At 48.2% G+C, this 72089-nt stretch overlaps 1 protein-coding gene across 1 annotated transcript; it reads right to left on the reverse strand.

The window, feature by feature from the left end:
* Nucleotides 1–1962: 1962 nt before the first annotated feature.
* Nucleotides 1963–27030, reverse strand: LOC145358697 (procathepsin L-like). The gene is made up of 7 exons (XM_080212924.1): nucleotides 26552–27030; nucleotides 25136–25258; nucleotides 21036–21215; nucleotides 17467–17688; nucleotides 14286–14445; nucleotides 10716–10818; nucleotides 1963–2339 (listed from the first exon to the last, which is right to left on the reverse strand). The coding sequence occupies exons 1-7, from the start codon at nucleotides 26681–26683 to the stop codon at nucleotides 2240–2242; spliced, it is 1020 nt and encodes a 339-aa protein (XP_080069050.1). The 5' UTR covers nucleotides 26684–27030; the 3' UTR covers nucleotides 1963–2239.
* Nucleotides 27031–72089: the final 45059 nt, after the last annotated feature.

Below are 72089 nucleotides of genomic sequence, written 5' to 3' on the forward strand. Positions count from 1 at the left end.
GCCTCAGAGTGCCAGGGACCAGGGTGTGATTCCCAGCTTGGGTCACTGTCTGTGTGGAGTCTGCACATTCTCCCCATGTCTGCGTGGGTTTCCTCCGGTGCTCCACTTTCCTCTCACAGTCAGAAAGACGTGCCGGTTAGGTGCATTGGCCGTGCTAAAGTGTCCCTCAGTGTATCCAAACAGGCACCGGAATACGGCGAGTCGGAGATTTTCACAGTAACTTCATTGCAGTGTTAATATTAGCCCACTTGTGACACTAATAAATAAACTTTACAAAAGGAACGGTAAATATCAGGGTAATTCTCTAATCCTCAACCCTTACAGTTTAACTCATTGTTAGCACGGTGTGCTAACTTTAGTCTCATTTTAATTTCAGATGGGACGAACATGTGGAGAAAGCCGCTTGTACATAAGAACATAAGAAATAGGAGCAGGAGTAGGCCATCTAGCCCCTTCGAGCCTGCCCCGCCATTCAATAAGATCATGGCTGATCTGAAGTGGATCAGTTCCACTTTCCCGCTTTCTCCCCATAACCCTTAATTCCCTTGTCTATCAGAAACCTATCTACCCGTGACTTAAATATATTCAGCGAGGTAGCCTCCAACACTTCAACGGGCAGAGAATTCCAGAGATTCACCACCCTTTGAGTGAAGAAGTTCCTCCTCAACTCTGATCTAAACTGCACCCCTCCTTATCTTGAGGCTGTGCCCTCTAGTCCTGCTATCTTTTCTAAGCGGGAAGAATCTCTCTACCTCTACCCTATCCATCCCCTTCATTATCTTATACGTCTCTATAAGATCCCCCCTCAGCCTTCTAAACTCCAACGAGCACAGACCCAGTCTATTTAGTCTCTCTTCATAGTCCAACCCCCTTATCTCCGGTACCAGCCTAGTGAACCCCCTCTGCATTCCCTCCAAGGCCAATATATCCTTCCGCAAGTGCGGCGACCAAAACTGCACACAGTACTCCAGCTGCGGCCTCACCAGTGCCCTGTACAGTCGCAGCAAGACCTCCTCACTTTTATATTCTACCTGTATTTTAGCATTTTCCACAGAGTGACTTCTCAGCCCACTTACAGGGAAAACAGGATCAATGGGGAATCAGTACTGGAGATTTGACACTTCCGGATGATTAGAGGGCTGAGTAATGAGTTCTGGATAAACTCAGAACGGTGCTCAATCTTCCTCGAACGATATCAGTGATATCAGCCGGGATCAATCCTGCAGTGTTGACACCATCAGTTCGAAAAAGTAAGTATAAAAGTTCTTGTTTCTTTGTTTTCTTCAGTTAATTGTAAATAAGTCAATGGAATTAAAAAAAACACCCTTAATGGTTCCAGAGGCTGGAATGTTACGGCCGTTTGTGCAAATGTGGGTTCAAGAAGGCAAATTCCCGTGAGATTCAAAAACAGAAACGAGATTGTCCCTGTCCCACTTCACTGCAATAGCAAGGTTCCTTTTCACAAGGTCCATGGGGGAATCACTGATTGACCTCCCTGTGAGGCTGGTTGAGTGTGAGTTCCCCTGGTAACAGGCAGTGGCCTGGCCAGCTGGAACTCATTACCTGAGTCTTTTATAAGGCAGGCCCAGGACTGGGCCTGCTGACCTGCAATCCCAGGCGGACAGTAGTGTGCATACAGCACGGGAGTGGGTTTTACTTTGCATTCTGTAATAAACTACGTCCCTTTCCAGTCAGGCTTCCTGAAACATTACACTGACAATTAATGTCCACTTTTATTGCTTAAGAACCCGATTTGCAAACTGACCGGTATGAATCAGTGCGTTGGTGAAGTCTAACTGCCGGCTATTGGTCAGAGTCAGTCCATTCATTCCTTCATTGAGCTGGCATCAATGTTTTGTGCATTTGGGCACATTATTTGAAGGAACCGATCACTTCAAATGAAACTAAATTCATGGAAGGAAAAGATCATCTTGTTGATTTGGAACAGGAAGACTCTCAAAGTGATTGCTGACAGCGTTTATTATATTGCTCGACATCACCAGTACATGCAGCCCATTGTCCCTACACAGGTTGGATGATGTGGTTCATACATTAAATACACAATGGGATTGCTCTTTACGTGAAGCTATAAGAATGTGCAGAAGCTGTTATTATTCCATGTTTTAAGATTGCAGCAGGAAGTTAAAGCAATGGTGTAGAAAGGGGTAAACAGCGGCAGCAATGTTCCATCATTCTTTCAGAGGGAGTTTGATGAATCTCTGGTTTAACGCTGGCCTCCTTACACGGTTGGATAAGATGCATAAGAAGCAATTTCACAGTTATTCCCCCTGTCCTTTGACATTTTGATGTAACCGTTATCACCCCAGGTTGTTCCCCAACTGGAAAATAAGGTAAAGAATGACATTGACGTCACAGTTCTGTTCCATTGGCAGGATTTTTAACCAGGTAAGGACGGCAGATTTTCTTCCTTCAAGGACATCAGTGAACCAGATGGGTTTTCCCAACAATTAACATGAGTTTCATGGTCATCAGTAGATTCTTAATTCCAGATATTTTTTATTGAATTCAAATTCCACCATCCACGTGGCGGGATTCGAACCCGGGTCCCCAGAACATTTGCTGAGTTTCTAGTTTAATAGTCTAGCGATAATCCCACTGGGCCACCACATCCCCAATCTGGATTGGAGAACTGATGCTTTTAACACTGGAAATTCAATGGTACTGCGGGAATGTGATTGAGATCTTAAAAATAATTGAGAGGTTCGATTGTGTCCAAGCATTTGGGTTATTTGAGTCAGATCAAACTGTCAGATAAGAGCACAAATGAAATGTGGAGCTTGTTCAAGGAACAAAAACTGCGTGTCCTTGGTAGGTATGTCCCTGTCAGGCAGGGAGGAAATGGCCGAGTGAGGGAACCATGGCTCACAAAGGAGGTTGAATGTCTTGTCAAGAGGAAAAAGGAAGCGTATGTAAGGATGAGAAAACAAGGTTTAGTTGGGCAACTAAGAATGAGTTAAAAAAAGGGCTCAGGAGAGCTGGAGGGGACATGAGAAGTCCTTGGCGGGTCGGATAAAGGAAAACCCCAAGGATTTTTACCCTTATGTGAGAAATAAAAGAATGATCAGGGTGAGGTTAGGGCCAGTCAAAGGTAGTAATGGGAACTTGTGCACGGAATCAGAAGGGATAGGAGAGGCGTTGAATGAATACTTTTCTTCAGTGTTCACTAAGGAGAGGGGCCATGTTTTTGAGGAGGAGAGTGTGATACAGGCTGATAGGATGGAGGAGGTAGATGTTCTGAGGGAAGAAGCAATTTTGAGAAACCAGAGGGTTGATAAGTCCCCTGGGCCAGATGGGATACATCCTAGGATACTTTGGGAGGCAAGGGATGAGATTGCAGAGCTTTAGCTTTGATCTTTGGGTCCTCACTATCCACGGGGATTGTGCCAGAGGACTGGAGAGTGGTGAATGTTGTTCCTCTCTTCAAGAAAGGAAATAGGAATGACCCAATTAATTATAAGCCAGTTAGTCTTACTTCGGTGGTCGGTAAGTTAATGGAAAGGGTCCTGAGAGATACGATTTATGACCATTTGGAAAGATGCAGCTTAATCTGGGATAGTCAGCACCGTTTTGTGAGGGGTGAGCCTGCCACACAAATTTGATTGAATTCTTTGAGGAGGTAACTAAGTGTGTAGACAAAGGTAGAGCAGTTGATGTCGTATACATGGATTTTAGTAAGGTGTTTGATAAGGTTCCCCATTGTAGGCTCATGAAGAAAGTGAGGAGGTATGAGACAGAAGGAAATTTAGCCGATTGGATAAGTAAATGGCTATCTTCTAGAAGAAAGAGGGCGGTGGAGGGAAAATCTTCAGACTTGAGGCCAGATACCAGTGGTGTACCACAGGGATCAGTGCTGGGTCCTCTGCTATTTGTGATTTTTATCAATGACTTGGAAGAGAGGGCTGAAGGGTGGGTTAGTAAATTTGCTGATGACACCAAGATTGGCAGAGTAGTGGATGAGGTGGGGGGCTCTTGTAGGCTGCAAAGAAACATTGATAGGATGCAGAGCTGGGCTGAAAAGTGGCAGATGGAGTTTAAACCTGATAAGTGCGAGGTGATTCATTTTGAGAGGACAAACTTGAATGCAGATTACAGGGTCAACGGCAGGGTTCTGAGGAATGTGGAGGAACAGAGAGATCTTGGGGTTCGTATCCACAGATCTCTGAAGGTTGCCACTCAAGTGGATAGAGCCGTGAAGAAGGCTTCTCGTGTGTTAGCGTTTATTAACAGGGGTTTTGAGTTTAAGAGCTGTGGGGTTATGCTGCAACTATACCGGACCTTGGAGAGACCACATTTGGAATATTGTGTGCTGTTCTGGTCACCTCACCATAAGAGGGATGTGGAATCATTGGAGAGAGTGCAGAGGAGATTTACCAGGATGCTGCCCGGTTTGGAGGGTTGGTCTTATGAGGAAAGGTTGAGGGAACTGAAGCTTTTCTCTTTAGAGCGGAGGAGAATGAGAGGTGACTTAATAGAAGTTTATAAGATGATGAGGGGATAGATAGAATGGATGTTCAGAGACTATTTCCCCGGGTGGATGTAGCTGTTAGTAGGGGGCATAACTATAAGGTTCATGGTGGGAGATAAAGGAGGGATGTCCGAGGTAGATTCTTTACTCAGAGAGTGATTGGGGTGTGGAATGCACTGCCTGCTGTGATAGTGGAGTCGGACACTTTAGGAGCTTTCAAGCGGTTATTGGATAGGCACATGGAGCACACCAGAATGATAGGGGTGGGATAGCGTGATCATGGGTTCAGACAAAGCTCAGCACAACATCGAGGGCCAAAGGGCCTGTACTGTGCTGTAATGTTCTATGGTTTCTATGGTAATCACTGAGTGGACCCAGACTCCAGCAGGATAAGTTGTGAGACATGAAGTTGGATAAGGTGCCAGGAAGTACTTCCGTGTGACCTCTGACATCAGTTGCCAGTCTGTACGGTGAGAGTGGATTCACCACAAGCTTCAAAATAGAGTGACTGGAGACACCGGGGAGACATCTCAAGCTATGGCAGCTCGGTGGTCGGGAGGAGAATGAATGAGATCAGTTACTCTGCTCTCCTGGAGATTGCCCACTTGTCTTATGGGAGAAAAAAAGAACTTCCCAGAGTTTAAGAACAAAAGAACATAAGAAATAGGAGCAGGAGTAGGCCATCTAGCCCCTCGAGCCTGCCCCGCCATTCAATAAGATCATGGCTGATCTGAAGTGGATCAGTTCCACTTTCCCGCTTTCTCCCCATAACCCTTAATTCCCCTGTCTATCAGAAACCTATCTACCCGTGTCTTAAATATATTTACCGAGATAGCCTCCACCACTGGGCCCAGTGCCCAGCAATAGCAGGGGTAAGAATAATGAGACCCTGCAGCTGAATGCATGGCTGAGGGATTGGTGCAGGACAGAGGATTTTAGTTTTGTTGACCATTGGGAAGTCTTTGCAAAGGAAGGGCACTTGTATAAGAGGGATAGGGAACACTTAAATGGGAAGGGGACACATATTTTAGCTGGGAGGTTGGCTGGAGTGTTTAGGCAGGGTTTAAACTAGTCTGGAGGGGGGGTGGGGAGGAGAGAGACAGCTCAGGCACTGGGAGTGAGTTGGAGGTCAGGGGAAGTCTAGTTGATAGGGAAATCCCCCAGGAGAAGGAGGATCTGAGAGGGCCTGAGGGTCTTAGGTGCATCTGTTTTAATGCGAGACGTGTGACGGGAAAGTCGGATGAACTTAGGGCCTTGATGTTCGCGAGGAATTTAGATGTGGTGGCAGTGACAGAGACGTGGTTAAAGGAGGGGCAGGACTGGCAGCTAAATATTCCAGGGTATAAGTGTTTTAGGTGTGATCGGGGAGGGCTGAAAAGGAGGGGGAGTGGCGCTCTGAGTTAGGGAGCAGATCACAGCACTGCAGAGGGAGGATAACATGGAGGGGTTGGACATTGAGTTTTTGTGGGTGGAATTGAGGAATAGGAAGGGGGCCATTACTACGCTAGGAGTGTACTATAGGCCGCCCGATAGCCCGCGGGCAGTGGAAGAGGGTATATGTAGGGACATTTTGGATAAGTGTAGGAAGAACAGGGTTGTTGTAGTGGGAGATTTTAATCTCCCTGGGGTGGATTGGAAGGTGCCTAGAGCTGGGGGGTCTGATGGGGAGTAATACGTAAGATGTGTATTGGAAGGATCCTTGCAACAGTATGTAGATAGCCCGACTAGAGAGGGGGCGATACTGGATTTAGTTCTGGGAAATGAGCCGGGTCAGGTGGTTGAGGTTGCGGTAGGTGAACATGTGGCTAACAGTGACCACAACTCCGTCTACTTTAGGATACGAATGGAAAAAGATGAGAGCTGTCCTAAGGGGAGGGTGCGAAATTGGGGGAAGGCTAGATACAGCCGGATTAGGCAGGAGCTTAGGGATACAGACTGGGATAGGCTGTTGGAAGGCAAGACTACGTTAGGCATGTGGGAGTCTTTCAAGGGAAAACTGCAAAGGGTGCAGGAAAGGCATGTGCCGGTTAGGAGAAAGGATGGGAAAGGTAGGATTAGGGAACCGTGGATTACTAGAGATATAGAAGACCTGGTTAGGAAGAAACGAGAGGCGTATGTCAGGTCTAAACAGCTGGGAACGGAGAGAGTGTTGGAGGAATACAGAGAGAGTAGGAGGGATCTCAAACGGGGAGTTAGGAGAGCAAAGAGGGGCATGAGATGGCTTTGGCAGGTAGGGTTAAGGAGAATCCAAAGGCGTTTTACTCCTATCTTAAGAACAAAAGGGTGGCTAGGGGTAAAATCGGTCCTCTCAGGGACAGACGTGGGGAATTGTGTTTAGAGGCAGAGGGAATGGGGGAGATCCTGAATGAATACTTTGCGTCGGTATTCAGGAAGGAGAGGGGCTTGATGTCTAGTACGGTCATTGAGGGAGTGGTAGACCAACTGAAAGATCTATCGATTTCAAGGGAAGAGGTGTTAGGGCTCTTAGAGGGCATTAAAACCGATAAATCTCCAGGGCCTGATTGCATTTATCCTAGGCTGCTTAGAGAGGCGAAGGATGAGATTGCTGGGCCTCTGACACGAATCTTTGTCTCTTCTTTGGACACAGGTGAGGTCCCAGAGGACTGGAGGATAGTGAACGTGGTACCGTTGTTTAAAAAGGGTAGGAGGGATAGCCCGGGTAACTATAGGCCGGTGAGCTTAACGTCAGTGGTAGGTAAGTTGATGGAGAGGATTCTTAGGGATAGGATGTATGCGCACTTGGAGTGTTGCGATCTGATTAAGGATACGCAGCATGGCTTTGTCAAGGGGAAGTCTTGTCTTACGAATCTGGTAGAATTCTTTGAGGAGGTGACAAAAACGGTTGACGAAGGACGAGCTGTTGATGTCGTCTATATGGATTTCAGTAAGGCGTTTGACAAAGTCCCTCATGGTAGGTTGGTACAGAAGATTAAAGCTCATGGGATATGTGGTCAGGTATCTAGATGGGTAGAGAACTGGCTTGCTAAGAGGAGTCAGAGAGTAGTAGTGGAGGGGTCTTTTTCTAGCTGGAGGTCTGTCACTAGTGGTGTGCCGCAGGGCTCAGTACTGGGACCTCTTCTCTTTGTAGTGTATGTCAATGATTTGGAAGAGGGAGTAGGTGGTGTGATCAGCAAATTTGCTGATGACACCAAGATGGCTGGATTGGCGGGCAGTGAGGAGCAGTGTCTGGCAATACAGCGGGATATTGATAGGCTGGTTGATTGGGCAGATACATGGCAAATGGAGTTTAATCCGGATAAATGTGAGGTGATGCATTTTGGCCGGAATAATGTAGGGGGAAGTTATATGATAAAGGGTAAGCCTGTAAGGAGTATAGAATCGCAGCGAGACCTGGGAGTGCAAGTGCACAAGTCTTTGAAGGCGGCAGTGCAAGTGGAGAGTGTGGTGAAGAAAGCCTATGGTATGTTAGCCTTTGTAGGAAGGGGTATAGAATACAAGAGCTGGAGTCTAATGTTGCAGTTGTACAGAACGTTGGTTAGGCCGCATTTGGAGTACTGTGTACAGTTCTGGTCGCCTTACTACCAGAAGGACGTGGAGACTCTGGAGAGAGTGCAGAGGAGGTTTACCAGGATGTTGCCTGGTATGGAAGGACTGGGGTATGAGGAAAGATTGAAGAAATTGGGGCTCTTTTCCCTTGAAAGACGCTGACTGAGTGGGGGATCTAATAGAGGTATATAAGATTATGAAGGGTATAGATAGAGTAAACAGAGGTAAGCTATTTCCTATAATAGAGACACGTAGGACAAGGGGCCATGGACTCAAGGTGAGGAGGGGAGAGGTACAACACAGATATTAGAGGGAGGTTTTTCCCACAGAGGGTAGTGGGGGTATGGAATGCTCTGTCAAGTAAGGTGGTGGGAGCAAACATGCTAGAGTCCTTTAAGAGTCACTTAGACAGGCACATGAGTGGGTTGGAGATGGGTGGATATCGGAGAACCTTTAATTAAGGGTCATTAGCATTGGGGTGTCCCTAGAAATGTAAATGGGTATAGTTTGATAATGTTTTTTCTCTTTTCATTCACAGGTTTTAAGTCGGTCTACCTCGTGTCGAACAAGGGGCATACACGCGATGGGTCGTACTGGGGCTGCTCTTGGTTGTTCGAGATTGGCCTAGTGCTTCATGTCGTTAGTGTGTGCTTAAACTGGAAAAGATACTGGGCAAGACGACGGCTCAGTGACTATCGCTGATTGCTGTGCAGACACATGGATTTGGGCCGGTGTCTGTGGGAGTTTGCGCATTCTCCCCATGCTTGCGGGGGTTTTCTCCGGGTGCTCCGGTTTCCTCCCACACCCCAAAGATGTGCTGTTAGGCTGATTGGCAGGAATAAATTGTCCCTAAATCAGTTTTCCCTTAATCTGGATGGCCATAAAACATTAGATAGGGGTCATGGGTAGAGAGGTGGTGTTGAGATGGCAGCGTGGGCTCGTTGGGCCGAAGGGCCTGTTTCTCAGGCTGATTTTTGTTCTTTGTTCTTTGTTTGTCCTTCAACGGGCAGAGAATTCCAGAGATTCACCACCCTTTGAGTGAAGAAGTTCCTCCTCAACTCTGATCTAAACTGCCCCCCCTTTATCATGAGGCTGTGTCCTCTAGTCTGTTGTCCTTTCTTAGCAGGAAGAATCTCTCTACCTCTACCCTATCCATCCCCTTCATTATCTTATACGTCTCTATAAGACCCCCCCTCATCCTTCTAAACTCCAGTGAGTACAGACCCAGTCTATTTAGTCTCTCTTCATAGTCGAACCCCCTCATCTCCGGTATCAGCCTAGTGAACCCCCTCTGCACTCCCTCCAAGGCCAAAATATCCTTTCGCAAGTGCGGCGTCCAAAACTGCACACAGTACTCCAGCTGCGGCCTCACCAGTGCCCTGTACAGTTGCAGCAAGACCTCGCTGCTTTTATATTCTATCCCCCTCGCTATAAAGGCCTGCATCCCATTCGCTTTCTTGATTACCTGCTGCACCTGCAGACTGGGTTTTTGCGACTCATGCACAAGGACCCCCAGGTCCCTCTGCACCGTAGCACGCTGCAGCTTTTCACCCTTTAAATAGTAATCCCTCCGACTATTATTTCTGCCAAAGTGGATAACCTCACACTTGCTAACATTGTATTCCATCTGCCAGGTCCTCGCCCACTCGCTCAGCCTATCCAGATCCCTCTGCAGACTTTCTACACCCTCCGCACAACTTGCTTTTCCACTCATCTTTGTGTCATCAGCAAATTTCGACACCCTACACTCAGCCCCCTCCTCCAGATCGTCGATATAAATGGTAAATAGCTGAGGCCCCAGCACCGACCCCTGCGGCTGTCCACTCATTACCAACCGCCAATCAGAATAGCACCCATTGATACTAACTCTCTGCCTCCTATAAGACAACCAATCCTCTATCCACACTAACACCTTACCCCCAACTCCATGCCCCCTAATCTTCTGAAGCAACCTTGTGTGCGGCACCTTATCAAACGCCTTTTGAAAATCGAGAAACACCACATCCACCGGTTCCCCTCTGTCTACCGCATTCGACACATCCTCATAGAATTCCAATAAATTCGTCAAACACGACTTCCCCTTAACGAATCCGTGCTGTGTCTGCTCTATCAAACAATTCTTCTCTGGGTGCCTCACTATTTCTTCTTTGATGACGGATTCAAGCATTTTTCCAACAACAGACATTAAACTAACTGGCCTATCATTCCCTGCCTTTTGCCTGCTACCTTTTTAAACAGCGGCGTAACATAAGCCGTTTTCCAATCTTCCGGCACTTCCCCTGTATCCAGCGAAGTTTGGTAAATAATCACTAAGTTTTTATCCATATTATCCGAATATTGTCTCCCACAGGACATTGTGGGGGGTGAGGTGAGGGTGTGTGTAGGTTGCCCTGTGCCTGTCCATTATTGTACACACACATCCTGCCCCCCAAGGATATTCCATCCTAACAACCGATTTCCAAATATTCCCACTCTTACCAGGCACAATGGTCACACTGGGGGCTCAGAGGCCATTCTAATCCCCAAAGTGGTTGGGGGCATGGATGGGCAGTGCCCACCTCGCACACTGTCAGTGCCCACAAAGCACTCCAGCAGTGGAAAGCCAGCACTCTGGCAGGCCGGCAGTGGTCACCAGGTACCCTGGCAGTGTCAGTTGGCCTTGGCTGTGATCAGTTATTTGTTGTGTTTAGAAAGTACATACCTGTTTTTAACCAGCCAATAATTCGTGTTCTTCTCAGCTCCATATCCAACCACCAGCATTGAATGGATTATGGTTTTCTTGGGAGCACTATCATAGTAGATTCCTGTAATCAGACACATATTGTTGTGATAGAATTGTAAAATATAACTATTGTTATTCTGTAAATATTTCCTCTTTCTCATCTTTTCCTCTCCAATTAATCTCCCACTCTACAAACCTCTTTCCAAAACCAAAAGTACCGTTACCCATTTGTAACTTTGATCCATTTCCCCACATCCACATCCTGTCGTTCACACCTCCTTTGGCTCATCTTTTGTTTTTTGACTTGTCCCATTATCGTACCCTCTCACCCTGCGCCACCAAACTCTTTACTCATTTCGTCTTGTTTCTTCCACTCTGTCACAGACCTTTCCTCTTTGCCTTTCTCCACACTCCCTCTTTCCACTTGTACAAAACCGGTCTCACCTCTAATTTTTCCAGTTCTGATCATTGATCTGAAATGTTAACTTCACAAACACTGCCTGACCTGCTGAGCACTTGCAGCATTTTCTGGTTTTATTCTGTAAATTTTAGCCTCTCTTTCGACCAAATTCAGCCATTTGCATCGACTGATATGTAATTAAGAATCTCGGTTCCACATTTCCAGTTGCTCTCATGTTTGTTCATGTTTTTGTCTCAATGTTTCTCATTGCCCACATTTCCCATTCAGTTTTGCTGTCACACAGCACAATGTAACAGTGGGCTCTGATCACTGAGTGTTTCTGGGGTCACTCTCTCTGAGTCTCCCAGCTCCTTTGTCTGTATTATATTCATCGACTGACTCGGGGCAGCACTGGGGGCAATGTACTGGAAACCTGTTAAAATTCTAGCATGCAGTTCCTCTCAATTCAAAAAGGAAAGACAGACTTGCATTTATATAGCACCTCACACAACCACCAGGCATCTCAAAGTGCTTTGCGACTAATGAAGTATTTGGTGTCTAATCACTGTTGTAATGTAGGAAACACAGCAGCCAACATGTGCACAGCAAGATCCCACAAACAGCAACATGACAATGACCATATAATCTGTTTTTTTGTGATATTGTTGTTGATAAATATTTGCCACAACATTGGGGATAGGTTCCCTGCTCTTTTTTAAAAGCATGTATGGGATCTTGTACAGCTTCCCACGTGGTCTCAGTTTAATGTCTTATCTGAAAGCTGACACCTCCAACAGTGCAGTGCGTCCTCAGAATGGCACTGGAGTGTCAGCTTTGATTTATTATTGTACAACTTTAACCCCTGGGCATCTCTAAAGGCAGTGCAAGTGTGGAGGGACCATAGTATATTTGTATACAAGTCATTCACAACCGCGGGATGATACATGTGCAATTAAATAAATATATATAATTTTTAAAGGGGAACCTTTACAATTTCAGATTTAGTCTGCCAGCAGCAGGTATTTCTGTAAAACATTTCGCTCGAGGGTGTGAAAGCAAGTTAATAACTCATTTTCAGCTCAAAATGTATTACTTAGATAGAGCTAATGGACTTTTGTTTGTCGAAGAATTTCCTCTGGGATTTCTGATTACAGTTGATTGACAAGGTTGTGTGATAATCATAGAAACATAGAATCCCTACAGTGCAGAAGGAGGCCATTTGGCCCATCAAGCTGCATGATCACAATCCCAATTTGCAAGGTGCTCTAATGCTCAGTTTCTCTCTGAAAGCTTCAAGAGAGTTATCACCATTTATAGCAAGCACATTTCCAGTTGCTAGCTGTATTTAAAGTGTCAGTTAATTCTCTAAGAGAAATGTTGCTTATTTGGAACTGAAACAGTGATAAGCTAGAAAGTAATGTTGCTACCTTTCATTTTTAAATAATATTCAACTGTGAACAGTTAAGCTGCTTCATTTGTTCGAGTTATATTTAAACTGTGTTATTCAATAAAGTTTGTTTTACTATAAAATTTCCCTAATCTATCAGTGGAATCATTCCTGGAAGGAAATATCCTTTCCTGAAATTAATGTCAACAAAGAAAAATTGTTGAGGCCCAGTCTGGTTTCGTAATATAAGTTGGGGTTCTGGTCTCGTGCTTTAACAAAAAGTATACAGTATCCTGGGCTTTGTTAATAGGGGGATAGGTTAGAAAAGCAAAGAGTTGGAACAACATTGTGGCACAGTGGTTAGCACTGTTGCCTCACAGTGCCAGGGATCCGGGTTCAATTCCCAACTTGGGTCACTATCTGTGTGGAGTTTGCACATTCTCCCCGTGACTGCATGGGTTTCTCCGGGCGCTCTAGTTTCCTCCCACAATCCAAGGATGTGCAGATTAGGTTGATTGGCCATGCTAAATTACCCCTTAGTGTCAGGGAGATTAGCAGGATAAATATGTGGGGTTATGGGGATAGGGCTGGGTGGGATTGTGGTTGGTACAATCTTGATGGGCTGAATGGCCTCCTTGTTCCCTGTCAGGATTCTATGATTTTAAATTGAATTTCTACAAGTCACCTGAAGTATTGTGTCCAGTTCTGGGGGCTGCACTTTAGAAAGGATGTGAAGGCGTTGGAGAGAGTGTAGAGGAGATTCATGGGAATGATTCCTGGGATGAGAAACTTCAGTTCTGAAGGTTGTGAATGTAGCCCAATCCATCATACAAACCAACCTCTGATCCATTGACTCTGTCTACACTTCCCACTGCAAAGCAACCAGCATAATTAAGGACCCGATGCACCCCAGACATTCTCTCTTCCACCTTCTTCCGTTGGGGAAAAAGTACCAACCGACTCAAGAACAGCTTCTTTCCTGCTGCTGTCAGACTTTTGAATGGACCTACCTCGCATTAAACTGATCTTTCTCTGCGCCCTAGCTATGACTGTAACAATACATTCTGCACTGTCTCGTTTCCTTCTCTCTGAAGAGTGTGCTTTCTCTGTATAGCGCGCAAGAAACAATACTTTTCACTGTATGCTAATGCATGTGACAATAATAAATCAAATCAAAATCAAAAAGATTGGAGAAGTTGGGACTGTGTTCCTTGGAGATGAGAAAGCTGAGAGGGGGCCTGAGGTGTTCCCCCATGAGGGGTCTGGGCAGATATCAGAGTCTCTGCCTGAATCCCAGATCCTGCTCCTTTAAGAGCTACAGGTTGGATTAAAGTCACACAGACTCCCATTAAACGGCGCTGATCTCACACTATCCTTGGTCCCTGCTGAGGTGTGCAGTCACTTTGCAACATGTCAGCACTGAGCTGCACATCACTAGCGGTTAAATTAGTGGGCAGCGCAGAGTTTGTGAGATGCCTGTATCATTACGAATGGGTGCGGCTAAATTGTCCATTACGATTCCCACACGCCATTAGCAGCCTGACCCAATATTAACCCCGTGCTGCAGACAGCACTGGAGAGTGTGTAGCACTGGGGCAGGGGGTAAAACATAAACAAGGTGAAGGGAAATGGTCGTTTCCATTAGAAATATTGAAAAAGAATTAATAATAAAAACAGCTCACAGGAAGAATGTGTTAATGTGTTGTAGAGAATTGGTTAATAGACTGATTGTTACAGATCATCCACAACTTCTGTCTCTTACCTTGTTTATACTGCCGGAAACTATCACTTGCAATAATAGTAACAGTTATTGGTCCGATATTTTGCACAGCCTCTTCTAAAGCTGCTTCATTCGCTTGGACCCTTGTGTAGCTCCTGATTGTGGCAGCAACATCCTGTATCTGAAATCTGCAGTTTCCTTTCTAAGTTTTGAAGAAAATGTGAAAAGTTAAGGTTGATTAACGCAGTGTGATGATTTACAAAGTTCCAGTGATACCTTTACAGGATCTTGAACACCTCCTTGGATATTAAAAATGATTCTGTGTCTCAGACATTGTAAACACAACCATCGTTCCCATTTTTAAATGAAAATGGGAGAATTATAAATGTGGTAACTGTTCTACATACACTCTAGAATGTGAACAGGGTCATTCAGCCTGTTGTTTGGGTGGTGGGGGAGGCAGCGATACTGACACCTACTGGCAGGTTTCGGGACTGTGAAAACTGGGATGGAGTTTGGAGCTGCGGGGTGCGGGGAAGGTGGGTGGAGGGGTTAGCTTGTGGGCCTTAATGTCCCTTCACTGTCATCACCCTCCAGGTCTCAATGAGTCTGGAGACTGGGATGGAGCTGCTGCTCCTGGAATTCTACCAGAATAGAATGATTAGCCTTGATGAGGGGGAGCCAGTGGATGTGGTTTATTTAGACTTTCAGAAGGCTTTCAACAAAGTCCCATATTAGGGGTTTGCATGTGAAATCAAAGCGCGTGGGACTGGGGGTATTGTATGGAGATGCATCGAAAACTGGTTAGCAGACAGGAAATAAAGATTCAGAATAAGTTATTATTTTCCAATTGGTAGGCAGTGACTAACGGGGTAACACAGGGATCAGTGCAGAGGCTCCAGCTATTCACAATATGTATTACTGATGTCGATAAGGGAAGGAAATGTAATATCTCCAAATTTGCAGAAGACACAAAGCTGGGTGGGAGGGTCAGCTCTGAGGAAGATACAGAGATACCTGAGTGTGATTTGGACAGGCATGGACAAATGCACGGCAGATCCATATCACGTGGGCAAATGTGAGGCTATCCACTTTGGTGGCAAAAACAGGAAGAAAGATTATTTGGATGGCTACAAATTGAGAGCAGGGAATGTGTAACGAGACCTGGGTGGCCTCGTACACCAGTTGCTGAAGGTAAGCGTGCAGGTGCAGCAGGCGGCAAAGAAGACAAATGGCATATTCACGAACAATGATGTCTCGCTGCAATTATCCAGGGGCCCTGGTGAGATCACAGCTGGAATATTGTGTGCAGATTTGGTCTCTGTATCTGAGGAAGGTGTTCTTGCTTTGGAAGAAATGCAGAGACAGTTTACCAGACTGATTCCTGGGATAGCAGGTCTGACGTGTGAGGAGAGATTGAGTCAGTTAGGATTATATTTGTTGGAGTTTGGAAGAATGAGAGGAGATCTCATTGAATTCTAACAGGACGTATGCAGGAAGGATGTCACCAATAGTGGGGGTGTCCAGAACCGGGATTCACAATTTAAAGATACAGGATAAACCAATACTTTTTTAAGTTTACTTTTTAGTGTCACAGGTAGGCTTACATTAACACTGCAATGAAGTTACTGTGAAAATCCCCTAGTTGCCACACCCTGGTGCCTGTTTGGGTTACACTGAGGGGGAATTTAGCATGGCCAATGCACCTACCTTGGGCTTGTGGGAGGAAACCGGAGCCCCCAGGACGAAACCCACGCAGACATGGGAAGAACTGCAGACAGTGACCCAAGCCGGATTGAACTCAGGTCCCTGGCAGGGTGAGGCACCAGTGTTAACCACTGTGTCACTGTGCCACCCACACTGAGATGGGGAGAAATTTCTTCATTCAGAAAGTGGTGAGTCTGTGAAATTTACGACCACAGAAAGCAGTTTATTTGCATACATTTGCATATATTTGCATGTATTTAAATTGATTCAATGGGCTGCAGGCCCAAACTGACTGGCACTTCCCCCCTTTACCACTGCCTTCGTGCCTCCAGATTTAGCACGAAACAGACATGGTCCGCAACCGTCCGATTCGAGGGGGTCCGCTGCTATTCTGTGTGTGATCGGTGGGGGGATGGGGTAAGGGAGGGGGTCCGCTGCTATTCTGTGTGTGATCGGTGGGGGGATGGGGTAAGGGAGGGGGTCCGCTGCTATTCTGTGTGTGATCGGTGGGGGGATGGGGTAAGGGAGGGGGTCCGCTGCTATTCTGTGTGTGATCAGTGGGGACAAAGTGGGGGGGGTGTCGGTTATGTTGTGGGGGTGGAGCAATGTCTGTGGGGTCGGGGGGGGGGGCATTATCCGGCCCGGGAACAATGTGGCAGGGAGGGTTTTTCTGTTTCTTTTACTGCGCCTGCACAGTTGAAGACTCCGAGCAAAGCTGCCATGTTAAGCCCTGTCACAGGCCTGTGCAGCACAGCTCAGAATTGGTGATATTTTTGTCAGGCAGAGTGCAAATGGGGCTGCTGGAGAACGGGTCTAAAAGTCAGACCTGAAAAACTCCCAGTTTCAAGTCTGCCCAACACATAGATCAAAATGATAAAATAGGGCCCTTAGTCAGCAGAGAAATATAAATGTTTGAAATTGGAAATAGTTGGTGAAACATATTATATTAATAACAGTAAGGCTTTTGTTGTCCAGGCGTAAAATGGTATCAAACTTTGGGCCCAAGGTTGGTCCTATCAATGATTTGGCAATTTGCCGGTGATAAGGTAGACAAGGAATGGTATCCTTAGAAACCCAAAGGAATGGGTTCTGCCAAACAGGTGGAGATCCGGTTTTGAAATAGGTGAAAAGAATGTCACTCTATCAGGCGGTGCAATTGGCTGAGGTAATCCGTCACAATAAGGATTGACACATTCATAAGAAATGGAATTGTATTCAGCAAATGAGTAGGAAAAACTTAGAGAAGAAAAGGTATAATTGTATTGAATTTTGGCACACAGTTTGAGGTCTTTGGAAGGGCTTTGAGGCTCTCTGTCCCGCTTGGCAATCTGAAGGTCTCTCTTGGGCCGTAGGTTAATGCTCTTGTCTTTTTGTATCTTCGATATTTTTAAGTAAGTTTTAGTACGCTTCAAGCTGAGAATTTGCCTTTGTGAGATTTAATTTCAAAAGAATATTTAATTTTTTCCTAAGAGATCCCATCGAAAATTCCCCACGAAAACATCAAAATGAGACTTACCACTGCAGTGTATGGATAAGATTGTTCAGATTCGATGCCTTTGTTCTTGATCACGTATTGAAAGGCATCGATTGGATTTCCAGACTTACATCTGTGGCTCTGTGGGTCACAATCAACCAGGTTCTGTTCACTCAGAGAAACCAGATTTCCGTGTTTCAGTTTCCACTGTCCTTCGATGGCCCCGGTCGCACTGAAAGCCCAACACGAACCACAATCTGGACCCTGATTACAGAAATAAAAAGTGGGGTGGGGGGTGTGGGTGGGGTTGGGGGGTTGGGAGTGTGGGTGGGGTTGGGGGGGTTTGGAGTGTGGGGGGTGTGGGTGGGGTTGGGGGGGTTGGGAGTGTGGGGGATGTGGGTGGGGTTGGGCGGGTTGGCAGTGTGGGGGTGTGGGTGGGGTTGGGGGGGTTGGGAGTGTGGGTGGGGTTGGGGGGGTTGGGGAGGTTGGGAGTGTGGGGGGTGTGGGTGGGGTTGGGGGGGTTGTGAGTGTCGGGGGGGTGGGTGGGGTTGGGGGAGGTTGGGAGTGTGGGGGGTGTGGGTGGGGTTGGGGGGATTGGGAGTGTGGGGGGTGTGGGTGGGGTTGAGGGGTTTGGCAGTGTGTGGGTGTGGGTGGGGTTGGGGGGGTTGGGAGTGTGGGGGGTGTGGGTGGGATTTGGGGGTTTGGGAGCTTGGGGGCTGTGGGTGGGGTTGGGGGCGTTTGGGAGTGTGGGGGGTGTGGGTGGGGTTGGGGGGGTTGAGAGTGTGAGGGGTGAGAGTGGGGTTGGGGGGGTTGGGAGTGTGGGGGGTGAGAGTGGGGTTGGGGGGGTTGGGAGTGTGGGGGTGTGGGTGGGGTTGGGGGGGTTGGGAGTGCGGGGGTGCGGGGGGGTTGGGAGTGTGGGGGGCGTGGGTGGGGTTGGGGGGGTGGGAAGTGTGGGGGGTGTGGGTGGGGTTGGGGGGGTTGGGAGTGTGGGGGGTGTGGGTGGGGTTGGGGAGGTTGGGAGTGTGGGGGTGTGAGTGGGTTAGGAGTGTGGGGGGTGAGAGTGGGGTTGGGGGGGTGGGAAGTGTGGGGGGTGTGGGTGGGGTTGGGGGAAATGGGGAATGGGAGTGTCAGGGGGTGGTGGGGGTGGGGGAGTTAGGGGCAGTGGGGGTGGGGGGGTTTGTGGGGATGGGGCAGTGTGAGGAGGTTGGGGGATGGGGGGAATGGGGAATGGGAGTGTCAGGGGGGTGGTGGGGGCGGGGGCGTTGGGTGGAGTGGGGGCGGTGGGCTGTGTGGGGACGGGGTGTGTGAGGGGTTGGGGGGATTGGGGAGGATGGGGGAAGATGGGGGAGGATGTGGGAATTGGGGCAGTGGGGGGTGTGGGGCAGTGTGGGGAGGTTGGGGGGGGTGGGTGGTGTGGGGAGTGGAGGTGTGTGGGGGGGGTTGGGGGTGTGGGAGGGAAGGGGGTCGGGTGGTGGAGGGATTGGGGGTGTAGGGTGGTTGGGGGGGTAGGTGTGGGGAGAGTGGGGGAAGTGGGGAGTAGAGGGTGTTGGGGGGGGGTTGTGGGGGGGTTGTGGGGGGGGTGTTGGGTGAAGAAGAAAAAGTTCTGAGTCCAGGACGGGAGTTAAAATAGGCAAATTTCTGACTGGTGTTTGGGTGCATTCAAATCCCCAAACTTCCCCACTCAGAGATAAAAACCAGCACAAACTGATCCTCGCCTGGAGGGGGACGGGGACTGAGCCGGGCTAAAGTTGCCCAAGAGCCAGCAGCTCAGGTCGGAGGCCCCAAATGTGCATGCACTCAGGAAGCTTAGACACAGCAGCTCTCCTACCCCCTCACTCCACCCCCCCACCAGGGATACAGCCTCCCCTTACCCTCCACGGACATCGAAGACCCTCCCCCACAGTCTTGACTCCCTTCCCACAGACCCCACCCTCGCACGCTCTCCCTCTCATCCTCCCCTCCCCAATCGCAGAGTATCCCTCACCCCCTCATCACCATGTCCCCAATCACAGAGTGTCCCTCACCCCCATGTCCCCAATCACAGAGTGTCCCTCACCCCCACCCCCCCATGTCCCCAATCACAGAGTGTCCCTCACCCCCATGTCCCCAATCACAGAGTGTCCCTCACCCCCATGTCCCCAATCACAGAGTGTCCCTCACCCCCATGTCCCCAATCGCATTCACACCCCCCCCTCCATTTGCGAAGTCTCTGTGTCACCATCCCCCACAGCTCAGCAACCCAGTCCCCCCCACCCCCCATTCACCAGCTGTCCCCCCACCCCCACCCCCCAACTGCACACCTACAAGTGTTGCCTTGCCTTCCCTCTCAATACAACAAAGCAAACTGCCCGGAATCTTGCTGGAACGCCCTAAAAGGGAGTGTGACTCGCCCAAACTGCCTGCAGCTGAACTGTTGTCACAAGGGAGAGCTGGAGATAAACCCCAAGGACGGACAGACAGCCAGGCAGAGCAGCAAGGTGGCTGCCAGGAGGACAGTCACTGGCACGGGGAATAAGGCCACCAACGCAGGGAGGAGCTGAATGATCTCATTCAGGCAGCATGGGTACGAACACATCCTGTCGGGCATCGTCGCCCTGTGACGCCCTTCCCCACACTCCCCGATACCCTGCACGCTTGCAGCCCCTGAACCCCTCGCACCTTCCACCAACCCTCTCCCCCCCTGCCCCGAGTCTCCACACAGCCCCTGCCCTCTGACATCCTGCGTGCTTCCTGCCACCCAGCCTGCTCCTGCCTCCTTCCCCACAAGAGGAGAATGCCCATAATAAAGAGGAGCGGCGAAAGGCAGGGGGTGGTGTGCCCAGTCTCAGATTACCAGCACCCTTTGAGGAATGGGCACGCGATCTAGCGGGCGAGGATATGAACCGCGTTGTGAGTGACAGCCAGGCTGGGCTGCCGTGAGCATCTGCCAATATTCCGAATGGAGCCCAGATTCCTGTCCCTCCCTTGCACTCAACCTTCTGTCCTGTGTTGCAGGAAAGGACCCAGACTCACCGGGCCCTCTGGCATCACCACTGCCCACCTCCTTTCTCACGCCAAAACTCCCCGAGACAGCACTGAAGTCTCCTCGGAGGAAGAGCGGGAGGAAACCTCCGAGGCCGGCGCCAGTTTCTCGACACAGGCTTCCACATCACCGTTCAGGCGGCACGGTGGCACAGTGGTTAGCACTGCTGCCTCACAGCGCCAGGGACCTGGGGTCGATTCCCGGCTTGGGCCACCGTCTGTGTGGAGTTTGCACGTTCTCCCTGCGTGGGTTTCCTCCGGGTGCTCCGGTCTCCTCCCACACTCCAAAGATGTGGGGGTTCGGTGCACTGGCCATGCTAAATTCTCCCTCAAGTGTACCTGAACAGGGACTGGAGGGTGGCAACTAGGGGATTTTCACAGTCACTTCAGTGCAGTGTTAATGTAAGCCGACTTGTGACACTAATAAATAAACTTTAACCTTTGGTTCACCATCCCAGACACTATCACCTCAATGGGACCAGTTAGTGGTGAGGCTTCTGGGTGAGCACGACCCATCTGATAACGTACATCAGGTGGAGGCGGGAACGTCTGTGACCTCTACAACACGGGGGGGCCTGCTGAATTTTTACCTGGTCCCTTACTGGAGTAACCGCGCCTTTGGTACGCCAATCGACAGGTGCGTTACTCAGATCATCATCATTTCCTTTATCTTCAAAAAATTCAATATCTTCATCAATGGCTTCTTCAGTTGATTTAACAGCTTCGAATGGGAGGGATCCAGTCATGCGTTCACTGAACTCTTTGTTGGTCTAGAAAGTCAAACACAGAGATATTGATGAATGAAGTGATTGGTTTTAAATGGAGAATGTGTAGGAGGAGAGTGGATAACATTACATGGCCACATTCTCACTGATGTTAGCAAAAAGAGAGATCAAACTAACAAGCATTGCTGACATGTCTAATGTTTGACTCAAATAACCACAGGAAAATGGGTTGTCCATTTCTGTACGTTCCAGGATAAAGGTGGGTGCAGAGTCTGAAGGTGATAAAGTATCTCTCTGGTCTAGGGCACCACAAACAAAGCTCGCCCATGATGATTGAATCTATTGATGTTTAACTGAACCATCCACATCAGGAAGCTCTCACATCCCATCACCAACCTGGTCTTAATTCCCGCTCAAAACACAGGCTGCAGTTGGTCCAGAATTGGCCTCAGGACCCTTGGATTTCGGGGAGAAAGTTGGGCAGCATTCCCATTTCTGTTATCGATGGGGAAGTAGCTGTTACCCAAAGATCAGATTTGGTTTTGATGCTTCCCGTGGTCGAATATCCTGTCCACAGGAATTGTTGAGTTTGACATCAAACCTGAGAAAATCTGATCTCCAATCAGTTATTGTCTTTTTTGGGAGTGGGGAAGGAGCGATTTTGAACTGGGATCCAACATTTCACCTTCAGACTTTATTATTTCACATTCACAATCCAATTTGCCTCATCAATTTCCCAATGATTTCGATGACAAGGTCTGACATTGGAGTTGAAATTGCCATTGGTCCCAGTGTTGGGTTTTAGTCCATCCCTGCAGGAAGGTTAGGGCCAAGGGGAGATTAATGCAGCTGGTGTGTCAAACACTCAACACTATCCCAACACGTTTAAATTGTCACTTGGTTTGGTGCAGGTGAACCCATCCCTTGCTTTTCATTCAGAAAGTACAGCAGACACACGAGCGGTGTCCCAGCCCCTGTTGCTGTCCATCTGACAAGAGGAAAAATAATGAATTTAGATATTAAAATGGAAAGGAGAATCGATATTAACAAAACATACCTTGGTGAGGGAGGTTGTTTATTAGAATGAGGCATTGGGATATCACTAACCAATCACACTTCATCCAGTAGTAGCGCCATAATAACGTGCAGTGTAGGTTGGTACCTGGGATTTTGATGTTGTGGCCATTTCGGAGACATGGATAGAGCAGGGACAGGAATGATTGTTGCAAGTTCCGAGGTTTAGATGTTTCAGTAAGATCAGGGAAGGTGGTAAAAGAGGGGGAGGCGTGGCATTGTTAGTCAAGGACAGTATTACAGTGGCAGGAAGGATGCTTGATGAGGACTCATCTACTGAGGTAGTTTGGGCTGAGGTTAGAAACAGGAAAGGAGAGGTCACCCTGTTGGGAGTTTTCTATCGGCCTCCGAAAAGTTCCAGAGATGTAGAGGAAAGGATTGCAAAGATGGTTTTGGATAGAAGTGGAAGTAAAAGGGTAGTTGTTATGGGGGATTTTAACTTTACAAATATTGACTGGAAAAGCTATAGTTTGAATACTTTAGAGGGGTCAGTTTTTGTCCAATGTCTGCAGGAGGGTTTCCTGACACAGTGTGTGGATAGGACAACAAGAGGTGAGGCTACATTGGATTTGGTACTGGGGAATGGACCAGGCCAGGTGTGAGATTTGCAGGTAGGTGAGCACTTTGGTGATAGTGACCACAATTCAGTTACGTTTACATTAGCGATAGAAAGAGGGCAAGAATTATAGCTGGGGAAAAGGAAATGATGATGCGATTAGGTGAGATTTAGGATGTGGAAGGAAACTGCAGGGGATGGGCACAATTGAAATGTGGAGCTTGTTCAAGGAACAGCCACTGCATGTTCTTGATAAGTGTGTACCTGTCAGACAGGGAGGAAGTGGTCGAGCGAGGGAACCGTGGTTTACTAAAGAAGTTGAATCTCTTGTGAAGAGGAAGAAGGAGACTTCTATCAAGATGAGAGGTGAAGGCTCAGTTAGGGCACTGGAGAGTTACAAGTTAGCCAGGAAGGACCTAAAGAGAGAGCTAAGAAGAGCCAGGAGGGTACTTGGCAGGTAGGATCAAGGAAAACCCTAAAGCTTTCTGTAGGAATGTCAGGAATAAAAGAATGATTAGGGTAAGATTAGGGTTAGTCAAGGACAGTAGTGGGAAGTTGTGCGTGGAGTCCGAAGAGATAGGAGAGACGTTAAATGAATATTTTTTGTCAGTATTCACACAGGAAAAAGACAATGTAGTTGAGGAGAATACTGAGATACAGACTATTAGACTAGACGGGATTGGGGTTCATAAGGAGGAGGTGTTAGCCATTCTGGAAAGTATGAAAATAGATAAGTCGCCTGGGCTTATCCTAGGATTTATCCTAGGATTCACTGGGAGGCGAGGGAGGAGATTGCAGAGCCTTTGGGTTTGATCTTTTGGCCATCATTGTCTACAGGAATGGTGCCAGAAGACTGGAGGATAGCAAATGTTGTCCCCTTGTTCAAGAAGGGGAGTAGAGACAACCCTGGTAATTCTAGACTAGTGAGCCTTACTTCTGTTGTGGACAAAGTTTTGGAAAGGATTATAAGAGATAGGATTTATAATCATTTAGAAAGGAATAATTTGATTAGGGATAGTCCGTACAGTTTTGTGAAGGGTAGGTCATGCCTCACAAACGTTATTGAATTCTTTGAGAAGGTGACCAAACAGGTGGATGAGGGTAAAGCAGTTGATGTGGTGTACATGGATTTCAGTAAAGCGTTTGATAAGATTCCCCACGGTAAGCTATTGCAGAAGATACGGAGACGTGGGATTGAGTGTGATATAGAGGTTTGGATCAGGAATTGGCTAGCTGTAAGAAGACGGAGGGTGGTGGTTGATGGGAAATGTCCATCCTGGAGTTCAGTTACTAGTGGTATACCGCAGGGATCTGTTTTGGGGCCACTGCCGTTTGTCATTTTTATAAATGACCTGGATGAGGGTGTAGAAGGGTGGGTTAGTAAATTTGCAATGACAATAAAGCTGGTGGAGTTGTGGACAGTGCGGAAGGATGTTGCAGGTTACAGAGGGACATAGATAAGCTGCAGAGCTGGGCTGAGAGGTGGCAAATGGAGTTTAATATGGAAAAGTGTGAAGAGATACACTTTGGAAGGATAACAGGAATAGAGTACTGGACTAATGGTAAGTTACTTGGTGGTGTGGATAAGCAGAGAGATCTTGGTGTACATGCGCATGGATCCCTGAAAGTTAGCACCCAGGTTGATAGGGTTGTTAAGAAGGCATATGGTGTGTTAGCTTTTATTGGTAGAGGGATTGAGTTTAGGAGCCGTGAGGACATGTTGCAGCTGTAAAAACTCTGGTGCGGCCGCACTTGGAGTATTGCGTACAGTTCTGGTCACCACATTATAGGAAGCATTGATATGGAAGCATTGGAAAGGGTGCAGAAGAGATTTACCATGTTGTTGCCTGGTGTGGTGGGAAGGTCTTATGAGGAAAGGCTGAGGGACTTGAGGCTGTTTTCGTTAGAGAGAAGAAGGTTAAGAGGTGACTTAATAGAGGCATACAAGATGATCAGAGGATTAGATAGGGTGGACAGCGAGAGCCTTTTTCCTCGGATGGAGATGGCTAACACGAGGGGACAAAGCTTTAAATTAAGGGGTGATAGATATCTGCGTGGATGTCAGATGTCAGAGGTAGGTTCTTTACTCAGAGAGTAGAAAGGGCGTGAAATGCCCTGCCTGCAACAGGAGTGGATTCATCAACATTAAGGGCATTTAAATGGTCATTGGATAAACATATGGATGATATTGGAATAGTGTAGGTTAGATGGGCTTTAGATTGGTTTCACTGGTCAGTACAACATCAAGGGGCGAAGGGCCTGTGTTGCACTGTAATGTTCTATGTTCTATAAATAATATTTAATTGAAATCCCAGACTAGACATCTTATACACACCAGGTCTGAAAACTGATTCGTTCCCATAGTAAATGTGTGTTTCCCCATTGAGTACTCCAGGTTGTGCTGTTCGATGTATCTCACATTGTCCTCCCATATCGATCTCCTGTGGATCTCTTCTTCCTGAGTAAAGACATTTATTCAGTCAGATTCTCACATCTTTCATGAGTAAAATTATACAATAGCTTTAAAAACCTGGTACAAACGCTGGAGTAAAATTCACGAGACGCAAAGTGCCAGGAAATGACTGTCTCCCACAAGAGGGAGTCTGACCGTCACTCCTTGACATGCAATGGCACTGAATGTCCCCTGATCAACGTCCTAGAGTTACCATTGACCAGAAATTCAACTCAACTAAATTAGATATCTTAATTCTGTGGCTGTAAGAGCAAGCCAGAGACTTAGAATCTTGTGGCATCTCTGACTCTGCAATGCCTGTCCACGATCTACAAGGCACAAGTCACGGGTATGATGGAATACCCTCCCCTTGCCTGAATGAGTGGAGTTCCAAAAACAGTCAAGAATGTTGACACCATCCAGCACAAAGCAGCCCCGCTTGATTGGCACCACATCCACAAACATCATTGACACACAGAGTGTACCATCTACAGCACACACTGGAGGAACTCACCAAGGCTTCTTAGCATCTTCCAAACCCATGACTGCTGCCATCTAGAAGGATAAGAGCAGCAGGGACATGGGAACACAACGACATGGATGTGGACAATTGGGGTTTGGGCAGTAATTGCTGATCTGTACTCAGTGATGCCCACATCACATGAATGAAGGAAAAGAAAAAAAAATGCAGTAATGTTTCTATCCTCTCATCCATCTTCACACACACATAAAAAAACCCAGATTGAATACCTGTACTGGGAAACAGAGGGAAATAACAGAAGAATGAAGAGTTGAACAAGAACAATATTTTTATTCTGGATATTGGATTGTCAACAGAAATTTGGATAATAGGAGAACAATAAAGCTCATATAGTTTACAGATGGGATTTGTCGCCTCTATGATTTTGGAGATGTATTCTGATTGGTGTGTGTGAGGACAATCTCAATATATTTAAAAATAATGATCCTCAATTTCTCAAGCTGTCTCTATGGTAACTAAAGCAGGAATCCAGTGAAACCCAAGAATTCTGAGTTACACCAACTCTCTGCTGTTTCACTGAGAGTTGATGCAGTCTCGACTGGAGTTAGAGACTGGGAGAATTCCCATGGAATTTCAGGACCAATATCTTTTCAATTTTGCTTCACACACTCATTCCACCCAACTGTGAACTCATCTCTCCCACCTTGACTCCAAGTAAAAATTCTCAATAATTTACCAGTTGTGTGGAATCCCTTTCCCCTTGAGAGTGAGCTGAATGTTTGGAATAGGTTCCAAACTGGAACAAATCCCCCTTTTACCTCGGTGTACTGCTTCTCATGTTGCGATTTCCAGGTCTTCCAGTCTTCATCCAGTCTTGAATCAAATGTGTGGCCTGAGGCTGCAACCAGAATAGACAGCAACACACAGCCCAGAAACAGAGAGACCTTCATTAGAACAATCTAATGGAGCAAAACCAATGGCATTAGACATGGAGTGGACAATATTCACACACTGATGGGAAAATAGCTGTTTGGGAAAATTATTCTGCAAATGTACAAATATTATCCTCCACAATCAACTTCCAATTGCTCTCACTGTTTTACATTTTAGCTTCACTGAGCAGAAAAAGATATTTCATGGTGATAATCTGTGGATTGGAATATTCCTGCAAAGAAGTTTATTGAATTGTCTTGACACATTAACACAAACGATCAAACATAGACATTCAAGTGACCAAAACTCTGTTGGATTGTTACGAAAATCAAACTGTCACTTTCCCTAAATGTCCTTTCTTATCTCAGCAACCATCTGAGTCTCGTCTATATGTGACTCCCGTCCACAGTCTGGTGGTTTATTAATTACCCTCTGAGTTGCCCCTTCAGCCCCTCTGCTGGATGAGAGAAACTGGGGGAGGAGAACAAACGGCTGCCTTATCAGCAACAGCTACATTCCAACAATAAAATTGAAAAGGCCCCCACCAGAGCAGAGAATAGCGTTCTCTGAACATGGAGTTAACATCCAAATAAGTATTAGGAACATAGAAAAACTACAGCACAATATAGGCCCTTCGGCCCATAAAGTTGTGCTGAACTTGTCCCTACCTTAGAGATTACTAGGCTTACCTATAACCCTCTATCTTACTAAGTTCCATGTACTTAATTCAAGGTCTCTTAAAAAGCCCTATCGAATCCGCCAACACCACCGTTGCTGGCAGCCCATTCAATGCACACCCACCACCCTCTGGGTGAAAGATTTACCCCTGACATCTCCTCTGTACCTACTCCCCAGCACCTTAAACCTGTGTCCTCTTGTGGCAACCATTTCAGCCCTGGGAAAAAGCCTCTGACTCTCCACTCGATCAATACTTCTCAACATCTGATACACCTCTATCAGGTCACCCCTCATCCTTCGTCTCTCCAAGGAGAAAAGACCGAGCTCCCTCAGCCTATCCTCATAAGGCATGCCACCCAATCCAGGCAACGTCCTTGTAAATCTCCTCTGCACCCTTTCTATGGCTTCCACGTCCTTCCTGTAATGAGGCGACCAGAACTGATCACAGTACTCCAAGTGGGGTCTGACCAGGGTCCTATATAGCTGCAACATTATCTCTCGATTCCTAAACTCAATTCCTCGATTGCTGAAGGCCAGTACACCATACGCCTTCTGAACCACAGCTTCAACCTGCGCAGCTGCTTTGAGCGTCCTCTGAACTCGGACCCCAAGATCTTCCTGATCTTCCACACTGCCAAGAGTCCTACCATTAATATTATATTCTGCCATCCTATCTGACCTGCCAAAATGAACCACTTCAACTTATCTGGGTTGAAATCCATCTGCCACTTCTCCGCCCAGTCTTGCATCCTATCAATGTCTCGCTGCAACTTCTGACATCCCTCCACACTATCCACAACACCTCCAACCTTTGTGTCATCAGCAAACTTGCCAACCCATCCCTCCACTTCCTCATCTGGGTCATTTATAAAAATCACAAAGAATAAGGGTCCCAGGACAGATCCCTGAGGCACTCCACTGGTGACCGACCTCCATGCAGAATATGACCCATCTATAACCACTCTTTGCCTTCTGTGTGCAAGTCAGTTCTGGATCCACAAAGCAATGTCCCCTTGGAACCCATGCCCCCTTACCTTCTCAATAAGCCTTGCATGGGGCACCTTATCAAATGCCTTGCTGAAGTCCATATATACTCCATCTACTGCTCTTCCTTCATCAATGTGTTTAGTCACATCTTCAAACAATTCAATCAGTTTGGTCAGGCGTGATCTGCCTTTGACAAAGGCATGCTGATGATTCTTAATCATATTATACCTCTCCAAATGTTCATAAATCCTGCCTCTCAGGATCTTCTTATATTGGTAATCACTGGGAACAAAGACCTCCTCTCCCTCCCCATCATAGCTCCAGGGAACAGCAGAAGGGAACATCAGCCTCTGAGAACTAGACTGTGATATTTCATGGTAAATGTATCACAATTAGGCAATGCTGATTGTTGTCATTTTCATACAGACTGACACACACACACACACACACACACACACACACACACACACACACACACACACACACACACACACACATACACACACATTCTAAACAATAATTACACTCACTGTGCACAGAGTGACAGTGGGGGTTAGTCTCACACAGCCAAAGGGAAAGGTGACTGGGCAGCAAAAGAAATGAACAAAAGATCTGGTGAGATATCATTCAATCTCACCTGCCTTCCAGCCTATCACAGACCTGCCTTTTGTCCTGGTCCAACTTGTCCCTTGTTTAAATCCTGTTACACCTCTGACTTTCCCCAGTTCTGATGAAAGGTCATTCAGCTGAAACATTAACTCTGTTTCTCTCTTCACAGACACTGCCCGACCCGCTGAGTGTTACCAGCATTTTCCGTTTTTATTTCAGATTGCCAGCATCGGCAGGATTTTGCTTTTATACAAAAGTTGGAGTTTGGGTGAATGAGGTTTCAAAAAAAGACAAGTGTTCATTTCAACAAGGCGAGAACTGAGAAACTGAGTTGTTAAAATTGGATAAAACCTTGGATAACCCACACTTGGAGTTCTGAAATCCACATCATTAAAAGGATGACACCAGATTCCATTGGATAACATCGAACATACAACTCAGAAACAGGCCATTCATCACATCCAACCCAATCTAGTGTTCATCTTCAACTCCAGTCTCCTCCCATCTTTCTTCATCTAAATCTATCAATTCAACTCTCGATTCCTTCTCCCTTATATCTTTGTCTCATTTCTCCTTATACATTGTGAGACAATTCACTTCAACCAATCCATGGGGTAGTGAGCTCCATACCCTCACCAATCTTTGAATACAGAAGTTTTATCAGAATCCTCGATTGGATTTCTTGATGACATTCTTATCTGGCGCCTAGTTTTCCTCTTCCCCATAAGGGGAAACATTCTCTCTATCGCTGTGTCAAAAACTTGAATCATTTTAAACATCTCCTTTTGATCATCCTTCTTTCTTCCAGAGTAGAGGCAATTTATTTTTCCCTGACATACCCTCGCATTTCTGGTATCTCTTGTAAATCTTCTCTGTACCCTCATCACCGCCTCTGTTTCTTTGTTTATTGTGACCAGAACTTTATTCCATCCTTAAAGTCCAGCCTAACAAAGGATTGATGCAGATTTCCCCTCACTTTCCAAAGTTTCAATTCTCTCCCTTCCTAATCTGTGCATATTTTAGTGATTGATTTGTTAAAGAGGGTGCTTGTTCCCGCAGCTTAACTCATTTTTAAAAGACTTAACTCTCATTTTATGTTTAACGATCATTTTAGATTTCTCTTCCCTCATTCCAATTACACTTTTCAATGTTCTCCCTGACTTTATCCTTTCCGATGATCTCTCTCCTCTTTTGTTTTTCTTGTATTTGTTTTGATTTCTTATCAATCCCTCTCCTCAATCTGACCCGTTTCAATGTGGACAGAGTGGAGAAATTGCAACGAATATCGATTTGGATGATAATACGGAGAGGTTTCAACCAGTGAAGATGTTGCAGGGTCTCGTCTCCAGAGAACAGAAAACCGAGAGGTGACTTAACAGATACTTCAAGATTATGAAAGGGTTTGATAACTGAGACAGAAATATAAATATAAGATTGTCACTGACTATTTGAATGGGGAATTCTGTAGAAACCTCTTTACCTACAGAGTGGTTAGAATAGAAGTTTGACATTTCCAAGTGCTCCTCGATTTAGTTTCCAGTTTCATTTATTTTTACAAATTTGCTGTTCTGTTTCCTGGCTATTAACCTTTCACTTTGATTTCTTTGTTGAAAAATAAAACCCTCCTAATGCTCTCTTGCTGCCAATTTATAACAGGAGCTGCACTGGAACAGCCCTATCAACACTCTGGTTATACATGCAGGCCAGAGGCTGGGTATTCTGAGACAAGTGTCTCACCTCCTGACTATTCAGAAACTCTCCAAAATCTACAAGCTTCAAGTCAGGAGTGTGACGGAATAATCACCACTCATCTGGAAACTGCAGCCACAACAACACAACACCATCCAGGATACAGCATTTCACTGGATTGGTGCTCCTACTATTAGACTCAGTTTCTCCTGTACTGTCTACCACGCTGCAGCTGCAGTATGTGCGATCTACAGGATGTACTGGAGCAAATTAACAAGGTTATTCCTTCCCTTACAATCTCTACCAGCAAGAAGGACAAGAGCAGCAGTGGCTTGGAATCAAGCTCACCTCCACATTCCCCTCCCAGTCACACCCCATCCTCACTTGGACATATATTGCTGCTCTCTCGTCATTGCCTTGGGAATTCCTACCTCAGAGTATTGTGGGAGCACCTTCACCACAAGGACGGCAGCAGTTTAAATAGAAGGTTCCCCACCATCTTCTCAAGGCAGTTAGGGATGGACAAGAAACGTTGGCCTTACCAGAATTGGACACATCCTGAAAATAACTCATACAAAATAGCACAGAGGAGGAGAAACTCATCCACCTGATGATTTGAAAGAAAAAAACTGAACCAATTCTCCAAAATCCTAAAACTGATGCATTTGTATCCATTCTGTCTGGACGTATACACACACAGAGCAGAGTGAAACAAGCACATTCCACCTCATTAATCAATATACACTAAAAAGGAGTGAGACAAACTCACCTTGGAGTGATCCTCTGAACAGCTCCACTGAACGGTGGCGGATAGACTCCCACATTATATACACACACAGCCTTCCACAAGCCATCCCTTCAGACCTATGGCAACACCTTTGATTGAGAAATGGGAGATAAGGGGTAAAGTGAGATTGTCTCACGTCTCTCTGAGTGCTGCTGAAGAATCAAATTCTTTTTTTGCAAGAGTACAAGAATATTGTTTTGAAATGTTATCTCCTCTCATCAATTTCTTATCCATCTAATTTGATGTCACCACCACTAAGTGCAACAGCATTTCGACACAATTCGGGGTATGAAGAGATGTGAAGAGTTGCTGATATCAGATCACATGTCCATTGCCCTTGCTGTGCTCTGCATGGGTGTTGCTGAGATCAAGATGATAAAATGTGAGTGAGCTGAGTGTGTGTTCCAGCTCTGGCCCACTCTCTACACAACAGGATGGAGAATCTTCTCAGTGTGAAGATGGGACTTTGTCTCCACATTGACTGTGCGCTGGTCACTCAGAAGAACATAAGAAATAGGAGCAGGAGTCGGCCATCTAGCCCCTCCAGCCTGCCCCGCCATTCAATAAGATCACGGCTGATCTGATAGTGATTCAGTTCCACTCTCCCGCTTTCTCCCCATAACCATTAATTCCCTTATTGATCAGAAATCTATTGACCCGTGACTTAACACTCCGATTGATACTGTCATGGACAGATGAATTTGGGGGAGGCAGGTTGATGAGGATGAGGACAAATCAGGGGTGATTCTCCCAGCTCGAGCGGTGCAGCGGGCCGGGGGACATAAGCAAGTCCATTTAGCAGGCTCCCCACTGGGCACCAGGGCCTCCGTGCATCTCCTGACCCCCAGATTTCCAGGGGTGTCAGCTCCATGCCAGAAATCAGCAATCCCGCAACAATGTCCTTTAGAACTTAGTCCTCCCAGTCAGAGTTGATGCCACCGTGCCACACTTTGAGATGGACATTGACTACACTCTGTGCCCTTGCCACCCTCAGATGCCCGGTGATCCGTCCAGCTCATTTACTTGGTGTCAGATTTGATGCAATTTGAGTGGCTCGCTTGGCCATTTAACATCAGCCACGTTGCTGGGTGGGTCTGGAGTCACATGTAGGCCAGGGTCAGGGGAGGGCAGCAGCTTTTCTTCCCGAAAGAGGGCAATGGAACCAGATTGTTTTTTTATGACAATGACTTCACGGCCACTATTACTGAGACTCGATGTTTCATTCCACCAGCTGCCATGGTGAGATTCGAACCTGCCACACAGAGCAGTTAGCCTGGGCCATAGGATTGCTGGCCCAGTGACGTTACCACGACACCAACACTCGCCCCAGTTTATTTGTGGTACACTTGCCTGACAAGAAGTCTCAGTCGTTTAAGGTATTTTGTAATGAAATCCCACCTGAAGATGAAGTCAATGGGAACCCTACAACAGGCCTTTAACAGTTACTGAAAGCTGATGTGAATCAGCCAGCTTTGTGCAGTTGTGTCTGAGTTCACTGCTTTTCTTTGTTGAACAAGGGAGGGCAGCAGGAGAATGGCAACTTGCCTGGAGCCTCACAAGTGGCGAGGGTGAGTCGGGGTTAGTGGGAGTTGCTGGGGGAACAGGGAGTGGGAATGTGTTCAGGGGCTCCGAGGAATGGAACAAGACAGGGATTGGCTCCCTGGATCTGTTCTGGTGGGGGTGAGGAGGACACTCAGTCATGGTAGAAAATGAGAGGGCTGAAACCCGGGGTCACATCTGTGTCCATCTCAGGGGTTGCCGGCTGGCGGAGGGAACATTTAGTCAGAGGGAGGAGGTGGATTAGAGCAGGGCGAGGGAGCAGGCCCAGTCCGAGGGTGAAAGTGGTATTTGGAGGGTTACGAGTGAAGGACACAAAGGTGAGGGTGGCAGGAGGAGGGTGAGGCGAACGGGTTCTGTCACAAACTTTACATGGCCAATGGCATTTCACAATGTCTCCAAAAGCACGTGAGGTGCCGGGATTGGAGGTTGAAGTGGGAGGAGCTCAGGGTGTGGTGGGCAGAGTTTCAGTTCAGGACAACAAAAGGAGTTGAAAATATTCATCGGTTGTGTGGGTGAAACCCATGGACACTCATCATCTCACTGTCTGCCTCCACAGAAATTCCTCCTCTATTGTATTGTGACTAATTTCCTCACAATCACAAATGTGATTTCTCTCTAATGATATTCCCAACATTACCGCTACAGTTTGGTGGTCTGTATACCACCCCCACAAATGTTTCTTGTCCTGGGTGTTTCTTAACTCGACTCAGACAAGTTCTGCATGGTTTATGTGAATATCCTTCCATGTCGTATCAATATTTTCTTTAATCAACAATGCAGCTCCACCACTTTTATCTTTTTGTCGGTCCTTCCTAAATATTGAATAGCCCCCAGTGATGAGTTCCCATCCTTGGTCACCTTGGAGCCACGTCTCCGTAACGATAGCAGACATATTTACATCTATCTGTGCAACTCATTCATCCATTTTATTCTGAGTGTTCCAAGCATTCCAGTACATTCCTTGTCCCATTCCTACTGTGTCCTTATCTGACCCTGGCCCTTGATTTCTCTGCCTGTCACTTTTCTTATTTTCCTTGCTGTCTTTTTCGCTTTTTGTTAATTCCCCCTGTTCTGAATCCTTACATAGGTTCCCATCCCACTACCGCATTAGTTCAAAATCCTCCCCAACCACTGTAGGGCCACCACCATCCCCCACAGCCCCCAAGGATATCAGTTCCAGTCCTGCACAGATATAACATGTCCAGTTTGTAAAATTCCCACCTCCCGCAGAACCAATCCCAATGCCCTAGGAATCTGAAACCCACCCCCTCACCCCATCTCTTTCGCCATATCACCATCCCGTGTCTCCTGCTGTTTCTACTGGCTGGCATGTGACACTGGTAGTCACCTTGACATCTCTACCTTTGAGATCCTACTTTTCAACTAGCTCCCTATATGTTGCTTTTAGGACCTCGTTTTTTTTTTACCGATGCCATTGGGACTGACATGTCGCACATAATGGGCTGTTTCCCTTTCCCTTTCAGAATTCCCTACAACTGCTCTGAGAGATGCTTGATTGTTGTACCAAGGAGACAACATACAATCATGGAGTCTCTTCTGCAGCCACAGAAACGTCTAGTTATTCCCCTCACTATTGAATCCCAATGACAATTATATTTCTTGCCTTCTGCCCCTTCCCTGTGCAGGAGAGCCAACACTGCTGCTATGAATTTGGCTGCTGCTGTTATCCCCGGAGACCCCATTCTCCTCCATCGCACCCTAAACAGTCAATCTGTTTTGCAGGGGAATAGCCACAGCAGATCCCTGCACTGCTTGCCTCATCCTCTTGCTCTGTTTGGTGGTTACTCACTCCTGAGCCTGCAGTGTGACCACCTCTCTCTACGTGCTACCACAGTACTCGCTGCCTCACGGATGTTCCGCAGTGTCCCCAGGTGACGCTCCAAGCTCTGAAATTTCGGCTTCCAGGAGTTGCAGCTGGCGACACTTCCCGCACACACGGTGATCCTGGGAGCTGGAAACGTTCCTGGTCTCTGTCCACCTGTGGCTGAGAATGAAAAGGTTCCACAAGCTTAATTCAACTGGTGGAGGAAGTAGGGTGGGAGTTTCCAGCCACGCTCTCCCAAAGGCTGGAAAATCCCACCCATGGGAACTTTGCATGGTCCGTGTCCCTCTCACTACAGTTCCCATGGTGGGTGGGTTGGGAAAATTCAATCCAAGGTATTAATGTAACCTTTGCATGCCTCATTGAGAAACAGGGATGGTAGAACAGAGAAGAACAAGGAGGAGACAGGGATTGGTAGAAAGATATTAAAAAGAGACAATTTGTGGCAATGTTGATTTATCACGTTTGAACAGAATGGACTGGGTTTTGTGCTCTCTACAGTAACACACATTCAATCCCAACAAAGCTGACGAGAGTCAAACCTAATTGTATTTTCCTTCTCTGTGTCGTTACAGAGTTCTTCCAAATTTGGGGATAAGGTTCCTGACGTAGTTACAAATATTCAAAGAACAACCATTGAAAGAACAGGTCACTTGCTCCAGGCAAAAATTGTGAGGAAGATGGAATGACTTGTTTGCTCTCTGCACATTGAGAACATCAACATGAACATGCCTTAGAGAATTCTGATTCTGCAACAAAACTGCTGCTGCAAGACCTGGAGAAATCAAGTTTTACAATTCAGGCAACTTCGCAACATTCTGAACATTAGTTCACTGAGTTTGTTATAACCGGTAACCGAAATTTCTCCATTTCTACTGCCAGTTCTCTATTTCTATTCTTCTGATCTTTCTATAACTGTTACACTTTCTGCCCATTCCCCGTTTGGGGTAAAATTCCCTGGAGTTTGTCCCAGTGGAATCAGTAATGTAATGGTGCTGGAGCGGGAGAGAGCCTGAGGAAATGATTCCCACTTGTGTTAAGGGATGAGAGGATTTAGTTCTGAGAAAAGACTTGGAGACTTCATCAGTACAAACAGGGTCAAGGGAATTCATAGAAATCATAGAAACTCTACAGTACGGAAAGTGGCCATTTGGCCCATCGAGTCTGTACCAACCACAATCCCACCCAGGCCCTACTCCCATATCCCTACATATTTACCCACGGATCTACGCATCTCAGGACACTAAGGGTAACTTTTAGCATGGCCAATCAACCTAACCCGCACATCTTTGGACTGTGGGAGGAAACCGGAGTACCCAGAGGAAACCCACGCAGACACGAGGAGAATGTACAAACTCCACACAGACAGTGACCCGAGGCCAGTCATGAACTGGGTCTCTGGTGTTGGGAGGCAGCGGTGTTAACCATTGTGCCACTGTGCCAGCCCATTTCGCGAGACTGTGGCTGATCTGTGACCAAAATCCAATGCCTTTTCAAAATGCCGGCAGTGTGGGACGGATTCAACGGGAAAGCCCATCGACACTGGTGGGACGCTTCCCTCCACCGGGAAACATGTCATGGGGGAGGGGGGTGGAATCAGCCCATTAGTTGAGATCTTCAGATGATAAAAATCCATCAAACCCAGATTTAAAATGAACAATTTATTTCACATTAATGGCTGTTTGAGGAAGAGAGTGCAAAGTTCCAGCACACTTTGTGTGTCAAAGGATTTCAAAATTACACTCCTGAAACATCTGAATCTAAATTTAAATGATGGGCCGTGGTCTCAACTCCCGACCCAAAGGAACTGGCTTTTCTCCAGCTCTTGACCTGTTCCCCATCTTCAAAACTTTGGTGAGAATTGTTTCAGCAAAACAATCGCACACAGTAATCCTTGGTGACCACGTGTGACTCTGCTCAATCTCCAGCCCACTCACTCCAAGGCCTATATCCTAATGTGTGGTCCCTAGAACCACTCACAATATTCCAGGGATGTTCTAACTGAGACCTTCTTTAACTGACACACGCCTCCTGCACCCTGAATTCTAGTCCACTTGTTAGACAGACCACCATTCCAGTCCCTTTGCGATTATTTCCTGCACCTGTTGTGGTGAAACCAAATACCTCAGAGACTCAGCTACCCATTGGCACAACGGTGGAGGAAGCTCGACACCTGACTGTTTCACCCATTGGGTGCACACACTGCATGGAATCAGAGAGTCCTTACAGTGCAGGAGAGGCCATTCAGCCGGTTGAGTCTGTACTGACTCTCTGACAGGCCTTCTCCCCTATCCTAACCCCATACCTTTCCCATCCGTCTAACAAACACGATTGCGTGCTGACTGAGAATGAAGAGACTCAGGGCGTGATCTTACCGATGGGTCACGCCTGTTGTAGTGAGGATGGAGAACTTGGAGCTCGGCCAAATCTCTGTTTACTGCAGCGAGAGCAGAAAGTCCCACCGGTGTGAATGGCTGTAAGATTCCTGCCTGAATCTTAATCTTTTGCCTCCTTAATATCTAACACAACAACGCAGAATCGCTGAGCAGGAACTGATAGCCGAGTTCCGCACACATGAGGACGGCCTCAACCAGGATCTTGCGTTCATGTCACACAATCTGTAACTCCCAAGACTTGCAAAATCTCACTAACTGTCCTTGTTTGAGACAATCCACATCTGTGCTTCACCCTGTCTCCACTCACAGACTTGATTTCCTGTTAAGACTCACATTCCAACCATTATCTTGTCATTGAGTTTGTGTCTAGATTTGACCTGTTTGTGAACCCAACACTTCACATACCTGATGAAGGGGCAACGCCCGGAAAGCTCATGCTACCAAATAAACCTGTTGCACTTTAACCTGGTGTTGTGAGATTACTTACTGTGCCCACCCCAGTCCAACGCCAGCAATTCCACATTATAAGAAAGCTAGAACAGGAAGTAGGCGAGCAGGGGGAGTTGCACTTTCGATGAGGGAAAACATCACGGCCGGACTGAGAGGGGATATATCCGAGGGTTCGGCCACTGAGTCTATATGGGTAGAACTGAGAAATAAGAAGGGGGAAATCACTTTGATGGGGTTGTACTATAGGCCCCCTGACAGGGTTGTACTATAGGTCAGTGGGAAATTGAGTTGCAAATATGTAAGGAGATTACAGATAACTCCAAGAGAAATAGGGTGGTAACAGTAGGGGATTTTAACTTTCCCAACATTAACTGGGACTGCCATAGTATTCGAGGATTGGATGGAGGGAAATTTGTTGAATGTATTCAGGGGGAATTTCTCATTCAATATGTGGATGGCCCGACTAGAGAGGGGGCAAAACTTGACCTCCTCTTGGGAAATAAGGAAGGGCAGGTGACAGACGTGTTAGTGAGGGGTCACTTTGGGACCAGTGACCATAATTCCATCAGTTTTAAGATAGGAATGGAGAATGATAGGTCTGGCCCAAAAGTTCAAATTCTAAATTGGGACAAGGCCAATTTTGATGGAATCAGGCAGGAACTGCCAAAAATAAACTGGGGGAGTCTGTGGGGAGACAAAGGGATGTCTGGTAAGTGGCAGGTTTTCAACAGTGTCTTAATCAGGGAACAGGGTAAATACATCCCTCTTAGAGTGAAGGGCAAGGCTGGTAGAAGTAGGGAACTCTGGATAACTTGGGATAGTGAGGCCCTGGTCAAGAAGAAAAAGGAAGCACATGACATGCATAGGCAGCTGGGGTCAAGTGAATCCCTTGAAGAGTGTAGGGGGTGTAGGAATAGAGTTAAGAGAGAAATCAGGAGGGCAAAAAGGGGACATGAGATTGTTTTGGCAGATAAGGCAAAGGAGAATCCAAAGAGATTCCACAAATACATAAAGGGCAAAAGAGTAACTAGAGAGAGAGTAGGGTCTCTTAAGAATCAACAAGGTCATCTATGTGCGGATCCACAAGAAATGGGTGAGATCCTAAATGAATATTTCTCATCAGTATTTACTGTTAAAAAATGCGTAGATGTTAAGGAACTTGGGGAAATAAATAGTAATATCTTGAGGAGTGTACATATTACAGAGAAGGACATGCTGGAAGTCTTAAAGCGCATCAAGGTAGATAAATCCCCAGGACCTGATGAAGTGTATCCCAGGACATTGTGGGAGGATGGGAGGAAATTGTGGGTCCCCGAGCTGAGATATTTCAATCATCGATAGTCACGGGTGAGGTGCCTGAAGATTGGAGGGTGGCAAATGTTGTGCCTTTATTTAAAAAGAGTTGCAGGGAAAAGCCTGCGAACTACAGGCTGGTGAGCCTTGCATCTGTGGTGGGTAAGTTGTTGGAAGGTATTTTGAGTGACAGGATTTACAGGCATTCAGAGATTCAAGGATTGATTAGGGACAGTCAGCATGGCTTTGTGAGTGGAAAATCATGACTCACAAATTTGATTGAGTTTTTTGAAGGGGTAACCAAGAAGGTAGATGTGGGCAGTGCAGTTGATGTTGTCCACATGGACTTTAGCAAGGCCTTTGACAAGGTACCACATGGTAGGTTGTTGCATAAGATTAAATCTCATGGGATCCAGGGTGAGGTAGCTCAATAGATACAAAACTGGCTTGATGACAGAAGCCAGAGGGTGTTTGTAGAGAGTTGTTTTCAAACTGGAGACCTGTGACCAGCGGTGTGCCTCAGGGATCAGTGGTGGGTATACTATTATTTGTGATTTATATCAATGATTTGGATGAGAATGTCGGAGGCATATAGAACATAGAACATAGAACAGTACAGCGCAGAACAGGCCCTTCGGCGTTGCGCCGACCAGTTAAAAAACAATGACCCTCTAACCTAAACCAATCCCTTTTCATCCATAAACCTATCCACGGATCTCTTAAACACCCCCAAACTAGGCGCATTTACAACTGCAGCAGGCAGGGCATTCCAATCCCTCACCACCGTCTGGGTAAACAACCTACCCCTGACATCCGTCCTATAACCACCTCCCCTTAATTTAAAGTCATGCCCCCTCGTGCTAGCTTTCTCCATCCGAGGAAAAAGGCTATCACTATCCACCCTATCTAAACCTCTAATCATCTTATATGTTTCAATGAGATCCCCTCTTAGCCGCCTTCTTTCTAGCGAAAACAACCCCAAATCCCTCAGCCTCTCCTCATAGGATCTCCCCTCTATACCAGGCAACATCCTGGTAAACCTCCTCTGCACCCTCTCCAAAGCCTCCACATCCTTCCTATAATGTGGGGACCAGAACTGCACACAATACTCCAAGTGCTGCCGCACCAGAGTTGTGTACAGTTGCAACATGACGCTGCGACTCCTAAATTCAATCCCCCTACCAATAAACGCCAAGACACCGTATGCCTTCTTAACAACCTTATCTACTTGATTCCCTACTTTCAGGGATCTATGTACACATACACCTAGATCCCTCTGTTCATCCACACTATTCAAAGTCCTCCCGTTAGCCTTATACTCGACACATCTGTTATTCCTACCAAAGTGAATTACATGGTTAGTAAGTTTGCAGATGACACCAAGATTGGTGGCATAGTGGACAGTTATCTCTAATTGCAATGGGATCTTGATCAATTGGGCCAGTGGGGCGGACAAATGGCAGATGGAGTTTAATTTAGATAAATGCGAGGTGATGCATTTTGGTAGATTGAACCAGGGCAGGACTTAATCAGTTAATGGTAGGGCTCTGGGAGAGATACAGAACAAAGAACGAAGAACAAAGAACAGCACAGCACAGGAAACAGGCCCTTTGGCCCTACAAGCCCACGCTGCCCATTTTAACACTCAGTGAGTGCCTTATTCCAATCCTCCTTCTACCTACGACTTTTGTCTACATCTAGTGGAATCCACAATAAAGGGGGTGCAAATTTAGGGAATTATATGTGTGCCAGATTAAGGGAGGTCCAATTTAGGGACAATTTATTTACACCAATCAGCCTAAAAGCATGTTTTTGGAGTGAGGGAGGAAACCCGGAGCACCCGGAGAAAACCCACACAAGCATGGGGAGAATGTGCAAACTCCCACAGATGTTGACCCAAGTTGGAGATCCAACCCGGGTCCCTGTATCTGCACAGCAAACAGTGATAGTCACTGAGCTGTCGTGTTGCCCGTCAGTTGGTCCAGTTTAAACGTACACTAACGACGTGAAGCACTAGGCAACTCTCGAAGCAACATCCAAGAGCAGCCCTCGCACGACCCACCGCGTGTATGCCCCTTGTTGGACAACAAGGCGGACCAAATCGCCTGTGGATGTAAAAAGAGACATCAATAAACATACACAGCCTTTACAGACATTAACGGAAGATCCCCAATAGCTTCAACATAAGGGACAGGTGAGCCTTAAAATTTGTTGGACGGCCGATAGGAATCTATTAGTTCCCAGGAACGTCCTGAGGCTCTTGATCTTCAACTAGAACATTCTTTTGTATCCCTCCATCTCCAGTCTGCTCATGTACCTATCTAGGTAAGTCTTAACTTAGGTAAGAACAAAGAGGGGTACAGGTTCATAGCTCTGTGAAAGTGGGGTCACAGGTGGACAGAGTGGTGAAGAAGGCATTCAGCAAGCTTGGTTTCATTGGTCAGAACATTGAATACAGGAGTTGGGACGTCTTGTTGAAGTTGTACAACACATTGGTAAGGCCACACTTGGAATAGTGTGTACAGTTCTGGTCACCCTATTATAGAAAGGATATTATTAAACTAGAAAGTGTGCAGAAGTGATTTACTGAGATGCTACCAGGGCTTGATGGTTTAAGTTGTAAGGAGAGGTTTGTTAGAGTGGGATATTTTTCTTTGGAGCAAAGAAGGCTGAGGACTGATCTTATAGAGGTGTATAAAATAATGAGGGGCATCGATCAGCTAGATACTCAATATCTTTTCCCAAAGGTAGGCTGTCTAAAACTACAGGGCATAAGTTTAAAGTGAGAAGGGAGAGATACATAAATGTCCAAAGGGGTAATCATTTCACACAGAGGGTGATGAGTGAGTGTCTGGAACAATCTGCCAGAGGTTGTAGTAGAGGTGGGTACAATTTTGTTTTTTAAAAAGCGTTTAGACGATCACATGGGTAAGATGGGTATGAAGAGGTATGGGCCCAAATGCAGGCAATTGGGATGAGCTTAAGGTGGCGTTCACAAGCTGGGCCGAAGGGCCTGTTTCCATGCTGTAAACCTCTATGACTCTGATTCACAGCAATGGGGGCAGGGATGTCCCAAGGAGGCGGCACTCGGAGGATTGTTGGAGGCCACGGATCTGCTGAAGCTCAGTCACCCATTTTGGCTGGAATAACAGAAAAATGGACTATTATTGAAATGGTAAAAGATTGCAGCATGCTGCTGTGCAGAGGGATCTGGGTGTCCTTGTGCAGGAATCCCAAGGAGCTGGTTTGTACGTGCAGCAGGTTATTAAGAAGGTAAATGGAATTTTGTCCATCATTGCTAGAGGGATGGAGTTTAAAAACAGCGAGGTTATGTTACAGCTGTATAAGGTGCTGGTGAGGCCACACCTGGAGTACTGTGTACAGTTTTGGTCTCCTTATTTGAGAAAGGATATACTGGCACTGGAGGGGGTGCAGAGGAGATTCACTAGGTTGATTCTGGAATTGAGAGGGTTGGATTATGAGGAGAGACTGAGTAGACTGGGGCTATACTCATTGGAGTTCAGAAGAATGAGGGGAGATCTTATAGAAACATATAAGATTATGAAGGGAATAGATAAGATAGAAGCAGGGAAGTTCTTTCCACTGGCGGGTGAAACTAGAACTAGGGGGAATGGCCTCAAAATCAGGGGAAACAGATTTAGGACTGAGTTGAGGAGAAAATTCTTCACACAAAGGGTTGTGAATCTGTGGAATTCCCTGCTCAGTTGAGGCTACCTCATTGAATGTTTTTAAAGCAAGGATAGATAAATTTTTGAACAGTAAAGGAATTAAGGGTTATGGTGAGCGGGCGGGTAAGTGGAGCTGAGTCCACGAAAAGATCAGCCATGATCTTATTGAATGGCGGAGCAGGCTCGAGGGGCCAGATGGCCAACTCCTGCTCCTTGTTCTTATGCTCTTATGTCAGATGGAGGAGGCGATGGCATAGTGGTATTATTGCTGTACTATTAATCCAGAAACTCAGCTAAACCTCTGGGGACCCGGATTCGAATCATGTCACAGTAGATGGTGGAATTTGAATTCAATAAAAAAAATCTGGAATGAAGAATCTACTGATGACCATGAAATCATTGAACAGAGGGGAGTACGGTAGGATGAGAGAAGAATTGGCAAATGTGGACTGGGGGAGAGCGTTGGAAGGTAGGTCTGCTGAGGAGCAGTGGAGGATCTTTAAGGAGATCTTTCTTGGTGCTCAGCAGAAATTTATTCCGATGGTCAAAAAGGACTGTAGGAGGAGAGGTAATAAGCCGTGGATAACGAAGGAGGTGAAGGAAAGTGTTAAATTAAAAGCGGAGGTGTTTAGAGTAGCTAAGAGTAGTGGGCGAGAAGAGGATTGGGAGAGATTTAAATGTCAACAAAGATTGACAAAGAAGTTGATAAAGAAGGGTAGGAGAAACTATGAAGCTGGGCTAGCGCTTAATATAAAAAAGGATAGCAAGAGTTTTTATAAATATATAAAAAGGAAGAGGCTGGCTAGGGTGAACGTTGGTCCCTTAGAGGATGAGAAGGGGGACCTAGTGGTAGGGGATGGGGATATGGCTGAGGTCTTGAATAACTTTTTTGTTTCTGTCTTCACAGAGGAGGATGTGAATAATTTGCCGGGTGTTAGCGATGGAAAGGTGGTAGGACTGGAGGGTCTTAATGACATTACTGTTACTAGAGAGGCGGTGCTCGACAGACTGTAGGGGCTGATTGTGGACAAGTCCCCAGGACCGGATGGAATGCATCCGAGGGTTCTGAAAGAAATGGCGGAGGTGATAGTGGATGCCTTGGTGGTTATTTCCCAGACGTCGCTGGATTCCAGGGAAGTGCCGGAAGATTGGAAAACGGCTAATGTTACGCCGTTGTTTAAGAAGGGTGCCAGGCAAAAGGCGGGAAATTATAGGCCGGTTAGTTTAACGTCTGTTGTAGGTAAAATGTTAGAATCCGTCATTAAGGAGGAAATAGCGAGGCATCTTGAGGGGAATTGCTTGATAGAGCAGACGCAGCACGGTTTCATTAAAGGGAAGTCGTGTCTGACAAATTTACTGGAGTTCTATGAGGATGTGTCTCGGGCGGTGGATAGAGGAGAGCCGGTGGATGTGGTCTTTCTGGATTTTCAGAAGGCGTTTGACAAGGTACCTCACAAGAGGTTACTGCAGAAGGTCAGGGGACATGGAGTTGGGGGTACGGTGTTAGTGTGGATAGAGGATTGGTTGTCAAATAGGAGGCAGAGAGTGGGGGTCAATGGGTGCTATTCGGATTGGCGGATGGTGACTAGTGGAGTGCGCCAGAGGTAGATGCTGGGGCCTCATCTATTTACCATTTATATAGATGGTCTGGAGGAGGGAACTGAGTGTAGGGTGTCGAAATTTGCTGATGACACCAAGATTGGGGGAACGGCAAATTGTGCGGAGGGTGTGGAGAGTCTGCAGAAGGATCTAGATAGGCTGGGCGATTGGGCCAGGAAATGGCAAATGGAATTTAATGTTGGCAAGTGTGAGGTGGTCCACTTTGGTAGGAATAATGGTAGGAAGGATTATTACTTACGTGGCGAAAAACTGCAGCAGGCGATGGTGCAGAGGGACCTCGGGGTCCTTGTGCATGAGTCGCAAAAACCCAGCTTGCAGGTGCAGCAGGTGGTCAGGAAGGCGAATGGGATGCTGGCCTTCATAGCGAGGGGGATTGAATATAAAAGTAGGGAGGTCTTGCTACAGCTGTATAGGACATTGGTGAGGCCGCAGCTGGAGTACTGTGTGCAGTTTTGGGCGCCGTACTTGCGCAAGGATATTTTGGCCTTGGAGGGAGTGCAAAGGAGGTTTACTAGACTGATACCGGAGTTGAGGGGGTTGAGCTATGAGGAGAGGCTGAATAAATTAGGCTTGTACTCGTTAGAGTTTAGAAGAATGAGGGGAGATCTCATTGAGACGTATAAGATGATGAATGGGATGGATAGGATAGAGGTGGAGAGACTCTTCCCGCTCAGAAAGGATAGTAGGACTAGGGGGCACAGCCTCAAGATAAAGGGGGGGAGGTTTAGAACGGAGTTGAGGAGGAACTTCTTCACTCAAGGGGTGGTGAATCTCTGGAATTCTCTGCCCGTTGAAGTGGTGGAGGCTGCCTCGCTAAATATTTTTAAGACGCGGGTTGATAGGTTTTTGATAAGAGAGGGGATTAAGGGTTATGGGGAGAGGGCGGGAATGTGGAACTGAGCCACGACAGATCAGCCATGATCTTATTGAATGGCGGGGCAGGCTCGAGGGGCTAGATGGCCTACTCCTGCTCCTATTTCTTATGTTCTTATGTTCATTGTCGAAAAAACCCATCTGGTTCACGAATGTCCTTTAGGGAAGGAAATCTGCCGTCCTTACCCTGTCTGATCTACATCTGACTCCAGAGCCAGCAATGTGGCTGACTCTCAACTGCCCTTGGACACCTAGGAATGGGCAATAAATGCTGGCCAGTGATGCCTGTGTCTCCTGAATGAATAAAGAAACAGATGACCAGCCTCTGGATTTGGTCAGGCCTCAGGTGTTGCAGCCACAAAGGCAAAATCGGGAAACTATTGAAGAGAATGCTGAAGGGGAAAATGAATCTCTGCTTGGAGAGGCGAGGCTTGGTCAGCGAGAGTCAGCATGGCTTTGGCAGGAGAAGGTCACGCCCAACGAATTTGATGGAATTTTTCGAGTCGCTGACCGGGTGTGTCGATGGAGGGAGGGCAGCTGATGTGATTCGTACGGATTTCAGCAAAGCTTTTTGGCAAGGTCCCACGTGGGAGATTTATAAAGAAGGTAAAAGCACAAGGGAGATGGGCGAGTTGGATCCTCAACTAACTTAGTGTCAGGAAACAGAGAGCGGCGGTAGAAGGCAGTTTGTGTGACGGGAGGCCGGTGTTCGGTGGCGTATCACACGGATCAGCGCTAGTTCCCTCATCATTTGTGATAAATATAAACCAGATGGATGAGAATGTGGGGGAAAGTTTGCAAATGACAGGAAGGGTGGTTAAGAATGAGAAGGTTTCAGGTTGCAGGCAGATATAGACAGGTTGGTCAGATGGGCAGATCAGTTTCAGATGGAATTTGATCTCGGAAACGGTGAGAAAATATACTTTGGAAAGAGTAACAAGCACAAGGGGGGGACGCAATGAATGGCAGGACACTAGACGGCTGAGAGGAACAGAAGGATGTGGGGGTGCTTGTTCACAGATCCTTTCAGTTGGCAGGACAGGTTAACAGGGTAGCTAAGAAAGCCCACGGGACACTTTCCTTTATTAGTCATGTTGACGGATATAAGGGCAGGGAGGTTATATTGGAGCCGTACAAAAATGTGTTGGTGAGACCACAGCTGGAGAACTGTGTGCGGTTCTGGTCACCTCACTACAGGAAGGATGTGACTGCACTGGAGAGGATGCAGGGGAGATTCAACAGGATGCTGCCTGGGACGGAGTATTTGAGTTATGAAGAGAGGCTGAATGAGATGGGCTTATTTTCCTGAGAGCAGAGAAGGCTGAGGGGGGAACTGATTGAGGTGTGTTCGATGAAGTGGAAGGTGGAGGCAGTGAGAAGAGAGAGGGCTGTTCCCGTGAGTTAAAGGGTCAGTAACGAGGGAACATACACTTAAGGTGAGGGGCAGGAGATTTTGAGGGGATCTGAGGAAAGATTTGTTCACTCAGAGGGTGGTGGGATCTGGAATACCCTGTCTGGGAGGGGAGGGAAATGAGAAACCTCACAACTGCTAAAAGGTACGTGGATCAGCATTTAAAATGTCAGAAAATCAGGGCCGTGGGCCAAGTTCCGGAAAGTGGGATCAGTGTGGATTTAGTGGAGTTTTCTCGGTCACACACAATGTCTGAAGGGAAGCTTCTGTGCTGTATGATTCAACAACCCTCAGACTGACATCAGGGAGGGATTTCAGCTCCACTCCTCTGATTGAAAGGCAGAATGGAGCAGCACTGGGGAGGGACACACTCTCCACGGGGAGGGACACACTCTCCACGGGGAGGGACACACTCTCCACGGGGAGGGAGACACTCTCCACGGGGAGGGACACACTCTCCACGGGGAGGGAGACACTCTCCACGGGGAGGGAGACACTCTCCACGGGGAGGGACACACTCTCCACGGGGATGGAGACACTCCCCTGAGGGTCACCCTCCACGGTGAGGGGCACACTCCTGAATTCGATGACTGTCTTCTTCATTTTGTTACATTGAGAGAGAGATTATTGTCGCCGCACCAGATCACCAGATTCTCAGTCTCATTCCTGTACTCCGTCTCATCATTGATTGAGATCTGACCCACTGCGGTGATGTCATCGGCAAACTTAAAAATCTATCCGGAGAGGAATTTAGCCAACAGTCATGGATATTTCAGGAGTATAGTCAGGGTGTGAGGACACAGCCTTGTGGGGCACTGGTGTACAGGATGATCGTGGGGGAGCTGTTATTGCCGAAACTTCCCGGAGGGAGGAGCCGAGGCCCAGATCATAGAGTTTGGAGATAACTTTTGTCGGAATAATGGTGTTGAAGGCTGAGCTCCAGTCAATAAATAGGAACCTCACATCGGTGTCTTTGTTATCGAGATGTTCCAGAGTTGAGCGCAGGGGCAAAGAGACGGTGTCCCTGTGGACCTGCTGCAGCGATAGGTGAACTGTAGTGGATCAAAGGCAGTCCGGGAACCCGGAATTGATTCGTGCAATGACTAACCTTTCGAAGTACTTCCTGATGAATGGATATCAGAGCCATTGAGGCAGGCTGGCTGCCTTTTCTTGGGTACAGGGATGATGGCACAGTGAAGGAGCAGTGCTTACCATCGCGCCAAATGAGTTCACTCGTGATCCAAGTGCTTTTCCATCAGTCTGGTGGTTTCATTATCAATCTCACTGAGATCAGCTTTTTAAATTCCCATTTGTTAACTGAGTTTCAATTCCCTCAAGTTATTCTGCGGGATTTGAATTAATGTTTCCAGTTCATCAGTTCAGACCTTTCCGTTGCTGCTCCAGTAACACTGTGCCACCAAGTCTGATTATAACATGATCATTTTTATTGTGTTTGTTGTTTGAAGATCAAATGTTATTGGAACAGTTACAGAGAAGTCAGAAAAATACAAATAGAGACGTGGCAATAGATAGAAATGGAGAATGTTTGGAAATTGTGGTTCTAACGGACTCAGTTAACAAATATTCAGAATGTTGTGAAGTCGCCTGAATTGTAAAACTTCATTTCCCCATTTACTGCAGCAACTGTTCTGTTACAGAGTCAGGAGTGACTGAGACATCACCATGTTGGTTCTCCAATCTAGATGTTTAGTTCACCGAGGGGGAGGATTTTCACTCCCAATTTCGGGGTGGGGGACGGGGGGGTGGTGGGGGTGGGAGATGGGAGCGGTCGGGGGGAGAATATTGCAGGGATCCCAAAACAGCCGTTACACCGGCAGGATTTCCCTGGTTGATTGTCCCTGCTGCCAGCAATGACAGAGCGGGAAACCCAACTTTAAAAGGCGGGATCCCCATTTGTGTAAATTTATTTATGATGATCAGGTCCTCACACCTGATGGCACCCCCTCGCTCCGCGTTACATTGTTCATTCAGCTCAACATGGGGCACACAAAACATGAATCACAACTGGTCCCCCATGACGTGTACCTGGCAACCAGAACCTGCCCGAGACAAACAGCTAAGTCCAGTCCCCATGGGGGAGAGGGTCATGGAACTGCACTGATCCCTGGCACTGCCCCCCTGGCACTGCCTCCCATCAGTGCTCCCAGTACTGCCCCCAACACTGCCCCCCGGCACTGCCCCCAACACTGCCCCCCGGCACTGCTCCCTGGCACCACCCCACCCGACACTGCCCCCCTGGCACTGTCCCTTCAATCAGAGACCATCCCGCCAGCATGGTGTCCCGGGATTCCCCTTACATTTTTTGGCAGATTGGTTAGAAATATGGTGTGAAAACCGGGAGTGTCGCTGATAGTTCACCGTCTGCTTTTCCCACCCAAGGTGACACTTTGATGAAGAAAGGGCAGAATTCTGCCCAAAAGCGTTTTTCCCAATTATTGTCAGGAAATTAAATCTTCCCACCCTTGCGAAGGCAGCTGGAGCCTCTTTAAACAATCGTGCCTGTCGGGTAACAACAAAACCATAGGATAGGAGGCCACTCAGCCCTTCGAGCTGAAGACTCTTCAGTGTAACTGAGACCAATCACAATGGGCAGTAAATGTTGACGATGAAGTCTCTGTGACGTGACTGATCTCTCAGGAAATTTGTTTTCATCCTTCAGCTGAGCCGTCCGCCAGAGGCAACCAAGAGGCCGACCACCCTCCATTGATACCAGGGGGCCCCAACTCGCAGGCTGTACCCACGGCACACCCTCTCTGAGCACTGAGCACCACCACAGCGACTGGCACATCAGCGCGCCAGCTCAGTTGCAAGTACAGAGTTTAGATGGTACCTCACACTGATTGGAGCAGCTGGTGGAGTGTCCGGTGTGCTGGTCGTGGGAGGATTGCTGGAGGCCTGGGGCCTTGCTGAGCCTGAGGAAAGGGATGAGCCTCTGGAGTCTTCCCAAAGGTGGCAAACGCTGGATGCCCAGAGGGATGTGCGGGGAGATCTGGCAGAGATCCCTGAGGATCTTCGTGCCGTGGTCTCTGTCATGGAGGGGTCATTTGCAGAGTACGAGCACAGCCCCGTGCTCCGAGTGCACAGCGGCGAACACACACATGGATAGGCAGCTCCGCACTCAGAATGAGGCGTTGCTCGGGTTGTGTTCGGACCTGCAATCCCTCTCACAGGCACTGACCTCAGGGGGTTACTGCCTGAGTGAGAGGAGGATGCGGCACCCACTCTCTCTGATCGGTGTCCACTCTTCATTGATGAGCAGGGGAGGGGGGGAGGGCTCAATTCACAATGGCGGACAAGCTGCCTGTCATCTCTGGGGCCTCCTCTCATGATGCCCCAGGAAAAGAATATCAGGACTCTCAGAAAGGGAACAGGTCGTTTCATGTCGATGAGCTGATGAGGGGGTGGGATTTCGGTGGCAGAGCTGCCCGCGAGATTTGTGGGGAAGACAGGGCTGGTTCCATGTGTGGTAGAGGCACAGGGCTGTCGAGTGTCGACCCATTACACAGTCGGTGAGAGCCCAGTTCCGGGAGACAAACAAGTGTGTCCCATATCCAGTTTGTACCAGCCTCTGAACCAGAGGTTCTGGTGCCCGCTCTGGAACCCAGGCCGCCTCTGGCTCCAGTGGCTGAGACAGAGGAAGGGGCCGGCAACAGCCGAGCTCCAGAGGTGGGTAACAACAGTGGATTCTGTATCATCGGCTGCTGAGGAACCCCTGACAGAGTCACAGTGTTCCACAAGGCTCCCTCTGTCTCCGGACTGGCTGATGTTATGAATTGTTTTCTCCGATGTCCCTCCTGTAATATTGTTGTTTCTCTGTCTTTGTGTTAACTGTTTCTCTTTGCTTCATCATTGGGGTGGAAGGAGTGTGGTGAGGGACGATCCTTTACAGGCCCATTACAGACTGGTCAGAACCAATAGAAAGCGAGCACAGGAGCCTGGGCCTATTGGGAGTGAGGTTGTGCGTCCCTGGGGGCTGGAGGTTGCAGATGGAGTGAGGGTGTAGTTGGGAGTAGACCGAGAGTCAAACAGTTACAGAGGTTTACAGCACAAAAACAGGCCCTTTGGCCCATCTTCTCCATGCTGACCTTTGTTTAAACACTAAGCCGGTCCCAGTAGCCTGTATTTGACCCATATCCTTCTGTACCCATCATACCCATGTAACTGTGTGAATGCTTTTTAAAAAACAAACTACTCCTACCTCTGGCAGCTTCTTCCAGACACTCACCAGTCTCTGTGTGAAAAAAATGTCCTTCTGGACCCTTTTGTATCTCTCCCCCTTCACCTTAAACATCTGCCCTTTAGTTTTAGGTTCCCCTACCTTTGGGAAAAGATTTTGACTTTCTACCTTATCTATGCCCCTTATTATTTTTCAGACCTCTATAAGATCACCTCGAAGCTTTTCACCCTCAAGGGAAAAAAGTCCCAGTCTATTCAGCGACTCCTTTCATTCAAACCATCAAGTCCCGGGAGAATCCTAGTAAATTTGTCCTGGACTCTTCTAATTTATTAATATCCTTTCTATAATAGGGTGACCGGAACTGTATTCCAAGTATGACCTTACCAATGTCTTGTACAAATTCAACAAGATGTCCTAACTCCTGTATTCAGTGTTCAGTGAACCCGACCATGCCGAATGCCTTCTTCACCACCCTGTCCACCTGTGACAGTGACGAGTGGTTGGTGATCAGCTTCAGCTGTCGCAGGATGACCATATATGGAGTCATTAAACTTCTGACAGGTGACAATCAACGCAAGGAACTCCTTTGGAATCTGTGCAGAACGAGTCTCAGTGTCGGTGAGAGCCCTTGGAACAAAAGGTCTGTAATTCTGGGTCAGACTGCGCCTCGTCTTTGCTGATATCAATACGGGTGCTTGAACTGTCAAACTAGCAGCTGAGAGAGTCCGTTTGAGACTGTGGAAGATCGCTGTGTGACGCTCCTACCAGCACCAATTAACCTCCAGGCGGAGGAGCTGGCAAAGGGATCCGGCAGCCTCACTGTAACACGAGGTGAACTTAGAAAGATCATTTGAGAAAGTGCTGTACACCGCACTTCTCCACGGGAACGGCCTTTTGTTGTATCGCCACTGCCCCGTGTAGATCGGGTTTTACACCATTGGCTGTGAGTAAATGACCCACGTCAGCAACCTGACTGACCCTGGACCTGTATATAACAACAAAGAACAAAGAACAGTACAGCACAGGAAACAGGCCCTTCGGCCCTCCAAGCCTGCACCGCTCATTGGTCCATTTAGACCGTTCGTTTGTATCCCTCCATTCCCAGTCTGTTCATGTCGCTATCCAGGTAAGTCTTAAACGATCCCAGTGTGTCCGCCTCCACCACCCTGCTTGGCAGCGCATTCCAGGCCCCCACCACCCTCTGCGTAAAAAACATCCCTCTGATATCGGAGTTATACCTCACCCCTCTCACCTTGAGCCTGTGACCCCTGGTGATCGTCACCTCTGACCTGGGAAAAAGCTTCCCACTGTTCACCCTATCCATACCCTTCATAATGTTATACACCTCTATTAGGTCTCTCCTCATTCTCCGTCTTTCCAGGGAGAACAACCCCAGTTTACCCAATCTCTCCTCATAGCTAAGACCCTCCGTACCAGGCAACATCCTGGTAAACCTCCTCTGCACTCTCTCTAAAGCCTCCATGTCCTTCCGGTAGTGCGGTGACCAGAACTGGACGTAGCACTCCAAATGTGGCCTAACCAGCGTTCTATACAGCTGCAACATCAGACTCCAGCTTTTATACCCTGTCCTATAAAGGCAAGCAAACCATATGCCTTCTTCACCACCTTCTCCACCTGTGTTGCCACCTTCAAGGATTTGTGGACTTGCACACCCAGGTCCCTCTGTGTTTCTATACTCTTGACAGCTCTGCCATTTATTGTGTAACTCCCCCCTACATTAGTTCTTCCAAAATGCATCACTTTGCATTTATTTGAATTAAATTCCATCTGCCATTTCTCCGCCCAATATACCAGTCTATCCATATCCTACTGTATTGTCCGACAATGTTCATCGCTATCAGCAAGTCCAGCCATCTTCGTGTCATCCGCAAACTTGCTGATCACACCAGTTACTCCCTCTTCCAAATCATTTATATATATCACAAATAGCAGAGGTACCTGTACAGAGCCCTGCAGAACGCCACTGGTCACAGACTTCCAGCCGGAAAAAGACCCTTCCACTGCTACCCTCCGTCTCCTGTGGCCAAGCCAGTTCTCTACCCATCTGGCCACCTCTCCTTGTATCCCATGAGCCTTAACCTTCTTAACCAACCTACCATGAGGGACTTTGTCAAACGCCTTACTGAAATCCATGTAGACGACATCCACGGCCCTTCCTTCGTCAACCATTTTTGTCACCTTCCCAAAAAATGCAACCAAATTTGTAAGGCACGACCTCCTTCTTACAAAACCACGCTGTCTATCACTAATGAGACTGTTCCGTTCTAAATGCGCATACATCCTATCTCTGAGAATCCTCTCCAACAACTTCCCTACCACAGACGTTAAGCTCACCAGGTTATAGTTATCCGGGTTATCCCTGCTACCCTTCTTAAACAACGGTACCACGTTCGTTATCCTCCAATCCTCAGGGACCTCACCTGTGTCCAATGAAGAAACAAAGATTTCCGTCAGAGGCCCAGCAATTTCATCTCTTGTCTCCCTGAGCAGTCCAGGATAAATGCCATCAGGCCCTGGGGATTTGTCAGTTTTAATGTCCCCTAAAAAACCTAACACTTCCTCCCTTGTAATGGAAATTGTCTCCAACGGGTCAACACCTTCCCTCTGAGGCACTCCCAGTCAACATGTCCGTCTCCTTTGTGAATACTGATGCAAAGTATTCATTTCGGATCTCCGCTATTCCCTTGGATTCTAAGCAGAATTCCCCTCCTTTCTCCCTGAGAGGTCCGATTTTTTCCCTGACAACTCTCTTGTTCCTAACATATGAATAAAATGCCTTAGGATTCTCCTTAATCCTGTCTGCCAAGAACATTTCGCGACCTCTTTTTGCCCTTCTAACTCCCCGTCTGAGTTCTCTCCTACTCTCTCTGTATTCCTCCAGAGCTCCATCTGTTTTCAGTTGCCTGGACCTAACGTACGCCTCTCTTTTCTTTTTGATCAGATCCTCAATTTCCCTGGTTATCCACGGCTCCCGAACCCTACCTTTCCTATCCTTCCTTAATACAGGCACATGCCTGTCCTGCAGCCCCATCAACTGTTCCTTAAAAGACTCCCACATGCCAGACGTGGACTCTGAGGGGATCTGAGGAAAGATTTATTCACTCAGAGGGTGGTGGGATCTGGAATACCCTGTCTGGGAGGGGAGGGAAATGAGAAACCTCACAACTGCTAAAAGGTACGTGGATCAGCATTTAAAATGTCAGAAAATCAGGGCCGTGGGCCAAGTTCCGGAAAGTGGGATCAGTGTGGATTTAGTGGAGTTTTCTCGGTCACACACAATGTCTGAAGGGAAGCTTCTGTGCTGTATGATTCAACAACCCTCAGACTGACATCAGGGAGGGATTTCAGCTCCACTCCTCTGATTGAAAGGCAGAATGGAGCAGCACCGGGGAGGGACACACTCTCCACGGGGAGGGAGACACTCACCACGGGGAGGGACACACTCTCCACGGGGAGGGACACACTCTCCACGGGGAGGGAGACACTCTCCACGGAAAGGGACACCCTCCACGGTGAGGGACACACTCCACGGTGAGGGACACCCTCCACGGTGAGGGATACCCTCCACGGGGATGGAGACACTCCCCTGAGGGACACCCTCCACGGGGAGGGAGACACTCTCCACGGGGATGGAGACACTCCCCTGAGGGTCACCCTCCACGGTGAGGGACACACTCCTGAATTCGATGACTGTCTTCTTCATTTTGTTACATTGAGAGAGAGATTATTGTCGCCGCACCAGATCACCAGATTCTCAGTCTCATTCCTGTACTCCGTCTCATCATTGATTGAGATCCGACCCACTGCGGTGATGTCATCGGCAAACTTAAAAATCTATCCGGAGAGGAATTTAGCCAACAGTCATGGATATTTCAGGAGTATAGTCAGGGTGTGAGGACACAGCCTTGTGGGGCACTGGTGTACAGGATGATCGTGGGGGAGCTGTTATTGCCGAAACTTCCCGGAGGGAGGAGCCGAGGCCCAGATCATAAAGTTTGGAGATAACTTTTGTCGGAATAATGGTGTTGAAGGCCGAGCTCCAGTCAATAAATAGGAACCTCACATCGGTGTCTTTGTTATCGAGATGTTCCAGAGTTGAGCGCAGGGGCAAAGAGACGGTGTCCCTGTGGACCTGCTGCAGCGATAGGTGAACTGTAGTGGATCAAAGGCAGTCCGGGAACCCGGAATTGATTTGTGCAATGACTAACCTTTCCAAGCACTTCCTGATGAATGGATATCAGAGCCATTGAGGCAGGCTGGCTGCCTTTTCTTGGGTACAGGGATGATGGCACAGTGAAGGAGCAGTGCTTACCATCGCGCCAAATGAGTTCACTCGTGAACCAAGTGCTTTTCCATCAGTCTGGTGGTTTCATTATCAATCTCATTGAGATCAGCTTTTTAAATTCCCATTTGTTAACTGAGTTTCAATTCCCTCAAGTTATTCTGCGGGATTTGAATTAATGTTTCCAGTTCATCAGTTCAGACCTTTCCGTTGCTGCTCCAGTAACACTGTGCCACCAAGTCTGATTATAACATGATCATTTTTATTGTGTTTGTTGTTTGAAGATGAAATGTTATTGGAACAGTTACAGAGGAGTCAGAAAAATACAAATAGAGACGTGGCAATAGATAGAAATGGAGAATGTTTGGAAATTGTGGTTCTAACGGACTCAGTTAACAAATATTCAGAATGTTGTGAAGTTGCCTGAATTGTAAAACTTCATTTCCCCATTCCCTGCAGCAACTGTTCTGTTACAGGGTCAGGAGTGACTGAGACATCACCATGTTGGTTCTCCAACCTAGATGTTTAGTTCACCGAGGGGGAGGATTTTCACTCCCAATTTCGGGGTGGGGGACGGGGGGGTGGTGGGGGTGGGAGATGGGAGCGGTCGGGGGGAGAATATTGCAGGGATCCCAAAACAGCCGTTACACCGGCAGGATTTCCCTGGTTGATTGTCCCTGCTGCCAGCAATGACAGAGCGGGAAACCCAACTTTAAAAGGCGGGATCCCCATTTGTGTAAATTTATTTATGATGATCAGGTCCTCACACCTGATGGCACCCCCTCGCTCCGCGTTACATTGTTCATTCAGCTCAACATGGGGCACACAAAACATGAATCACAACTGGTCCCCCATGACGTGTACCTGGCAACCAGAACCTGCCCGAGACAAACAGCTAAGTCCAGTCCCCATGGGGGAGAGGGTCATGGAACTGCACTGATCCCTGGCACTGCCCCCCTGGCACTGCCTCCCATCAGTGCTCCCAGTACTGCCCCCAACACTGCCCCCCGGCACTGCCCCCAACACTGCCCCCTGGCACTGCCCCCCTGACAATGCCCCCTGGCATTGCCTCCCAGCACTGCCCCCGGTACGACCCCAAGACTGCCCCTGACACTGCTCCCTGACATTGTCCCCTGGCACTGCTCCCTGACATTGTCCCCTGGCACTGCACCCTTGGACTGCTCCCTGGCACTGCCTCCCAGCACTGCTCCCTGGCACCGCCCCTCCGACACTGCTCCCTGGCAATGCTCCCTGGCACTGCTCCCCGACACTGCCCCCGGCACTGCCCCCTGACACTGCTCCCTGGCACCACCCCACCCGACACTGCCCCCCTGGCACTGTCCCTTCAATCAGAGACCATCCCGCCAGCATGGTGTCCCGGGATTCCCCTTACATTTTTTGGCAGATTGGTTAGAAATATGGTGTGAAAACCGGGAGTGTCGCTGATAGTTCACCGTCTGCTTTTCCCACCCAAGGTGACACTTTGATGAAGAAAGGGCAGAATTCTGCCCAAAAGCGTTTTTCCCAATTATTGTCAGGAAATTAAATCTTCCCACCCTTGCGAAGGCAGCTGGAGCCTCTTTAAACAATCGTGCCTGTCGGATAACAACAAAACCATAGGATAGGAGGCCACTCAGCCCTTCGAGCTGAAGACTCTTCAGTGTAACTGAGACCAATCACAATGGGCAGTAAATGTTGACGATGAAGTCTCTGTGACGTGACTGATCTCTCAGGAAATTTGTTTTCATCCTTCAGCTGAGCCGTCCGCCAGAGGCAACCAAGAAGCCGACCACCCTCCATTGATACCAGGGGGCCCCAACTCGCAGGCTGTACCCACGGCACACCCTCTCTGAGCACTGAGCACCACCACAGCGACTGGCACATCAGCGCGCCAGCTCAGTTGCAAGTACAGAGTTTAGGTGGTACCTCACACTGATTGGAGCAGCTGGTGGAGTGTCCGGTGTGCTGGTCGTGGGAGGATTGCTGGAGGCCTGGGGCCTTGCTGAGCCTGAGGAAAGGGTTGAGCCTCTGGAGTCTTCCCAAAGGTGGCAAACGCTGGATGCCCAGAGGGATGTGCGGGGAGATCTGGCAGAGATCCCTGAGGATCTTCGTGCCGTGGTCTCTGTCATGGAGGGGTCATTTGCAGAGTACGAGCACAGCCCCGTGCTCCGAGTGCACAGCGGCGAACACACACATGGATAGGCAGCTCCGCACTCAGAATGAGGCGTTGCTCGGGTTGTGTTCGGACCTGCAATCCCTCTCACAGGCACTGACCTCAGGGGGTTACTGCCTGAGTGAGAGGAGGATGCGGCACCCACTCTCTCTGATCGGTGTCCACTCTTCATTGATGAGCAGGGGAGGGGGGGAGGGCTCAATTCACAATGGCGGACAAGCTGCCTGTCATCTCTGGGGCCTCCTCTCATGATGCCCCAGGAAAAGAATATCAGGACTCTCAGAAAGGGAACAGGTCGTTTCATGTCGATGAGCTGATGAGCTGATGAGGGGGTGGGATTTCGGTGGCAGAGCTGCCCGCGAGATTTGTGGGGAAGTCAGGGCTGGTTCCATGTGTGGTACAGGCACAGGGCTGTCGAGTGTCGACCCATTACACAGTCGGTGAGAGCCCAGTTCCGGGAGACAAACAAGTGTGTCCCATATCCAGTTTGTACCAGCCTCTGAACCAGAGGTTCTGGTGCCCGCTCTGGAACCCAGGCCGCCTCTGGCTCCAGTGGCTGAGACAGAGGAAGGGGCCGGCAAGAGCCGAGCTCCAGAGGTGGGTAACAACAGTGGATTCTGTATCATCGGCTGCTGAGGAACCCCTGACAGAGTCACAGTGTTCCACAAGGCTCCCTCTGTCTCCGGACTGGCTGATGTTATGAATTGTTTTCTCCGATGTCCCTCCTGTAATATTGTTGTTTCTCTGTCTTTGTGTTAACTGTTTCTCTTTGCTTCATCATTGGGGTGGAAGGAGTGTGGTGAGGGACGATCCTTTACAGGCCCATTACAGACTGGTCAGAACCAATAGAAAGCGAGCACAGGAGCCTGGGCCTATTGGGAGTGAGGTTGTGCGTCCCTGGGGGCTGGAGGTTGCAGATGGAGTGAGGGTGTAGTTGGGAGTAGACCGAGAGTCAAACAGTTACAGAGGTTTACAGCACGAAAACAGGCCCTTTGGCCCATCTTCTCCATGCTGACCTTTGTTTAAACACTAAGCCGGTCCCAGTTGCCTGTATTTGACCCATATCCTTCTGTACCCATCATACCCATGTAACTGTGTGAATGCTTTTTAAAAAACAAACTACTCCTACCTCTGGCAGCTTCTTCCAGACACTCACCACTCTCTGTGTGAAAAAAATGTCCTTCTGGACCCTTTTGTATCTCTCCCCCTTCACCTTAAACATCTGCCCTTTAGTTTTAGGTTCCCCTACCTTTGGGAAAAGATTTTGACTTTCTACCTTATCTATGCCCCTTATTATTTTTCAGACCTCTATAAGATCACCTCAAAGCTTTTCACCCTCAAGGGAAAAAAGTCCCAGTCTATTCAGCGACTCCTTTCATTCAAACCATCAAGTCCCGGGAGAATCCGAGTAAATTTGTCCTGGACTCTTCTAATTTAGTAATATCCTTTCTATAATAGGGTGACCGGAACTGTATTCCAAGTATGACCTTACCAATGTCTTGTACAAATTCAACAAGATGTCCTAACTCCTGTATTCAGTGTTCAGTGAAACCGACCATGCCGAATGCCTTCTTCACCACCCTGTCCACCTGTGACAGTGACGAGTGGTTGGTGATCAGCTTCAGCTGTCGCAGGATGACCATATATGGAGTCATTAAACTTCTGACAGGTGACAATCGACGCGAGGAACTCCTTTGGAATCTGTGCAGAACGAGTCTCAGTGTCGGTGAGAGCCCTTGGAACAAAAGGTCTGTAATTCTGGATCAGACTGCGCCTCGTCTTTGCTGATATCAATACGGGTGCTTGAACTGTCAAACTAGCAGCTGAGAGAGTCCGTTTGAGACTGTGGAAGATCGCTGTGTGACGCTCCTACCAGCACCAATTAACCTCCAGGCGGAGGAGCTGGCAAAGGGATCCGGCAGCCTCACTGTAACACAAGGTGAACTTAGAAAGATCATTTGAGAAAGTGCTGTACACCGCACTTCTCCACGGGAACGGCCTTTTGTTGTATCGCCACTGCCCCGTGTAGATCGGGTTTTACACCATTGGCTGTGAGTAAATGACCCACGTCAGCAACCTGACTGACCCTGGGCCTGTATATAACAACAAAGAACAAAGAACAGTACAGCACAGGAAACAGGCCCTTCGGCCCTCCAAGCCTGCACCGCTCATTGGTCCAACTAGACCATTCGTTTGTATCCCTCCATTCCCAGTCTGTTCATGTCGCTATCCAGGTAAGTCTTAAACGATCCCAGCGTGTCCGCCTCCACCACCCTGCTTGGCAGCGCATTCCAGGCCCCCACCACCCTCTGTGTTAAAATCATCCCTCTGATATCGGAGTTATACCTCGCCCCCCGTCACCTTGAGCCCGTGACCCCTCGTGATCGTCACCTCCGACCTGGGAAAAAGCTTCCCACTGCTCACCCTATCCATACCCTTCATAATGTTATACACCTCTATTAGGTCACTCCTCATTCTCCGTCTTTCCAGGGAGAACAACCCCAGTTTACCCAATCTCTCCTCATAGCTAAGACCCTCTGTACCAGGCAACATCCTGGTAAACCTCCTCTGCAATCTCTCTAAAGCCTCCATGTCCTACCAGTAGTGCGGCGACCAGAACTGGACACAGTACTCCAAATGTGGCCTAACCAGCGTTCTATACAGCTGCAACATCAGACTCCAGCTTTTATACCCTGTCCTATAAAGGCAAGCAAACCATATGCCTTCTTCACCACCTTCTCCACCTGTGTTGCCACCTTCAAGGATTTGTGGACTTGCACACCCAGGTCCCTCTGTGTTTCTATACTCTTGACAGCTCTGCCATTTATTGTGTAACTCCCCCCTACATTAGTTCTTCCAAAATGCATCACTTTGCATTTATTTGAATTAAATTCCATCTGCCATTTCTCCGCCCAATATACCAGTCTATCCATATCCTACTGTATTGTCCGACAATGTTCATCGCTATCAGCAAGTCCAGCCATCTTCGTGTCATCCGCAAACTTGCTGATCACACCAGTTACTCCCTCTTCCAAATCATTTATATATATCACAAATAGCAGAGGTACCTGTACAGAGCCCTGCAGAACGCCACTGGTCACAGACTTCCAGCCGGAAAAAGACCCTTCCACTGCTACCCTCCGTCTCCTGTGGCCAAGCCAGTTCTCTACCCATCTGGCCGCCTCTCCTTGTATCCCATGAGCCTTAACCTTCTTAACCAACCTACCATGAGGGACTTTGTCAAACGCCTTACTGAAATCCATGTAGACGACATCCACGGCCCTTCCTTCGTCAACCATTTTTGTCACCTTCCCAAAAAATGCCACCAAATTTGTAAGGCACGACCTCCTTCTTACAAAACCACGCTGTCTATCACTAATGAGACTGTTCCGTTCTAAATGCGCATACATCCTATCTCTGAGAATCCTCTCCAACAACTTCCCTACCACAGACGTTAAGCTCACCGGGTTATAGTTATCCGGGTTATCCCTGCTACCCTTCTTAAACAACGGTACCACGTTCGTTATCCTCCAATCCTCAGGGACCTCACCTGTGTCCAATGAAGAGACAAAGATTTCCGTCAGAGGCCCAGCAATTTCATCTGTTGTCTCCCTGAGCAGTCCAGGATAAACGCCATCAGGCCCTGGGGATTTGTCAGTTTTAATGTCCCCTAAAAAACCTTGTAGTGGAGATTGTCTCCAACGGGTCAACACCTTCCCTCTGAGGCACTCCCAGTCAACATGTCCGTCTCCTTTGTGAATACTGATGCAAAGTATTCATTTAGGATCTCCGCTATTCCCTTGGATTCTAAGCAGAATTCCCCTCCTTTCTCCCTGAGAGGTCCAATTTTTTCCCTGACAACTCTTTTGTTCCTAACATATGTATAAAATGCCTTAGGATTCTCCTTAATCCTGTCTGCCAAGAACATTTCGCGACCTCTTTTTGCCCTTCTAACTCCCCGTCTGAGTTCTCTCCTACTCTCTCTGTATTCCTCCAGAGCTCCATCTGTTTTCAGTTGCCTGGACCTAACGTACGCCTCTCTTTTCTTTTTGATCAGATCCTCAATTTCCCTGGTTATCCACGGCTCCCGAATCCTACCTTTCCTATCCTTCCTTTATACAGGCACATGCCTGTCCTGCAGCCCCATCAACCGCTCCTTAAAAGACTCCCACATGCCAGACGTGGACTCTGAGGGGATCTGAGGAAAGATTTGTTCACTCAGAGGGTGGTGGGATCTGGAATACCCTGTCTGGGAGGGGAGGGAAATGAGAAACCTCACAACTGCTAAAAGGTACGTGGATCAGCATTTAAAATGTCAGAAAATCAGGGCCGTGGGCCAAGTTCCGGAAAGTGGGATCAGTGTGGATTTAGTGGAGTTTTCTCGGTCACACACAATGTCTGAAGGGAAGCTTCTGTGCTGTATGATTCAACAACCCTCAGACTGACATCAGGGAGGGATTTCAGCTCCACTCCTCTGATTGAAAGGCAGAATGGAGCAGCACCGGGGAGGGACACACTCTCCACAGGGAGGGACACACTCTCCACGGGGAGGGACACACTCTCCACGGGGAGGGACACACTCTCCACGGGGAGGGAGACACTCTCCACGGGGAGGGACACACTCTCCACGGGGAGGGACACACTCTCCACGGGGAGGGAGACACTCTCCACGGGGAGGGACACACTCCCCAGTGAGGGACACACTCCCCAGTGAGGGACACACTCCATGGTGAGGGACATACTACATGGTGAAGGACACAATCCATGGGGACGGAGACATTCCAGGTGAGGGACACACTCCACAGTGACACACACATTTCATGGTGAGGGAAACACTCCCCGCAGTGAGTGATGCACTCCATTGTGAGGAACACGGGATGGGACACCCTCCACGGTGAGGGACACCCTCCACAGTGAGGGACACCCTCCACGGTGAGGGACACCCTCCACGGTGAGGGAGACACTCCACGGGGATGGAGACACTCCCCTGAGGGACACCCTCCACGGTGAGGGACACACTCCTGAATTCGATGACTGTCTTCTTCATTTTGTTACATTGAGAGAGAGATTATTGTCGCCGCACCAGATCACCAGATTCTCAGTCTCATTCCTGTACTCCGTCTCATCATTGATTGAGATCCGACCCACTGCGGTGATGTCATCGGCAAACTTAAAAATCTATCCGGAGAGGAATTTAGCCAACAGTCATGGATATTTCAGGAGTATAGTCAGGGTGTGAGGACACAGTATCACTAATCACAAATCACTAATATAAATGACAAATAACAGTGGACCCAGCACCGATCCTTGAGGCACACTGCTGGTCACAGGACTCTAGTTTGAAAAACAATCTTCTGCAACCACCCTCTTCTGTCATGAAGCCAATTTTGTATCCAATTGGCTACCTCACCCTGGATCCCATGAGATTTAGCCTGATGCAACAATCTACCATGCCTTTCTAAAGTCCATGTAGACAACATCAACTGCACTGCCCTCAGTTACCTTCTTGGTTACCCCTTCAAAAAACTCAATAAAATTAGTGAGACATGATTTTCCACTCTCAAAGCCATGCGGGATAGTCCTTGCCTGTCTAAATGTCTCAAGATTCTATCTCTCGGAATACCTTCCAATAACTTACCCACTCCTGATGTGAGGCTCACCTGCCTGTTAGTTCCCAGGTTTTTCCCTGCAGCCTTTCTTAAGCAAAGACACATCATTTGCCGCTCTCCAACCTTCAGGTACCTCACCTGTACTAGTTGTGCTGCCAAACTCTTGATTGTATATCGTTCTTCTCATTCAATTAAGCTTTCCGTTTGTTACTTGCTGCACCTTGAGTTACTACAAAAGGTAGTTTATCATTATAACCAACCAGAAACTACCTTTGGGCATTTTTAAAGGAGACAAGACCATTCTGCCCATCGCATGGGCAAGGATTTAGCATTGGGCATTAATCCTATTAGCATATGAGTATACATGCCAACACCGACCCAGAGGCCATTGAGCAAATGTGCATGTATTGTATCGCTTACCATCGCGTGAGAGTGTAGCACCTACTCCAGTATCACAGGAAATAGTGATGATGCTAAACTTGTTGGATGCGTTGCCAGTTTCAACACAGAAATCAAGTATTGGAGCAGCAGAGACCCCCTATTGTCCAAAGTGAAGCACAGAATATTAACCCGATGGACCAACAAACCAGTGTCTGAAGGATGAGGCCATATTGTAGTCGGATAGATGGATTCAGTTGTGAAGACAGCATCATACTTTGGGGAGCGAGAGTGTGCAGGAAGAATTAATCTTGGCTGAATTACACAGTGTTCACCCGGGCGTGTCAAAATGAAGATGCTCTCCAGGGGTTGCGTTTGGTGCCTTGGCATAGATGCCAGCGTTGAGAGGTTAGTGAAGCACTGTAATCAGTGCCAGTTGAAACTGTTCCAGCCCCCTTTACCCCCTGGGGAATGGTCTGGTGGGCCGTGGGTGCCAGTCCACATTGATTATGTGGGGCTGTTTTTGGGCGCAATGTCTTTATTCCTGATCGATGCCCAGGTGAAGTGGATGGAATGAAATGTTTTCCCCCGCTTTCCTCCTGTAATATTGTCCCATACTCTGTTAGTTTTGTAGCCAGCCACTGAGCTCCAGTCATTACACCAACTTTGTGAGGTCGTTGTTGATAACATCCTTGGCTGGAGCTGTACTACACAGGAACATGATGCACTTCCTCGCATTGTCCTGACTGAGCTAAGGCCAGATCACTGAGGCTGAACCTTGTGACTGGTGCAGTGCGGTAAGCGATTGAGCCTGTTTTTATGTTTTCACGGGTTTTTTCTGTTCGCGAGTAGTTTTAAATTTAAAGTGGAAGTAAGTCGCGGGGTGAGCTGGGAAGGGCGCATGAAATGTTAAAGGAATGTCGCAGTATACAGTGGGCAGTGTTGGGATAGCAGGACTAGAGGGCACAGCCTCAAGATAAGGGGGGGGGGCAGTTTAGAACGGAGTTGAGGAGGAACTTCTTCACTCAAAGGGTGGTGAATCTCTGGAATTCTCTGCCCGTTGAAGTGGTGGAGGCTGCCTCGCTGAATATATTTAAGTCACGGGTAGATAGGTTTCTGATAGACAGGGGAATTAAGGGTCATGGGGAGAGAGCGGGAAAGTGGAACTGATCCACTTCAGATCAGCCATGATCTTATTGAATGGTGGGGCAGGCTCGAGGGGCTAGATGGCCGACTCCTGCTCCTATTTCTTATGTTCTTATGGGAGCGGGCAGCGGAGTGAGAGGGAGCAGAGTGTGAGCTGTAAGGGCTTTGGCTCACTGGGCTTCAGCAAAACCAGGCGGAGGCGAGGTAGGTTGTTTGCTTGTTTTTTTCTCTTTGTTTGATCTTCCAAAACTATCAAGGAAATGGCAGGCCTGAGTGAGAGGCCAGTTTGCTGCATTTGGTGTCAGATGTGGGAGTTCCTGGAGAAGAGTTGCCTCCTGGAAGTCCACATCTGTGCCAGATGCATGGAACTGCACCTCCTGAGGGACCGTGTCAGGGAGCTGGAGCTGTGGCCCGATGACCTCAGTTTAGTCAGGGAAAATGAGAAATTAACAGGAAGGAAGGAAGACTCATGGGTCACAGTTAGGAAGGGTAAAAGTCAGAAGGGTGATGTGCCAGAAAGTACCCCAGTGGCAGTCTCCCACAATAGTCAAGGCTGGGTAACAGATGGGAGAGGGGAAGGGAGTGAGCAGTCAGTGGAGGGATCCCCTGTGGTTTGTCGCCCTCCAAGATAGGTATATTGTTTTGGATTCTGTGGAGGGGGATGACCCTCCAAGGGTAAGCCACAAGGACCACATCGCCGGCTCGGAGACAGGCTCTGTGGCCCGGAAGGGAAAGTAGGCGATTAGGAGAGCAATAATGGTGGGGGACACGATGGTTAGAGACACGGACAGGCGGTTCTGTGGGCGCAAACAAGACTCCAGGATGGTAGCCTCCCTGGTGCCTGGTGACGGGGTCCTGGATGTCTCGGAGAAGGTAGGAAGCATATTAAAAAAGGAAGGTAATCAAACAGATGTAATTGTGCACAGTGGTGAAATGACGTAGGTAGAAAGAGCAAGGGGGGGGGCTCATACGAGAGCAATTCAGGGAGATGGGTGCTAGGCTAAAAAGTAGGGCCTCTCGGGTTGCAATCTCTGGACTGTTCCCGGTGCCTAGTGCTAGTGGGGCAAGGAACAGGGAGACTTTGCAATCGAACGTTTGGCTAAAGGGCTGGTGCAAGACGGAAGGTTTCAAATTTGTAGATCATTGGGAAGTCTTCAAGAGAGGATGGCACCTTGTATCGGAAGGATGGGGTACACCTTAACTGGAAGGACACAAATATCCCGGCTGGGAGTTTTGCTAGAGCGTCTCGGCAGGGTTTAAACTAGTGTGGCAGGGGGGTGGGGATCAAAACAGTAGGTCAGGAGGCACTGAGACCGGGGAGGAGCTGGGGGCCAGGGCAAGGCCAGCTAAGGAGAAGAGCATTCCAGAGGAGGATGACCTGAGTGGGCCTGGAGGTCTGGAGCGCGTCTGCTTCAATGTGGGGAGCGTAACGGGGAAGACAGACAAACTTAGGGCCTTGATGCTTACACGGAATTTGGATGTGGTGGCGGTGACGGAGGCTTGGTTCAAAGAAGGACAGGAATGGCAGCCGAATATTGCGGGATATAAGTGTTTTAGGCGAGACAGAGGAGGGGCTGAAAGAGGTGGGGGAGTAGCGATATTAGTTAGAGAGCATATTACAGCGGTGCAGAGGGTGGACAATTTAGAGGGGTCATGTAATGATCTACTGTGGGTGGAGCTCAGAAACAGGAAGGGGGCAGTCACTGTACTGGGGGTATACTTCAGGCCACCCAACTGCCCACAGGGAGTGGAGGAACGGATATGTAAGGATAGGTGCAGAAAAAATAGGGTTGTTGTAGTGGGAGACTTTCCCTGATATAGACTGGAAAGTGCTTAGGGCTGGGGATCTGGACAGGGAGGAATTTGTAAAACGCGTACTGGAAGGTTCTTTGGAACAGTATGGAGACAGCCCAACCAGAGAGGGGGCTATACTGGACCCAGTTCTGGGAAATGAGCCTGGTCAGGTCGTCAAAGTTTCAGTCGGGGAACATGTGGCAAATAGTGACCACAATTCTGTTAATGTTAGAATAGTAATGGACAAGGATGAGTGTTGCCCTTACGGGTAGGGTGCTAAACTAGGGGAAGGCTAACTATAGCCGATTAGGCAGGAATTGGTGGCCGTTGATTGGGAGAGGCTGTTCGAGGGCAAGTCCACGTCTGGCATGTGGGAGTCTTTTAAGGAACAGTTGATGGGGCTGCAGGACAGGCATGTGCCTGTATAAAGGAAGGATAGGAAAGGTAGGATTCGGGAGCCGTGGATAACCAGGGAAATTGAGGATCTGATCAAAAAGAAAAGAGAGGCATACGTTAGGTCCAGGCAACTGAAAACAGATGGAGCTCTGGAGGAATACAGAGAGAGTAGGAGAGAACTCAGACGGGGAGTTAGAAGGGCAAAGAGAGGTCGCGAAATGTTCTTGGCGGACAGGATTAAGGAGAATCCTAAGGCATTTTATACATATGTTAGGAACAAAAGAGTTGTCAGGGAAAAAAATCGGACCTCTCAGGGAGAAAGGAGGGGAATTCTGCTTAGAATCCAAGGGAATAGCGGAGATCCTAAATGAATACTTTGCATCAGTATTCACAAAGGAGAGGGATGTGTTGACTGGGAGTGCCTCAGAGGGAAGGTGTTGACCCGTTGGAGACAATCTCCACTACAAGGTTTTTTAGGGGACATTAAAACTGACAAATCCCCAGGGCCTGATGGCATTTATCCTGGACTGCTCAGGGAGACAAGAGATGAAATTGCTGGGCCTCTGACGGAAATCTTTGTCTCTTCATTGGACACAGGTGAGGTCCCTGAGGATTGGAGGATAACGAACGTGGTACCGTTGTTTAAGAAGGGTAGCAGGGATAACCCGGATAACTATAACCCGGTGAGCTTAACGTCTGTGGTAGGGAAGTTGTTGGAGAGGATTCTCAGAGATAGGATGTATGCGCATTTAGAACGGAACAGTCTCATTAGTGATAGACAGCGTGGTTTTGTAAGAAGGAGGTCGTGCCTTACAAATTTGGTGGTGTTTTTTGAGGAGGTGACAAAAACCGTGGATGTCGTCTACATGGATTTCAGTAAGGCGTTTGACAAAGTCCCTCATGGTAGGTTGGTTAAGAAGGTTAAGGCTCATGGGATACAAGGAGAGGTGGCCAGATGGGTAGAGAACTGGCTTGGCCACAGGAGACGGAGGGTAGCAGTGGAAGGGTCTTTTTCCAGCTGGAGGTCTGTGACCAGTGGCGTTCCGCAGGACTCTGTACAGGTACCTCTGCTATTTGTGATATATATAAATGATTTGGAAGAGGGAGTAACTGGTGTGATCAGCAAGTTTGCGGATGACACGAAGATGGCTGGACTTGCTGATAGCGATGAACATTGTCGGACAATACAGTAGGATATAGATAGACTGGTATATTGGGTGGAGAAATGGCAGATGGAATTTAATTCAAATAAATGCAAAGTGATGCATTTTGGAAGAACTAATGTAGGGGGGAGTTACACAATAAATGGCAGAGCTGTCAAGAGCATAGAAACACAGAGGGACCTGGGTGTGCAAGTCCACAAATCCTTGAAGGTGGCAGCACAGGTGGAGAAGGTGGTGAAGAAGGCATATGGTTTGCTTGCCTTTATAGGACAGGGTATAAAAGCTGGGGTCTGATGTTACAGCTGTATAGAACGCTGGTTAGGCCACATTTGGAGTACTACGTCCAGTTCTGGTCACCGCACTACCAGAAGGACAAGGAGGCTTTGGAGAGAGTGCAGAGGAGGTTTACCAGGATGTTGCCTGGTACAGAGGGTCTTAGCTATGAGGAGAGATTGGGTAAACTGGGGTTGTTCTCCCTGAAAAAAATGGAGAATGAGGAGAGACCTAATAGAGGTGTATAACATTATGAAGGGTATGGATAGGGTGAGCAGTGGGAAGCTTTTTCCCAGGTTGGAGGTGACGGTCACCAGGGGTCACGGGCTCAAGGTGAGGGGGGGCGAGGTATAACTCCGATATCAGAGGGATGTTTTTGACACAGAGGGTGGTGGGGGCCTGGAATGCGCTGCCAAGCAGGATGGTGGAGGCGGACAGGCTGGGATCGTTTAAGACTTACCTGGATAGCGACATGAACAGACTGGGAATGGAGGGATACAAACGAATGGTCTAGTTGGACCAATGAGCGGTGCAGGCTTGGAGGGCCGAAGGGCCTGTTTCCTGTGCTGTACTGTTCTTTGTTCTTTGTTGTTATATTCAGGTCCAGGGTCAGTCAGGTTGCTGACGTGGGTCATTTACTCACAGCCAATGGTGTAAAACCCGATCTACACGGGGCAGTGGCGATACAACAAAAGGCCGTTCCCGTGGAGAAGTGCGGTGTACAGCACTTTCTCAAATGATCTTTCTAAGTTCACCTCGTGTTACAGTGAGGCTGCCGGATCCCTTTGCCAGCTCCTCCGCCTGGAGGTTAATTGGTGCTGGTAGGAGCGTCACACAGCGATCTTCCACAGTCTCAAACGGACTCTCTCAGCTGCTAGTTTGACAGTTCAAGCACCCGTATTGATATCAGCAAAGACGAGGCGCAGTCTGATCCAGAATTACAGACCTTCTGTTCCAAGGGCTCTCACCGACACTGAGACTCGTTCTGCACAGATTCCAAAGGAGTTCCTTGCGTCGATTGTCACCTGTCAGAAGTTTAATGACTCCATATATGGTCATCCTGCGACAGCTGAAGCTGATCACCAACCACTCGTCACTGTCACAGGTGGACAGGGTGGTGAAGAAGGCATTCGGCATGGTCGGTTTCACTGAACACTGAATACAGGAGTTAGGACATCTTGTTGAATTTGTACAAGACATTGGTAAGGTCATACTTGGAATACAGTTCCGGTCACCCTATTATAGAAAGGATATTACTAAATTAGAAGAGTCCAGGACAAATTTACTAGGATTCTCCCGGGACTTGATGGTTTGAATAAAAGGAGTCGCTGAATAGACTGGGACTTTTTTCCCTTGAGGGTGAAAAGCTTCGAGGTGATCTTATAGAGGTCTGAAAAATAATAAGGGGCATAGATAAGGTAGAAAGTCAAAATCTTTTCCCAAAGGTAGGGGAACCTAAAACTAAAGGGCAGATGTTTAAGGTGAAGGGGGAGAGATACAAAAGGGTCCAGAAGGACATTTTTTTCACACAGAGAGTGGTGAGTGTCTGGAAGAAGCTGCCAGAGGTAGGAGTAGTTTGTTTTTTAAAAAGCATTCACACAGTTACATGGGTATGATGGGTACAGAAGGATATGGGTCAAATACAGGCAACTGGGACTGGCTTAGTGTTTAAACAAAGGTCAGCATGGAGAAGATGGGCCAAAGGGCCTGTTTTTGTGCTGTAAACCTCTGTAACTGTTTGACTCTCGGTCTACTCCCAACTACACCCTCACTCCATCTGCAACCTCCAGCCCCCAGGGACGCACAACCTCACTCCCAATAGGCCCAGGCTCCTGTGCTCGCTTTCTATTGGTTCTGACCAGTCTGTAATGGGCCTGTAAAGGATCGTCCCTCACCACACTCCTTCCACCCCAATGATGAAGCAAAGAGAAACAGTTAACACAAAGACAGAGAAACAACAATATTACAGGAGGGACATCGGAGAAAACAATTCATAACATCAGCCAGTCCGGAGACAGAGGGAGCCTTGTGGAACACTGTGACTCTGTCAGGGGTTCCTCAGCAGCCGATGATACAGAATCCACTGTTGTTAACCACCTCTGGAGCTCGGCTCTTGCCGGCCCCTTCCTCTGTCTCAGCCACTGGAGCCAGAGGCGGCCTGGGTTCCAGAGCGGGCACCAGAACCTCTGGTTCAGAGGCTGGTACAAACTGGATATGGGACACACTTGTTTGTCTCCCGGAACTGGGCTCTCACCGACTGTGTAATGGGTCGACACTCGACAGCCCTGTGCCTGTACCACACATGGAACCAGCCCTGACTTCCCCACAAATCTCGCGGGCAGCTCTGCCACCGAAATCCCACCCCCTCATCAGCTCATCGACATGAAACGACCTGTTCCCTTTCTGAGAGTCCTGATATTCTTTTCCTGGGGCATCATGAGAGGAGGCCCCAGAGATGACAGGCAGCTTGTCCGCCATTGTGAATTGAGCCCTCCCCCCCTCCCCTGCTCATCAATGAAGAATGGACACCGATCAGAGAGAGTGGGTGCCGCATCCTCCTCTCACTCAGGCAGTAACCCCCTGAGGTCAGTGCCTGTGAGAGGGATTGCAGGTCCGAACACAACCCGAGCAACGCCTCATTCTGAGTGCGGAGCTGCCTATCCATGTGTGTGTTCGCCGCTGTGCACTCGGAGCACGGGGCTGTGCTCGTACTCTGCAAATGACCCCTCCATGACAGAGACCACGGCACGAAGATCCTCAGGGATCTCTGCCAGATCTCCCCGCACATCCCTCTGGGCATCCAGCGTTTGCCACCTTTGGGAAGACTCCAGAGGCTCAACCCTTTCCTCAGGCTCAGCAAGGCCCCAGGCCTCCAGCAATCCTCCCACGACCAGCACACCGGACACTCCACCAGCTGCTCCAATCAGTGTGAGGTACCACCTAAACTCTGTACTTGCAACTGAGCTGGCGCGCTGATGTGCCAGTCGGTGTGGTGGTGCTCAGTGCTCAGAGAGGGTGTGCCGTGGGTACAGCCTGCGAGTTGGGGCCCCCTGGTATCAATGGAGGGTGGTCGGCCTCTTGGTTGCCTCTGGCAGACGGCTCAGCTGAAGGATGAAAACAAATTTCCTGAGAGATCAGTCACGTCACAGAGACTTCATCGTCAACATTTACTGCCCATTGTGATTGGTCTCAGTTACACTGAAGAGTCTTCAGCTCGAAGGGCTGAGTGGCCTCCTATCCTATGGTTTTGTTGTTACCCGACAGGCACGATTGTTTAAAGAGGCTCCAGCTGCCTTCGCAAGGGTGGGAAGATTTAATTTCCTGACAATAATTGGGAAAAAAGCTTTTGGGCAGAATTCTGCCCTTTCTTCATCAAAGTGTCACCTTGGGTGGGAAAAGCAGACGGTGAACTATCAGCGACACTCCCGGTTTTCACACCATATTTCTAACCAATCTGCCAAAAAATGTAAGGGGAATCCCGGGACACCATGCTGGCGGGATGGTCTCTGATTGAAGGGACAGTGCCAGGGGGGCAGTGTCGGGTGCGGCAGTACTAGGGAGCAGTGCCAGGGGGCAGTGTTGGGGAGCAGTGCCAGGGGGCAGTGCCAGGGCAGCCTTGGGTGCAGTGCCAGGGGACAATGTCAGGGAGCAGTGCCAGGGGACAATGTCAGGGAGCAGTGTCAGGGGCAGTCTTGGGGTCGTACCGGGGGCAGTGCTGGGAGGCAATGCCAGGGGGCATTGTCAGGGGGGCAGTGCCAGGGGGCAGTGTTGGGGGCAGTGCCGGGGGGCAGTGTTGGGGGCAGTACTGGGAGCACTGATGGGAGGCAGTGCCAGGGGGGCAGTGCCAGGGATCAGTGCAGTTCCATGACCCTCTCCCCCATGGGGACTGGACTTAGCTGTTTGTCTCGGGCAGGTTCTGGTTGCCAGGTACACGTCATGGGGGACCAGTTGTGATTCATGTTTTGTGTGCCCCATGTTGAGCTGAATGAACAATGTAACGCGGAGCGAGGGGGTGCCATCAGGTGTGAGGACCTGATCATCATAAATAAATTTACACAAATGGGGATCCCGCCTTTTAAAGTTGGGTTTCCCGCTCTGTCATTGC

This window comes from Carcharhinus amblyrhynchos, chromosome 26 (assembly GCF_965287045.1).
Source record: "Carcharhinus amblyrhynchos chromosome 26, sCarAmb.v2.hapA, whole genome shotgun sequence".
Classification (NCBI taxonomy): Eukaryota; Metazoa; Chordata; class Chondrichthyes; order Carcharhiniformes; family Carcharhinidae; genus Carcharhinus; species Carcharhinus amblyrhynchos.

What these genes read in the sequence shown, in the direction of transcription:
- LOC145358697 (XM_080212924.1), bottom strand. Translation starts at nt 26,683, where the DNA reads ATGAAGGTCTCTCTGTTTCTGGGCTGTGTGTTGCTGTCTATTCTGGTT. An exon ending in TTACTCCAGTAAGGGACCAG is followed by an intron (nt 17,689 to 21,035) that starts GTAAAAATTCAG and finishes TTCTGTAATCAG; the next exon opens with GGTCCAGATTGTGGTTCGTG. An exon ending in CTTATCCATACACTGCAGTG is followed by an intron (nt 14,446 to 17,466) that starts GTAAGTCTCATT and finishes TTCAAAACTTAG; the next exon opens with AAAGGAAACTGCAGATTTCA.